The sequence below is a fragment of the Onthophagus taurus genome, chromosome 8 (genome assembly GCF_036711975.1).
Source record: "Onthophagus taurus isolate NC chromosome 8, IU_Otau_3.0, whole genome shotgun sequence".
In the NCBI taxonomy this organism is placed as follows: Eukaryota; Metazoa; Arthropoda; class Insecta; order Coleoptera; family Scarabaeidae; genus Onthophagus; species Onthophagus taurus.
Genome location: NC_091973.1, coordinates 16,177,377 through 16,249,465, shown reverse-complemented (window position 1 = coordinate 16,249,465; position 72,089 = coordinate 16,177,377). Strand labels below are relative to the sequence as shown.

Sequence of the window (72,089 nt, the reverse complement as noted above, 5' to 3'; positions counted from 1 at the left end):
CAAATGTCCCCCTGTCTCAGCTACGTGGTGATATTTATGCAGAAGCTCTGATCTATCTTTGTTTCCCACTACAATTCTCGAACCTTCGTCCATTATCAGATTCGGATAATTCGTTTTCACCTGTTTATACATTACGTTATTCTCTACTCTATATTACGGATATTTATATACGTTCGCTAAAATATTTTGTTTTAGTTTTTCTAACCAAGAGTCGTCCGTCTCAATTTTCGTGAATTTTCGTTTCAACCTCGTCAATAATTACTGGCACAGATCTTGACAATAAGTCGGGTACAACATGGTCTTTTCCCTTTCTATGTTCGATGGTGAAGTTGCATTGCTGTAATCTAATCGACCATCTAGCTAATCGTCCACTTGGTGATTTTAATCTATTTAGCCACACCAACGAATAATGATCCGTAATTACTCTAAAATTTGACCCTTCAACGGTCTAAGTCGTTCGATGGCCCATAATACTGCGAGACATTCCTTCTCGGTTGTGCTATATTTCCGCTCTTGATTAGTCAAAGATCGACTTAAGTAGCAGATTACTTTTTCGTTCCCGTCAATTATCTGAGTCAAGACCGCGCCGAGTCCAAATTCTGAAGCATCTGTTTGCACCACAAATTCTTTTTCAAAGTCTGGAGTCAATATTGGAGCCGTAATAAGTTTTTCTTTAATTATTTCCCAAGTCCTAGTACATTCCTTTGTCCATACAAAATTTTTACAAGTTTTCTTTAATAATCCGGTTAGAGGCGCTATTATCTGTACATACTTTATTTAAAATCTCAAAATGCTTTTCCTTACTCGCAGTTACAATAATCACGTCATCCAAATAAATAAATACGTTAGGGTCCAAATCATTTCCTATCACTCCGTCTATGAATCTCTGCCACGTTGCAGGAGCATTCGATAAACCAAACGGCATACGAGTGAACTGAAAGAGTCCGCGATTAGGAACTGTAAAGGCCGTATACTGTTTGCTCTTCGCTACCATAGGACTCTGCCAATATGCTGACTTAATATCGATACTCGATAGATATCTCGCATCCCTCAATCGATCTAAGGCCCATGAAACTTGTGGTAAAGGATATGCGCCGGATTGTGTTACTTTATTGAGCTGTCTGTAATAATAATAATAATTTATTTGTGATGTCCACACTATTACAGCATTTTCACACGTCAGGTTATATTACGTAGATATACATAAATGAAAATACACAATAAACAAATACATGACTATTTGCAAATACATGGTCAAATTTAAAAATTAATAAGTAAAATAAAATAAAAATAAAATTAGGTATATACATGTATATATATTTTGAAGGAGACTGATTACCAGCAGTAAATATTGGTGGGAAATTAGTGTTCATATTAATTGAAAATCATTGCTTACAAATTCGTCGTAGCTGTAGAAGCCTTTAGCAATCAAGAATTTTTTGATAACAGATTTAAAACATTTGATGTCCAAATTCTGAACATGAGGAGGCAATGCGTTTAAAAATCGGATACCGTGGTAGTTACAACCATCTCGCGCCCTCAACGTGCGACTGAAAGGGACAGCAAGCCCGTATCCATTCCTTGTGTTGTACTGGTGACTATCGTTGTTTTTTTATATTCATTCAAATTTGCCTTCACGTGCATCAGACATGTAAGAATATAAATGCACGGAAAGGTCAGAATACGTAATTGAACAAATTTCGTCCTACAGCACTTCGTGAATCCCATACGGCCTATTAAGCGCACACATTTTCTTTGAACTCGGAACATATGGTGTGCATACGTAGAATGTTCCCAACACAAGACACCATAAGACATGTAACAACAAAAATTTCCGTAATACGCCATAATTAACACCTCAAGTGATACCACGCCCACCAACTTTCGCAGAGCATATATGCTTATATTCAATTTTTTTACTAACTCCATTATGTGACTCTCCCATGTTAATTTTGAATCTAATGTAATTCCCAAATATTTTATGGGAGTCACGATATGGTTGGGCTGTTCTCGATTAAGAGAAAGGGGAGTCTGTGTCTTTGACTGATTAACACTAAGCGAATTTGCAGTAAATCAGTCAAAAACATTTGGGATTGTCTTTTAAGACCATCGGTTTGTTTGTGTATACAGATGGTAGTCGTGTCATCAGCATACAATATGATGTTCGTCTTCCGTGATAGACACTTGGGCAGGTCATTCATGAAAATAATGAATAGTAAAGGTCCAAGTGTCGATCCCTGGGGGACTCCACACTCAACAAGTAGCTTTTCGGATATTTTTGAGTTGTAAGAAATATAGTGAAAACGATTTCTCAAATAAGAGCCTAACAAATGTAAACTTTCATTTGTAATGTTATAATTGCGGAGCCTCTGTAGAAGCAGATCGTGGGAGACGCAGTCAAAAGCCTTGGTTAAGTCATAAAAAGAGGTCTCCGCAAATAATTTGTTCTCAAAACACTGTTGTATGTGACCGACCAGTGCTCCAACTGCCGCGGTTGTCAATCTACCTTTCCGGAATCCATACTGGAACTTATTCAACAAATTATTGTTCTCTAAGTGACTTGACAGTTGCCGGTGTAGAGCCATTTCGATCAACTTACCCAATACCGGTATTATTGATATAATTACTTACGTCGTTATTATCAAGTTATTTCTCTAAACCTGAAAAGTGGACCAACTTGCATATCATCCACAAAATTTACTACCCCTGCAATTGAGGAAACAGTTAATGTACCAATGCTCCCAAAATACTCGTTGAAATCGGTAGCTGTTAGTGAAGTTATTGACGAATTTCGTTGTTTCTTTGCGGGATTGCCTGCGAAAATTATTGCCCAAGTTGCCTTTTGTACGTTTCTAGAGTTTTTAATATGATTTGTGTTTGGTAACCCTTTACTATTTAAGATAGCATTTTTGTAGACTTTTCTATGCTTATTCAGCATTTGTTTTGTGACAAGTCGCGGATGTTGCTTATAGAGGGACGTTAACATTTGAAGTTTATTTCTCAAATTTCTTATATATGTGTTGAACCAAGGTACGTTGTGGTTTGCACATTTATTTTCAACTAAAAGAGTCTTTTCTGGAAAACACAAGTCATGGGAATTCGTAAGTAATTGGGTGAACTTACAGAATTTTTCATTCACGCATTGATTATCATTAACAAAAGAAAAATCTATGTTTTGAATACAATTATAAAACTGATACAATCCTTGTGTAGTTAGAGGTCTATGTTTAAATCTTGTTTTTGGTATGTGAATTTCATTTTGAATTTTAGAATAAAATGAAATTGCCAGATGATCAGACATGCAAGGCTCAATTATGGAGACAGAACAATCAGTAAGATTTGTGAATATATTGTCTAGACACACGCGGTTGCGAGTGGCCTCAAAGTTTACTCGTCTGAGACCATAGGATTCACAGAGGCTGCATAACCGAACGTAGTATCATTTAATTTATCAAGAAACAACTTGTAATTTCCAGGTGGTGAGCGATACGCCGTTAATATTTGTGTTTTATTTATTATGTTACCAGCAGTCTCCATGTTCTTTTCCACACTCTAGGCATACAAAGTAAGCAATTTATATGAAGAAAACGCATTAGATAAGAAAATAGCTACACCCCCACTCTCAAAAACTGACCTACAGAATTGAGATACATTTGTGTAATTCTCTATTACAAAGTTTTATGAGTTGTTATCCTGCAAAAAGGAGCACATTTCATGTCGTTTATTTCGGAGTCCTTGTATATTATAATGCAATACTTTAAGGTAATCAGTCACCTCTCTTTGTGAATCAGTATTACAGACAGCACGTACACCAGTAACGCCAAATTTTAAACGATTAACATTACAATTATCATCATCAACATTAGTTACATAATTTTTATCACTGACTGACCATTGTGAAAATACGTATCATTGCATTGAAATGACTTTAAATTACAACCCTTACTTAACTTATAGTTTTGACGTTTTTTAATGTGTGCGAACATTTAAAAAGGAATTGACATCAACAAAACAATCAACATTTTTAATTGAATCCTTAAAAAAATCAAACATTCTATTGTTATGTTCATAAATTTTCTCATTTAAACTGTGTTTACCATACCAGTAAGGAACCGATACATAAATTAAAGTACAACGGTTGTATAAATATTTAGTTTTATCATATACATCCTTTGAAACCTTAGTGTCACTCAAAACGTCATTGGTACCAGCCATAATTATGGCATAATCATGTTGATTATAGTTAGAGAAAAGTTTTTCAGCATCTTCCAGAACATTCATTCGAAGTTGAGTTCATGGAGGCGAAAGATTGCAACTAAGTACACTCTGTGTTTGTTTAATTTATGAATTTTGTGGGTTTTGCGTGACCAACAATCTTAAATCAAAGTGTATTTCAAAGTTCATAACAAATATGACGAATGGAATCCTGTGTTCCGGTGTAATTTGTTGATATTGTGAGTAAATCTCGCGTTTTATTTCTAGGTACTATTAATCTCGAGTCTGTAAGGTACAAGTTTCGGGCGGCTTGATACGGCGAATTTAATTTGTGGTTTAAAAATTGGTGATTTAGAAAAATGGATACTCAGCTCTAAACGTAGATAATTTGAAGCTTGTTGAGCTACGTAACATATTGTGTCAATTGGGAGGCGATACGACCGGCAATAAAAATGACTTAAAGAATAAATTAAACCAAATTTTAAAGTTAAAAAATATATCTGACCAAAATACTAGTATGGAATCAGTAAATGATAGCTCCGATAGTGTCGATAAAAATCTTAAATCTCTACCGGCTCCGAATCGATACGATAATAGCAACAAAAAACTGGTTTTTCGCCTACTCAATAGGATTGAATATCTTGAAATCCGTCTTACTAAGACTCTGAAATTGAAAAACAAATTGAGGAACAAATCTGCTAAACCTAGAACTAATAATCAAGTTGTTGCTGTTCCTAATACTACCGGGCGCAGATCTATGGACATCCGGAAACCCCCGGTAAGAAATGTTGAAGTCAATAACCAGCCAATCGGAAAGAAGCCCAACAGTTCTGCGCGTCCAGTCCCTAAGCCAGACCTCTAGCTGGAACAACCCTCTTATAGAAAATCTAGAGTTCTGATCCTAAGCGATAGCCACGGGCGACACTCGGGAAGTATCTTAAGTAATCACCTGCCGAATTCTGACGTTTTAACAATTTGCAAACCGAACGCCACCTTGCAAAGCGTAATACTAGATTCTGAGAATTTATGTAAAGATCTCAATAAACAGAACTTTCTTATTATCATGGGCGGATCAAACGACGTGCTTGCAGGTAAAACGATTAGTCCACTTGTGTTTAAAAAATTAATCACTTGTGTAAGTTATGTAATGTTATATTTTTATCGATTCCCTTTTGGTGCCAGCGTCCTATTTTAAATAAAATGATTTTCGAGTTGAATTGTAATATATATGATGTAATAATGAAGTATTTTAAAGACGGTTGTGCTTACATAGAAACTAATTCTTTGATAACTTACTACGACAAAACTCGGCACGGTTTGCATCTTAATCACGCCGGAATATCTAAAGTCTTTGAACATGTTGCTACTTTTGTCAGGGACTCCTGTAGGCGCTATGTAAATCATGATAATCTAATAACCGTAAATTGTAAATCTGCGAGTTCTTTTTGACAATTGTCTTAATCTGACTTCGGGGGGACGACACACGTTTAGACTTTTACATTATAATATGCAGGGTTTGGTAAGAAAAATTAACGAATTCGAATCTTACTTAATGAGCAATAGTTTGGAGGTGTTATGTTTGAATGAACATTTTTTGAGGGCTCCTGAGATTTGTAATTTAAAATTTTCCGGTTACTCGTGTGTATCCCACTTCTGCCGTTCCAAACATAAGCGTGGCGGATCTGCTGTTTACATTAAAGAGGACCTTGCACCTGCTGTTTGCCCCTTGCCGTTTGATTTAGTCAATCTTTCCAACGAAATAAATTTTGAGATTGCAGGCGTCGATTATCAGGCGGTACAACTCTTAACTGTGTATAGATCACCGCTCGGCGATTTTCAGATGTTTCTAAGCAAAATGAACGCTGTTAAAGCTTTCATACACACGCATTGTTATAATTACTGGCGACTTTAATGTACGCTTTTAGTTAGATAGTAGAGAGGCTCAGAGTTTGTGGAACCTATGCGAATCTTATGGTGTGCGCAAATGTGTTAATGATTGTACCCGTGAAACGTCATATCTAGACAACATATTTACCAACCTTGATCCAACTCTGTTTTTGGTTAATGTTATCGATCCGTCCATTTCTGATCACCTAACCGTTTCCTTTCAAGGTGACTGGTTGAGCAGTTCTCCAGTAATAAAGAACCGTATCATTTGTAGACCCATTACAGACTAGGGTCTCTTCCATTATTATAACTTTCTCGACTCAACTGATTTTAGCTTTGTCAGTGATGCTAATTTACATGTAATCGATAAATTTTCATTATATATTGACTTGATTGTAGATTCTTTTTATCTCTGCTTCAGGGAGAGAACTAGAGTAATCCACCATCTTAACGATAATAGACCGAAAATATCCTGGTTCAACAATGAAATTAAGTCTGCTAGGAATGTACTTGACTTGCTGGTCGATATCAACAGACACCGGCCAACGGTAGTGTCGAGAGCTCAGGTCAGGTACTATAGAGACTTTTACCGGAAACTTATTACTGACTCTAAGAAAAGAGCCAACAGTCAGCACATTGAAAACTCAGGAAACAAGCAGCGTGCTATTTGGGAAGTTATTCGGAACACCAATCCTTCAACTTGTGAACGTTCGTCCGACAAACTCACGGCCTCTAACCTAAACGCATACTTTGCTAATGTGGCCCAAAGTGTCCTCAATGATATTAATGATAACAATGATATTAACATTCCTACACTAAACCATCATAATGTCTCCTCGGGTCCGTTGGTCAATGATCATAATAATAAACTCTTCGAATTTAAGCCGATATCTTATAACGAACTACGTGACATAATCTCAAAATTTAAAAATTCGATGTCCATTGTATTCGTCATTCGGAGACTGAGAGACCTTGTCCCGTTCAATGTTGTGATGAACACATACTACGACTATTTCTTCAGCCACGTAGCGTACGCGTTAGTTTGTTGGGGTCACTCCGCCCATGTGGATCGTGTTTTTGGTGTGCAGCGAAGATGTGTTAGAGTTATGGCCGGTCTAGGCCATAACTCTATTATTCTCCATTGTCTCTTATATATCAAGGGTAATATCTCCAAATTTAAAACTCTTAATACTTATCATAATTACTACACTAGGGCGGGTGATACCTTAATTACGGACTATTCTCGAACGGCAAGGGGCAGGGATGGCGTCAATTATTTTGGCATAAAATTCTACAATGTCCTTCCGAAACACAAAAGATTGCTAGACAGTAACAATTTCAAACACAAAATGAAAAATTATTTAGTGGCGAAGGCCTTTTATACTGTTCAGGAGTTTTTGACCAATGATTTTGATGACTTGCTATGACCGGTGTGTCGCCTCCCAGAAGCCTTTTTCTTCTTTTTTTGTTCTTTTACTTACGTGTTGTTACTTATTACTACTTTTAGTGTACTTACTATTATTGTAAATTGTATTTTATGTTTATTGTATTATTTTCTTTTATGACCTGTGAAAATCACTTATTGATGATTGTGGCGAACATCTGGACGCCAGAGAACTTTCTAAACCGTTCAAAAAAATCTCTCTCCGATCATCTGGGCAGGACACCCTTTTGGTCCAGGCAAAGGGTTCCCGGAAAACTTTCACCGGAGATGTTACTGGACGCTCTCCGTGGCGAACATCTGGACGCCAGAAAGCGTTCGAAACTATTCAGAAGAACTCTCTCCGTACATCTGGACAGCAGACCCCTTTGGTCCAGACAAGGACTCGAAGAAAACTTTCACCGGGGATGTTACTGGACTCGGGGATAAAAGGAACCAGGATCGGCCCGGAGAGTTCAGTTATCAGTTATCAGTCAGCAGTTACCGTCTTACCGTCGCGTTGTAGTTTTTGTTCGACAACCCTTTTCGAGTCTACACTTTTGTTAATATTGTTGTAAATAAAATTTTGTCGTTGAAGACATTGGTTTTCCTAAAACTTCCTCTCGCTACCATCAAAGCATTAGCCCCGCAAACTGGTGACCCCGACGTGATCGATAAGTAGCCGAGAGTGAAGAAAACCACCGACGATGGAACCCGAATAAATCAAAAATCAAGACGACGCTGCCGACGCCAAACACTAGCACGATGGACCATCAACAGGACGTAAATGCGCAGGTACCACATATTAACCGTGTTGCGGTGAAGATTCCACCATTCTGGGACGCGGATCCGCAATTGTGGTTTATCAACGTGGAAACGCAGTTCGCTTTGGGACAGATCACCGCCGACGACACAAAGTACAACTACGTGGTGAGCTCATTAGACAAAAAATACTGGGCAGAAGTGCGGGACATTCTGTCCAACCCTCCGCCAACGGGCAAGTACGAAAAATTAAAATCCGAACTGATCCGCCGATTAAGCGTAACGCAGGACCAGAAAACGCGACGATTGCTGGAGCACGAAGAAATGGCTGGTACCGTCATCCCCGACGACGTGTTACGACCCCTGTGGTGTGACCGGTTACCAACGTTCACACAGGCTATTCTAGCGTCTCAAAAACAGAAAACATTAGATGAGTTAGCGGATTTGGCGGAAGCCGTGGCCGACGCGAACCCACGAGGCCGCGTCGAAGAGACCGGTGTCGTACTGGTGTGCTACCCCTACAGGCGATGCTACAACAGATGGCGTCCATGAGCACCGCTCTTTGCGAAGTTACGGCCACCTTGAAGCGAATCGCGGAAACCAGTGCGCGTCGCGAGTCGCAATCCGGACCTTCACGGAGTTTGGGATGAGCACAGTACATTCTCCAAGTGATGATTTGTAGAGCCATTGGGTGCCTCTACAACAGCCGCAGAAAGAACTTTACTATTTGCGACGATTGTATTTTTTTTAGCTATTTTCGTATTTATAGAACTAATAGGTGCCCCTGCAACAGCCGCAGAAACAACATTACTATTTACGATCTTTGAATTTCTTTTAGATATTTTCGGAGTTAATATTATCTTCTGTTTGGTTTCATGTAGCTTGCAATCCACATTATTGTTTTTATTTGTGTTTCCATTATTTTTGTTATTTTTTAGCGACTTGGTCAAACGAACAGCCAAGAAATTAATGATTTGTTCTAAATAATTGATTTTATTTATTAGTTTTAAAATAAGTTTATGTTTTGGTTTATAAGCCACATGATATCGTCTTTTACATGTATCAATTACGGTTTCCGTGCTACTGCAAGAGTCGTCTAGATTTTTTTCATTGTTGTCACATATATTTCTCGTTAAAAGTGCATCTTCCAATTTTAACCGAAGCTCGGTTTTATTTCCTTTGGTGTCTACATCTAATTTAGTTAATAAATTTCGCAATTCAAATCTCTTAAATCGGAAACCATCGTCGCAAAACCAGAATGTCAACAAGATCGGTTTAAAAAAAAGAAAAGGACGACTACACGATGTCCCGGCAATGAGATTCACGAAAACGAATAGTTTTTTCGTAATAAAAAGATTATTACTTATATATGGCACCAACCACCTTTAACTGTAGGCATTTTATAGATTGATGAAGTGGTTTTATACGAATAAATTTTGGTGTTTGTTAAGAGCGCTCACAACACTACTATCACACCCGACGTAATCAACACAGAACCTAGTTATCGGTCCGTCTGTTTTAGGAATGAGTAATAAAGGAGAGGACCAGGCACATTCATCTAGTACTTTATTTATCTAGTGCTTTATAATGTTTAACTAAATTTGTATGACCTAATTCTCCATTTAGTCTCTTTTCGTCTTTGTCCGTAAGTTCTGATCTGGATTGGATTGCATTACATTGCAATTCAGGTGCTTCATTTGAAAATGTCCATTCCCCACGTCTTAAGTCAGGTACAATGCCCATTTTACACCAAAAATCTGTCCCTAGTATTAATTCATGTTTAACTTATGGTACTAACAAAACTTCTAACATTACGCATTTTTCTTGTAATTTTATGGGAATAGTCACAATACGATTGACAATACAACTATCACTATTCGCGACCTTAACATTCTTATTTGATTTAAATATGGGTACATTCAATTTTTCAATGATAGAAATCCCCCGTTCACCGAAAATATTGTCTGATTCGCTCCCGAATCTAATAAACCTACAATCTTTTTTCCAAATATCTCTACTGCTAAATAGGGTCTTTCATCATTTCGCGCGCAACTAAATACAAAATCGAGTATTACTCCGATCGGCTTTAACAGGCTTTGGTGAAGACACCGATCTATCGTCGCACCCTGCCACCGTTTCCCGAACATTTCTCGCACGTCCGCGAAGTGACATCCGGTTTCAATGCGGAAAACTCTTAGTATTCCCGATGGTTCTGTGAGGGACATAATGCTTAATCATCAGATTCAGATGTGAGTAGAATTAAAGGCGTCATTCCAGTCAAATGCACGGATATCAGCTTTGAGAGAAACTTAGTCTGCCTTATTGAAAAACAATCTTTCAAGCTGATCATCATCAAACATTACATTCGAACTGAACTCAAAACAAAAGTCTGTAGCTGGATGATGGTCATCAAGATTAACCAACGGATCAAAACAATTCTGAACGCCAAACACAGCAAATCGATTACAAAGAAACAGATCTAACGTTCGACAGTTTGTATTAGAAATATTATTAAATTGCGACAAATTACAATATGAGAATATGTCTAGAAAATCTCTTGTATGCACCGAATTATCGCCAGAGGGCGAGAGTATACCAGAAGAAGTCTTCCAAGTTAATCCAAGTAAATTAATGTCGCCAACTACGAGGATGACGTCATCTGGATTACGATCATTAATCCTCTGCAGCTGTAGAAGAAAGCTATCGATCGCTGCACTATCATTGGGAGGCAGGTAAACACAACACAACAAAACACGCGACACTTCACCACGGACGCACAACCATAAGTCCTCTGCACCCGTTGAAAACTTTGAAAACGTTGAAAACCCTTTTGACCGCCACAAGAACACCACCTCGGTTTTCATACGTAGACCACGGACGTTTTGGTACCAAAAAGACCAGACCATACAAGATTAAGAGAAAATCAGCAAAAAAAGATCACATCTTAGAGTCTCAACAAATCAGCATGAGACTTTATAATCATCCTCGAGCTATCATCCTTGCGGGCATGAACAACGCAATTTTTAGTCCATATATATTTATAATTTTTATGACGACCCAGCTGTTTGGCCTTCTTAAAAAGATCCGCATTAAAAGCCGTAAGGTGCTCATTAATAAACAAATTATCAGTCAGATTAAGAATCTTAATGCCCGTCAATGGATTGTCACTATTTTTACGGTATATCCTTGCCCACGCCAAAAATCGGTCTCGTATACGAGATTTGAATTTGATAATTACATTTTTCACATGAGCACGCGAGATATCAGAGTGATTTCTCGAGGGCAATCTATGCACAGCGTCAACATCTGTCTAGACCAATGGACAATCCTTCCCTATCTCCGAAACAATAGAGCATATCCTTATTATTTTTTTCGCGTATTCCAGACCAGGTCAAGTTATTAAGTCTGGAATGCTATTCAAAGTGCTCAATATAAGAATTCAGTTCGGTGACCGATTCTTTTAATTTAAGATTTTCAGCAACAACACCATCAATGGTCTTAACCTTCTCTCCAAACGACTTAAGTGTCTTATCGAAATCACGTCACCATAGAATGACAGATATAAGTATTTCTTCATATTTGGAATTTATATTTTTAGATTTTAATATTGATAACAACTGGGTGTTAGATGGAATGGAAGAGCTGGAAGAAGAGGAGCGCTGGATCATCATCAATCACTATGGAAGCATTGGCATCGTCGAGACAAGATGAACATTTCCAAAAAAAAACCCTATATTTCGTCAAATCGGCTCCCTGGCGCTTCCTGGGACATAGCAATACAAATCCACGACCGGTCTGATAACGCAGAGAACAAAAAAATAAGTCCGTACAGAAATACTCCCACGAAAACCAACTTCAATATCGAAAATATTATTTTCGATACAATAATGTGTATCTTCCAAACTTCCACCCCAACATTAAATCAAACATGATCCGTATAGTAAATTTAAGCAGCTATAAAGACAAAAAGAGAGTTGAGAATACCTCGCACAAAATGAGCAATCTGTACAAGACGCGAACAGCACTCGTATGCTCTGAACAATTTCGATGAGCTTTTAAATCATGCCGATGTTCACAAATACGCAACTTGTAATCGTTGTGTAGATTGATATTTCTTAGTAAATGTGAACCTGTAAATTCTAATGACGAGTGTAAGAAAACTATCTTATAGCACTATAAAGATTATTATTATTTCTAAAAACTAAAATCAAACTTCCTTAAACAATTCCAACTCACGCGAGTGCGTACGAACTTGAAAAATCAGTTAATAGAAGTTTTATTTATTTTTATACCATTTTATTTTAGAATCGTTTTCACTTCACAAGTAACATCTTAAAGTTTAAAATTTATTCAAAAAGGAATTCGTCAATAGATTTTGAAATAAATCTAAAATTAAGAACTTATATTCTAAAGTTTCGAGTTGATGTAATATTACTTATCCTCTTAAACCTACTTTCACACTTATTACTAATCTTACCAATTAAATCCAAAGACAAAAAGTCTTTTTTAGACACTTCAAATTTTGTCGAACAATTATTGACAGGTCCATTTCTTCTTACTTTAACTACACTACTTGGATTTAAATAATAATTCACTCTTCGTTTTTCTTCGGATTTTTCAGCAGCTCGCAATCGTCTTCGAAGAGTTGTGTGTTCTTGACAAATATCCATCACCTTTCCATGATGTTACGGCTACAACCAAAAGAGATTTCGGATCCAAAAAACCTAGAATCGTTATTATTAATTCCACGGGAAACTCTAAAATGAACGGTATAACTTGGTTCGTGTAGATTGTTTTCTGGAAAGTTTGAAAAAGCATATTGATTAACGTAGTATCACAAGAACTGTGACTTACAAAAGAACTGGGTAAACTGAACTTTGTATAGAATTGGAAGTTATTTATATGTGTGGAATAGTAATTAAGGTCTTAATGAGGTCATTAAAAATCACTTAATCAGGTTAATTCTAACCTAATTAGATTTTAATGAATATTATATGTATGTTTAAAACCTCTTTTACTTATATTAAATTTATTCTTTCAGTATTGATTTCTATTTTTCAAAAAATTAAAACATCTGACAAGTAACACTAAGGAAGTGCCATGGAAAAATATTCAACACGTATATCGTCATATCTGCTCGATCGCCGTTCGCAATCTGCAACGGAATACCATCAATTGGAAATCTGTAATTATCGGCCGTTGAGTCGATAAAGCAGTGAACACGATTACTATCCGTGTAAAAAGTCAAGGGCCCTCACTTTAGAGATCGATATCCTCGCAACCGCTCGATAAAAAAAATTGCGACAAAGTTTGTTGTAACTGATTGTAACTATTTCTACGTAACATATGTTAATTTGAAAATTTTCGGATCCATGGTTTTCTTAAATGAAAAAAGCACCCAATTTTTTACGGTACCGGCAACTTTGCGATTTTTTTTCTCAAAAACTATCGTACGAAAAAATTTTAATTTTGAACAGATGGTAGCCTGATGTGTTCTTAATGAGTGGCATATTTAATTTTTTCGATATTCCATACAGTTTCGCGGAAAATCGCGGTTTAGTAAGACGCCGTTATGTCGAAAACGGCTGGGTGGATTTCCTCGCGGATTTCACCAAAATATGTCAAATAATGTCAGTTGTCGGATTCCGTTATCAGTTTTTCAAAATTAGAGCTCCCTAATTTTTTAAGAGCGATTTAATGGAATTACAAATTAAAGAGAAACAGAAATAAGCTCTGCGGGGTGACGGGGGTTCCGTCCAATCGGAACAGATGGTGTGTCCCAGACAGGAAGTCGCGCCTTATTTCTTTATGTAGGTAAGATAAAGGCGCGGCGTACTGTCTGGGACGCACCATCTGTTCCGATTGGACGGAACCCCCCTCTCCCCGCATAGCTTATTTCTGTTTCTCTTTAATTTGTAATTCGCACATGTAAATATAAACAAGCATGGTCCTTCGAGAAGCCGGATATATCGGTAAACTGGTCGAAAAAATTGAAAATTGAGAAAAAATCCACGTTGGGCGTAGCCGAGACCAACGTAAAATAAGAGGCCGTAATGCCCCACTCCGGACTCTAAAGTTGTCCGATTTAGGCTGATTCACCATTCGTGTCGCCACGTCGATTCCGATACTCTCAGTTATGATTTGTATTCTCATACATAATCCTAGGTCACACGTAACGACTACAGTGGCGAAACAGTAAAATAACACTAGGCCGAGAGAGTGGCATGTCACTCGGTCCAGTACATAGAACAGGGTCCGAGTGACTGTCTCGCCCTGGTACTAGGTAGAGCGCTCGCCCGAGCACTCGGTAATATGTTTATATCAACCTAGGGCTTGGCCGAGTGCACTGTCTCGCCACTGTATTCGTTACGTGTAACCTAGGCTATACAACAGTTTATTCTCAGTTCTTTATTTATTATTATTGTTAGTTATTTTATTGCGTTGTCATTTCCGTTAATTGCCTTCCGTTTATGTATTATTTTGCATAATACCTTCGAAGTGTTGTATAACAAGTTGTACCAGTAATAAGAAAGGTACAGCCGCTTATATTTCGACGTTTACTTTTCCCAGTGATAGAGAAAAACGTCAGCATTGGGAAAGTATGTTGCATATTATTGTCAAAATTCGCGTATATGTGAAAAACATTTCGAAGAAAGGTTTATTATGAGGAAATTATAAAAAAATAGCAACGCCGAATTGGTTTTCTGTCCTTTTGCTAGACCACATTAGAAAAAACACAACTTCTAAAATACAACAGGTAACTCAATTATCTAACAAAAAACCAAAAGTTAAATGAAAATTAATAACATGCATAACGATCTTTATTAAAATAATTAATTAAATATAATTAAAATAAAATATACAATTATAATAGGTAATTCAAATGAAGAGGTCCGTGATTCAAGCCTTATTCCAGCGAGCAAAGAGGATATGTGATAAAGAGAACCTGAAGAAAGATTCCTAGAAGATGTACTGCAGAAGAACGGCTATACTATGAGGGATATTCAACGAGCCACCAAACCACACAAACAGAAGGATGACTCGGTATGTACGACACCAGCCGGTTTGATCTGCCTTCCTTATGAAGAAGAATGATATTGAGTTACGATACGGTACGGTCAGCAAAATACAAAACGCTCTTCCGATAGCCAAAGACAAACTAACCCCATTAAAGGAAGTGGGAGTCTATCGTGCAGTTGCGGGAAATATTACTGAGAGTTGGCAAGGCAGCTGCTATTGGTGGTAAATTATCCAATAAGAACAAGGCTTCACAATAACCAACGGTTATTTTAAAATAACTTCACATTTGCTTTAACGCTTATGCTTATAACTTGTACCACTATTTTGGTGTATTCATTTGCGATTTTAGCGACGTTTGTCTTAGTTATTATTATTATTATTTTGTCTTGTCTGTAGAATAGATATTTATCGTTATTAGAATTATTATTATTAATATATTGTTGTTATTTTGTCTTGTTCGTAGAGTAGTGTTAGTTTTCATTATTAGAATTATTATTATTAGTTTATTGTTGTTATTTTGTCTTGTTCGTAGAGCAGTTATTTTTCGTTATTAGAATTTATTACATTACTTGTTTAAAAAAAAGAATGAAATAAGTCTTTATTAATAAACAAATAGCTACAAAAGCAATAATTTTGTATAATTGTTTCTTTACGCGGGTTCGTCCGAATTATCTCACACGAAACGAGTTCGTCAAAGATTAAGAATAAACTAAACCAAACTTCACTCTTGCAACCGTCCTATAGCGTTTTAGAGTAGAACCGGGCTTCGGCGACGCTAAGTCGTAAAGACAGATGTTGCATTACTCGCACGAAACCGATCGATAAATGTAAAACTTCTTCCCTCTTTGTTCTTCTCTTGCTACAGGCTCCCCCTCTGGTTCACCATTTTACGCCCTCGTTGGTGGACCAGCATTCTTCTTGGGCCGCCCTCTTCTTCTTTTTGGACGCTCAGGGTCCGGCACATCTTCGGCACCCTGTCTCCCCCTAAACGGGACCAGATCCTTGACATGGTAACATCCCACAATGGAATTAGGGTCACTAGCACTAACTAGGTCGTAGCTCGCTGAGGAATGCGCCCGTAGGATTTTATATGGACCGTCTCGTCTAGGTTCAAACTTGCCGCTTCTCCCCATCTTGGCATTGCTGAGGAGATGTGTCGTCACCATTACCAAATCACCCTCTTTATAAACGGGAGACTCTCTGCGTTTAATATCAGCATACCTTTTGGCATGATCTTGTCGTTGTTCTATTTTATCCCTAGCGTCGAGCAACGTATCTGCTAACTTTAATAATTGCGGAGTTATCTGGGGCACATAATTTTCTGCTTCCACAATCGCTCGCAGATCTCGTGTTATATCGCCAGGAGATCGAAGCTCTCTTCCAAACGTTATATAAGCTGGAGTCTTTCCTGTTGATAAACTGTTAGCCGTATTCATAGCGAAGCGTATACTGGGAAGTCTATCTACCCAATCGCAATGGTCCTCGCCAACTAGTATCGCTAGTTGTGTTTTCATATCTCTGTTTTTCCTTTCGACGGGATTGGACTCGGGGTGATATAACGGAGTAAATGTCTGCGTTATATCCAAACAGTATGCCATCTTTTGCATCACTGAACTAACGAATTGGACTCCATTATCTGACAACATTTTCCGAGGGGTTCCGTATCTTAGAACGATTTCGTCAACAAGTATTTTAGCGCAGCACTCGGCAGTGGCCTCAACAATTGGGAACAGCTCCACCCACCTTGAAGCTACGTCTTCAATAATCAGGATCCAACGGTGATTACTCGTCGTTGTAGGCAATGGACCAAACAAATCAACGGATATCACTTCGAATCTTTGCGACACCACAGGAGTTCTTAATAAACCAGCGGGCTTCAAGTTACTTGGTTTATATCGCTGACAGGCCAGGCAGCTCGAAATGTAATCACTTATCTGTCTTCTCATGCCAGGCCAATAGTACCGGGACGCTATTTTCTGGAACGTTTTGTCTACACCATAATGACCAGCAGTTGGTGCGTCGTGATTTTCGTATAGGATAAGCTTTCTCTCGCTCGCTGGCACCACCAGTTGCGGTTCATCGGTATCGGATTCAGGTACGAACCTATATAACACTCCGTCCACCATCGTATAACCTCGACTAGTCCAATTTGGCAAATCAGGACTGACCTTTTCAAATGCATTGATGATCTTAAGCACATCAGGGTCATCAACTTATTTTCCGCGTATTTCGGATGCCTTCTCTCTCGGTAGTTCAACTTCTACGTAACAAAGACACACATCGTTGGTGTCGGTTTCACAGGGGGGCCTCGATAATGTGTCAGCTACGGCGTTAGACTTTCCGGGTATGTATACAATTCTTATGTCATATGATTGCAATACCAACGCCCATCTTGCCAATCTTCCACTGGGCGATTTCAACGACATTAACCAACGTAGAGGCTGATGATCTGTCGCTACCACAACCTTCGAACCCTCTATGTATCCTCTAAATTTAGTCACAGCCCATACTAAAGCCAGAGCTTCACGCTCCGTTGTAGAATAATTCTTCTCTGACGTCGTTAATAAACGGCTGGCGTATTCCACTGGTCTTTCGTCTTCTGCTTCACCTTGCAATAATACTGCTCCGAGGGCGTATGCGCTGGCGTCGGTGCGTATGATGAAATAATCACTTTCATCTGCCTGTCTTAAGATTGGTGCTGACGTTAATAATGTTTTTAGCTCTTGGAAAGCTTTTCGTTGAGCGTCATCCCATTCCCATCTAGTGTTTTTCTTCGTAAGATCAGTTAATGGTTTAGCAGTTGCGGAAAAATTTTTGATGAACCTTCTGTACCAGGAACAAGTTTGAAGGAAGGTTCTCAAATGTTTCAGGTTAGTCGGCGGGGGCATATCTGTAATCGCGGATACCTTCTCTGGATCCGTCTTAATGCCACTGCTCGTCAGTACATGTCCAAGGAATTTAACTTCTTCACATGCCAATACACACTTTTTCCGATTCGCGTGCAGTGAAAACTTCCGTAGTCTCTCGAAAACGGCTCGTAAATGGTTTAAGTGTTCTTTGAAACTTTTCGAAACCACTATAATGTCATCAAGGTAGCACAACACGGTGATGTTCTTTAGGCCCGCACGAAAACGATCTATCAATCTCTGGAATGTCGCGCCGGCATTCTTCAGACCGAACGGCATTCTGTTAAACCGATAAGTTCCGAACGGTGTCACAAACGCGGTTTTGTCACGATCTTGTTCTCGCACACGCACTTGCCAGTAACCAGACCTTAGATCTAGTGTCGTCATGTATAATGTTTCACGTGCTAAATGTAAGAGGTCCTCGATTCGCGGCAACGGGTAACTATCACTGATTGTCACTGAGTTTAGTTTTCGATAATCTATACACACTCTACGGGAACCGTCCTTTTTTGGCACAAGTACCACCGGTGCAGCCCACGGTGATTCACATTCTTCGATAATATGATCGGATAACATCTTTTCCAACTCACGGCGCAGAATTTCTTTGTTCTGTGGGGACATTCGGTATGGTGGAACGGCGGTCGGTGCACAGTCACTCGTTTCGATACGGTGTTCTGCGAAAGGAGTTGGTTCTCCCCCTTGTCCAAAGATGTCTTCGAATTCCAACAAAAGTTGACTCAGACATTCTCGTTCTTCTTCCGTAAGTCTCGTTGCTTCATCCTGTCGAAGCCCACAAGGAACAGCTTCTGCTTCAGTTCGATCGATAGCTTCAATTGCAATGTTTGCAGTAGTTGTGGTTTTCTCATTGTCTTTATTGAGTTTCAAGAAAAACTGGTATTTTACTTCCGGTACATCGCGGAACCACCACTCGCCATGTGGTATGTCCAACACAATCCCTGCCAAGGAAAGGAAATCCGCTCCTAAAAGCGTTCTATTTGCTTTAGCATTTGGCAACACGATAAATCTTTGTCGTACCGTACGACTTTCAATGTTAACCTCGACTTCGGTTTCCAATACTTCTTCAGTCTTAGCTTTTCCGTCGGCCAGAGTGAAACTGATTTTCTTAGGGGTGAATTTATAATTCGCTTCCTTCAACACTTCATAGAATTTCCAACCAGCCACACTGATTTGTGCTCCAGTATCTACAAAACCTACTCCCTTCTGGTTGCCTACTGTAATTAGCAGTAACGGTCTGCGATCGTCGTCCTCATTCGCCGAAATTTGATAAAAGGACAAATTTCCTAATGACGCAACGTTGACGTTCTTGTTAGCATTTTCTTTGCAGATGGGACATTTTGCGCGGATAACGCCTTCTTTACCGCATCCGTAACAGCGAAGGACGTTCCTTTCGACGGAGTCACTTGGTTTTGGATTAGCTTGGCTTTTATCACTTTCTTTGTTCTTGTTGGCCAAATCACGACACTCATCTTTAAGGTGTCCGAACCGTTTGCAATACGAGCAGCGTGGTCTGTTTCTATTCGGTTTCTGTTCAGTCTCGACACTTCCTGGTTTCTGCGCACTGCTTGTGCTACTTACGTCGTCGCGGTATTCGAGGATAAGTGTCTCGGCGTCGCGGGCTTTTTGGATGAGTTCGTCGAATGTATTTACGCACTCGCGAGAAACATGTTTACGAATCTTTTTGTTTAATAACCCGTAAACCATGTCTAACATCATATCTTCCGGTATTTTGTACGGCATTTTTGCGATAATAGATCTAGCGCGGCACAAAAAAACATCGCACTTGACATCACCCTGTTCGTTATTAAACAAATCCCGAAAAAGTTTGTACGCGGGCTTTGTGATTCCGTACATCGCGCGCAGTTGTTTAATCGCGTCATTCCAATTCGTCACAGAGCTTTTTACGCCTTGCCACCATATCGCGGCTTCTCCCGTCAATAAAAGAGGCAATCCGCGTAAAGCGTGATCATCAGAAACGTCTGTGCACTCTTTATATATCTGTACGGCGTCCACGAATGCTTCAACTGCATCATTGTTCTGATTACTGCCATCAAAACGCGCGGAACATCTCGCGAAACTACCCGACGGTGAAGGACTAGGCGCGGCGGGCGAAACTGTACGCGGCGTAAATTGTTCCAGCAATTGACGGTTAAATTCGAGTTGCGAACGTTGTACTGCTTCCAGCAACGCTGCGAATTCATTGGTAGACATCGTAGCAGTTATCTTTGATTCTTCCACGTCGGAATCCGGGTTGGCGTCAGTTCTTTTCTTTGGAGGCATCACAAAACTCAAACTTTCACGTGAAATTCGGGCCGCTAGTTGGGCGCCACTTATTACATTACTTGTTTAAAAAAAAGAATGAAATAAGTCTTTATTAATAAACAAATAGCTACAAAAGCAATAATTTTGTATAATTGTTTCTTTACGCGGGTTCGTCCGAATTATCTCACACGAAACGAGTTCGTCAAAGATTAAGAATAAACTAAACCAAACTTCACTCTTGCAACCGTCCTATAGCGTTTTAGAGTAGAACCGGGCTTCGGCGACGCTAAGTCGTAAAGACAGATGTTGCATTACTCGCACGAAACCGATCGATAAATGTAAAACTTCTTCCCTCTTTGTTCTTCTCTTGCTACAAATTATTATTATTAGTTTATTGTTGTTATTTTGTCTTGTTCGTAGAGTAGTGTTATTTTTCGTTTTTAACATAGTTTGTTTTGGTATTATTAACATTATTTAGTATTTTATTTTTAGAAATTTAATTTTTCATTAGTAATTTAGAATACTATTTAGATATTGTTAGTATAATTGATATTTTGTGTTATACAGCAATTTTATGTACTTGAGTTAAATCATCATACTTTTGGTCAAGGCACTTGTGGTCTTCCGTTGTACACGTCATTTCTGGACACCTGTATAGTAGTAAGTAGTAATGGATAAAAAAAGATCGTATCGTAATTGTAGATCAACACCGGGTAAAGGTATCAGCTTTTTTCGTGTACCAAAAAATACAGAGCGGTAAACAAGTTCTATTATTACCGTTGTTTTGCAATTAAACTTGTATTATTATTTGCAGAGCAACCCAGTGGTAAAAGGTGTGTGATAGATTAGATCTGCAAAACAAATCTGTCGAACATCTATATAATACTTTTCCTGTAGGTGATTTGGATTTTTCAGGTAAAATGTACAGCGGTCCACACACGAAAAGGTTGTTGCCCACAGCAGTTCATCACCGGATTTAACATCATGAAAGCAGAGGAAAACCCTGTTAATAAAGCAAGTATTTTAAAAGGTAATTTTTAATATAGTTATACCGTTACATCGTTTACTAAAACTTTTACTTTAGATCTTTTGGTTACACCTACCACTTCAAAAGGCAATGTGTTATTACCATTATCTGAAGCAGTCATTATCAGGTATAAATCAGAGTAGTGTATTGTTAACATCTATATTAATTCTTAAATATCTTGTAGAAGCAGGACCATCTTGAGAGGATCTTATAGCATCTCCTGAATCGCATGAACGGTTATCAGGAAAATTCAAATATAGATATATTTATTTTATCATTATAACAATTCATTATCTGAATCGATCCAGGATTTGTCAGATCCATCAACCTCTAGTACTACATCAGGTATTGTAATATTTTCTGTTATTAAAGTGATGGGAAGCTTACAATCAATTAGATTAGCAAATAAAAACCTGAAGAATATCTATTTGTCAAATTATTGATACATTCTTGGATTGTCTCTTGAAGAAACGTTGCTGTGCAAGATGATCAAAATATCCTAGGGGCAGTTTCCAGTTGCTATGAATACCTCGTATCATGAAGACATTAGCGTTACGTGCTGAATAATTTTCTCTATTATTATTTCCTAAATCTACTATCCAACAATCTCATCTCTACCTATATGATAAAATACGTTCTCTTTGAGCGACATTTCGTCAATATATAAGACACAGTCTTTGTCTACATTTGACATAGAAGCAACCTTCAGTTGTAAGGCGTTATAAAGTTATACATTATTTAGTCCAGGCAAAAATTTTAATTGTTCGGTAAATCTTCTTAATGTTCTTGTCGAAGGCAAATAAAATAAGGTTTGTAAAAATTTATATGAGCGGGGCCCCAAAAAATATAATTGCATGCTAAACTCTTTGTATGCTTGTGTATACCTTCTCCCCTTCGATGTAATATTAGACAATCTTTGCAAAGTGTTCTGGTAAGAATTGATCACAACAGTTGTTGACGAATTTTTCCATCGTGTTCAATTTGTCAGTAGCTTCAGAGGGCATCCTTCTCACTGTTATATTTTGTTTTCGGAGATTTTTATGTGAACTTCTCAATTTTCTCTTACGTGGTGTATCCGATGACAGAGAAGTATTTGTTTGCGTTTGGACATCTATAAATGAAATAGTCAAAATATTTATATAAAGCAAATATGTGATTATTACAGTAATCAATAGTATTTAATGATTTAAAATATTACAATATCTGATATAGTACAGGAACTGGATGGAGCCGATATATTCAGGGTCTATTCAGAATCCACTTCAACAAACAATAGGCTGAATAAAAATTCTAAAAATAATGAATTGTCATAATGATAAAGTAAATAAAAGTATATTTGAATTTACTTGATAACCGTTCATGTGAATCACCAGATTCCATTCATCGCTCTATAGATGGTCCTGCTTCTACAAGATATTTAAACATTAATATATATAGGATAAAAAAGAATAAGTCCACGATGATTATTTATTATTTTTTTCTAATTTCGGTACAACAATGTTTCGCTTTTTCTAAAAGCGTCTTCAGGTACGACTAGAATAATGGAAGATAATTATTACTAGTTGACGGGTTTTTTGTTGGTGATATAAAATTAAAATTATAAAAAGTTCTTACCGTCAAAAACTAAGAATGATGAACACGTGAAAAAATGATCATGTGGAAAAATTTCTCTTACAAAAAACTACGACGGACCGATGATTAAAAATATAATTTTGGATTAAAGATTTAAGTGAAATTTTTGAAAACGGGGTTTACCATGTCAGGTTAAAAACTCCAACGTCGGGTGATAGGTTAAAAAAGTTTTTGAAATGCTGAAGGCAGGCGTAAAAAATAATCCAATATTATATTTTTAATCATCGGTCCGTCGTAGTTTTTTGTAAGAGAAATTTTTCCACATGATCATTTTTTCACGTGTTCATCATTCTTAGTTTTTGACGGTAAGAACTTTTTATAATTTTAATTTTATATCACCAACAAAAAACCCGTCAACTAGTAATAATTATCTTCTATTATTCTAGTCGTACCTGAAGACGCTTTTAGAAAAAGCGAAACATTGTTGTACCGAAATTAGAAAAAAATAATAAATAATCATCGTGGACTTATTCTTTTTTATCCTATTAATACTCACCATGATGAACCTGGAGGCTACAATTGCCAATTTACAAAACGCGGAGTTATCCTCCTACAACTAAGAAGAATGATGATAAAACGTGAAAAAACAAAAGATCATATAAGCTTCCTACATCAAGCTATTAATAAACAGATCACCCCGACGTCTTTCAAAGTTAAAATTTCTAAAAACTTCAAACATATACAATTCGAATTGGAAAAAAAGCTTATGAAGAAACGCCTACGAGAACACTACAAAGAACAATCACATCAAAACAAAATTCTCAAATTTATACATCGATTATTACAACATAAATTACACTTCGTGGAACATGAAAACATCATTTCCAAATTTCAAGATGAAGTATACAACTCTACAATTCGCAATAAAGAAACCAAACAGAAAAGACTTGCAAGACTCGAGAAAAATTTAATTAACCAGAGAAAACAGATGGACCGAAGAACCTCTAATTATAATAATATCAATAATGTAAGTGACAAGCCAAATGCAAATGCTAATAACTTTAACCACCATAACAATTCATTTTTTCATATCAAAAAAATAGATATAGAGTGCTCCTCTTTTAAGGTACCATTAAATGACTTAAATAACACCTCCTTTGCACCTAGGGTGACTAATCTTTCAGACTCAACTTTTTCTAAAACCGAATATAAAATCTTTAATTATGGCCACAAATTTTCCTTCCCACAAAAACTTAATAAAATTGAACTCGCGATCTCCCTGGAGTCACAGCTCCAATTCAAACCTGAAATTCACAAATTTATGCTTAACAATATTAAAAACATCATTAAAGACAACAACACTCACACGGGTTGTGACCGCAGGGAGATCACTAACATAAAACAGAAGATCATTGATAATGATCTTGTGGTGACACTTGGAGACAAAAACGCCGGTCTAGTTATCCTTAATAAAAATTCATATCTTCAAAAAACATTCTCTTTCTTTCAACAAAATAATATTACATTAATTAACAAAAACCCAACTCAATCTTACAATAACCTTCTCAAAAAACTTATTAATTCTAGCAAAGATACTCTTGTTAAATTTAACTTTAATACTTACTCACTCATTCAAATAAATCCCCTCCCACCTGTTCTCAAATGTTTAATTAAACTTCACAAAGAAGACCATAGCATTCGACCTATTATTAGTAATGTTAATACTCCTTCAGAGAAGATTGCCAAACAGTTTCAAAAATTTCTATACTACAATTTTAATAGTGATATAAAATATAGTGTTAAAGACTCAAAACAATTAATTAATTCTCTTCAAGATATCCAAATCAATAATAACTCCATCCTCATCTCTTTCGATATTAAAAACTTATATTCTAATATTCCTATAAAAGATTCATTAAAAATAATCGAAGCCCACCTTTGTAATAACATGTGCAAATATGACAGTGTTCAATACCAAGACATATATAACTTCATTTCCTTGTTAGAATTGGTATGCAATCAGAATTTTTTCATTTTTGATAACAAATTTTACCAGATGAAGGATGGCCTCCCCATGGGTTCACCCATTTCGGGGATAATTGCTGATATTTTTGTTAACCACTTCGAAGGGATTCTGTTCTAGGAGAAATATGAATTTTTTACTAAAAATATTATCTTTTATAAAAGATACGTTGATGATATCCTTCTGATATACAACGGTAAAAAATCCCACATTATAGCCCTTAATAACATTTTTAACAATATTAATAATCTTCAATTTACTTACGAAGTAGAAAAATGTTCATCTATTTGCTTGATCTTACTATAACAAAGTGCACCTCCGAGAACAAAATCCTATTCGACATACAGTAAAGCTTCGCTAATCCGAATCAATTAAAACCAGCTCAATTCAGATTATGGAAGCATGCGGATTATTGAAGTCATATTTAAATATTATCAAAAAAAGTCTTATAAATACTTATTTATAGATTTATTGTACTAGATAATATATGCAATACATGTTTTATACAGTTTATTTAAAAAAATCAAACAACTTTGTTTGTCGCATGCAGTCTTGTTTAAATTTCATGGCGCGTTGCCGTAGAATTCTAAGGGTTGTTACGGTGTTTAAATCGACTGCATTCTCCTCCGCCCATTGAATACATGTACTGAAGCTTTTAATAGCATTCTCATGTTTTACTTTTAATTGCTATTAAATTAGCCGATAGTTTGTCCCAAGCATTGACAAGCATGAACACAGCATCCTTAATAGAAATATTCTTCAGTGCTTTGGAAATATCGTCTTCCTCTATAGATAGAACATGTTCTAAGAGACTTTTCCGGTAATACACTTTCGTTAAACGAATTGCATTTTGATCCATAGGTTGGATAAGTGGAGTACAATTGGATTGGTATAACGTAAACAAGTAACTATAAATTATAAAACTAAACGTGTTTCAACTTGTTTAAACGGCCACACAAAAAGACCGTTAATTCCGATTAGCGAATCTTCTAGCAATTTGGATTGCAAGGGACATAATGCAAATTTCACGTTTTCTAATTTTGTTCGGATTACAAGGGAATTCGGATTTGGGGGTGTTCGAATTAGCGGAGCTTTACTGTATATAGAAAACCTACTACTACCAATACCTTAATTCAAAAAAATTCATTTACATCATTTCAACATAAATACGCATCCTTTCGTTTCTTTTTTGATAGAATTTTAAATTACCCACTTTCACGTGCTAGTTTTAACAAGGAAATTAATACTATCATCAAGCTGGGCTTTGATAATGCATTCATCAAACTAGAATTAATAATCTCATATATCCCCACTTTTCCAACCCCGGCGTTTTTGTCTCCATACCTTTCCACCCTTTAATCCAAAAACAATTTTCCGATATTTTCAATAAGTTTAATGTCACACCGGTATACCGTGCTAATGCTAAATTGGGCCAATTATTAACTAATAATAAACACATATTCGATGATAAACTTAAAAGTGAGATTTACAAACTTAACTGTAACGATTGCGATTCTTTTTATATAGGACAAACTGGAAGGAATATCAATACTAGATTCAAGGAACACTTAAATAAAGAAAATTCTACTTTTTATAAACATTTAAAAGAACATAAACATAAAACTGATATATCCAAAATTAAACTTCTAAAACATCTTAATAAATCCAGAAAAATGGACCTATTTGAGGAGTACTATATAAAATCATACCACACTAAAAACCCTGAACATATTTTGAATGAAATTACTGATTTCAACAATTATAATAGATATTTTACACCTTTCATATAATTTCAAACTCACCGCTCTTGCATTTGATTTGTCACATCCTGATACCAATTTTTCATTTTCTTAAGTTGTCATATTACTTCCTCTTTTAACTGACCTCAGTCCGTTGTAACCAGTCGATATGTGCACACGACTCAAGTTTTTCGGTAAACTTAACGTTATAATACGCTTTCAATAATATTAATACCCTTTTCTTTTAGATTTTTAATGATAAATTCCCCTTTTTTATAACACGCCTTCAGCTTTTACAGTTTTTTACGCCTGCCTTCAGCATTTCAAAAACTTTTTTAACCTATCACCCGACGTTGGAGTTTAACCTGACATGGTAAACCCACGCCGTTTTCAAAAATTTCACTTAAATCTTTAATCCAAAATTATATTTTTAATCATCGGTCCGTCGTAGTTTTTTGTAAGAGAAATTTTTCCACATGATCATTTTTTCACGTGTTCATCATTCTTAGTTTTCGACGGTAAGAACTTTTTATAACTTTAATTTTATATCGCCAACAAAAAACCCGTCAACTAGTAATAATTATCTTCCATTATTCTAGTCGTACCTGAAGACGCTTTTAGAAAAAGCGAAACATTGTTGTACCGAAATTAGAAAAAAATAATAAATAATCATCGTGGACTTATTCTTTTTTATCCTATTAATACTCACCATGATGAACCTGGAGGCTACAATTGAAAATTAATATAGATGTTAACAATAAACTAGTCTGATTTGTACCTGATAAACGCTCTGTTTCAGATAACGTAGATAATAATCTCTTTGTGAGTGTAGGCCTACAAGCAAGATGTATTGTGACTGATATGGGAAGCAATTTTATTCAAGTGCATAACTATTTCAAAATAACACCAGAAAAACCGTATATTTTATTAAATGGGCAAGAAATACCGTTTATTCTTGACACCCCACACCTCTTGAAAGCAACAAGAAGTAATTTATTAAAACACCATTTTGTTTTTGATGGGAAAAAAACTTTCTGGAGTTTCTTTCTGGAAAATTTCTGCAAAAGGGATTCATTACAAAGAAATAGATTAGCGCCCAAGTTAAGATAATCACATATAAATCTAACAAACTTTCAGAAAATGAAAGTAAAGCTTGCCGCCCAAGTTATTAGCAACACTGTCGCAAGTGGTTTGGAGCTTTATGTATCTTTAATTATCTGATGTAATTTCGAACGAATGCATTGGGACCATTGAAGTAATTGAAAAATTCAATAAATTGTTTGATATTTTAAATTGTAAAACATATAAAGGAGAAGAAGAAGACTTTTTAAAAACAAAATGAAGAATTTTATTAGATACATAAAAATTGTCAATTCTACTAGTAATGATGTAACGAACTCCATAAAATTTTTAAATTCTTGGCTGGTAACTATTCAAGGAATACAAAAATTATGGAGTTTGAAGAAATCGGACGCAAGGCGGCAATTGTGTCAATCCAACACCAATACAATTTGAGAGAGCATTCCGTAAATTATTTTGTTAAAAATATTTTCACACTGGTAATGAGAATTGCTCAGATGATTTGCAACATTTCTTATTAAAATTAAAGACATCAATATGACTGACATTAACACGTTTGTAGAAACTGCAGAAGTTTTACCATATGACGGTGTTGAATAATATAACGTATGTTATAGCGCTGGTTAACACTTCTTCGTAACGAATAACGATTTGCTGGCTTTTGTTGTAACGAATTATTTATTAATTATAACGAAGGTACAACACGACTCAAACGACGCTCTTACAAAAATCTTATTGATAGTGACGCGCTTGTTGTCAACAACAACGAAAACAAAACAAAAACTTCTTATTGCTATGATTCTTGACAAATCGAAAAACTAATTTAAATACAAAATAAAAAATGCAAAAATGTGTATAAACAAGATACAAATTACAACATGCCCCCCGCCTTGAAAGGACTGCCTTTCAAAAAAAAATTAGTGAGCATATGGGAGGGGGGAGCGCTAAAGAAAACATATTATAACAAATTATTTGATTGTCTATATCTAATAGACAATCACCTAAGGTAACAATAACAAAAAAAGTAAATAATATCAAAATTAGTACTAATTTGTCATTGGAAGCGGGCAAAGTTTATTGGTTGGTCGCTTGATAATCCCGTTGGTGGTGCGTATGGTAGCAACTCTTGCAATACCATCGGAACCAGGGTGTAGAGCGATAACGCGACCATATAACCACTTCAATGTTGGTAAGTTGTCATCCTTTACTACAACCAATTCATCAATTTTAAGATTCTCTGTTTTAGTTGACCACTTGGAACGGCGTTGGAGTTCCGAAATGTATTCCTTTGACCAACGCTTCCAAAAGTCTTGCTGAATTCGTTGCGTATATTGATAGTGGGACAGCCGATTTAACTTGACGTGATCCAGGCTTGGATCTGGTGGGGCCGAAAGCGTTCTCCCAATTAAGAAATGCGCAGGAGTTAAGGGTGTTAAATCATTGGGATCCGTGGACAAGGGTGACAAAGGGCGAGAATTTAGGATAGCTTCAATTTGAATCAACAGCGTATAAAATTGTTCAAAGGTAAGTATTACATTGCCAACGACCCGCTTTAAATGATATTTGGTTGCTTTAACGCCTGCCTCCCATAAACCGCCGAAATGAGGCGAATTAGGGGGAATGAATGACCAATTAATCGACTCATTCTCAATCACATCGGTTAATTGATTGGAACCTTGTAGGAACGTTCCTAACTCGTGAAGCTCGCGATTCGCGCCGACGAAATTGGTACCGTTATCCGAAAAAATCTGAGACGGCTTTCCACGGCGACCAACAAAACGCCGCAGTGCTGCAATAAAACATTCAGAAGTCAAATCCGACACCAATTCAAGGTGTATAGCACGTGTTATAAAGCATACAAATAGACAAATATAGCATTTTGAAGTTTTAGAACCGCGACCTTTCCGATCTTTCAAAAGAAACGGGCCAGCGTAATCGACGCCGGTGGTACTGAACGGAGGTGCTGGAGTAACACGTTGCGATGGTAAATCGCCCATAATAGGCTGCGACACCCGCGGTTTTACTCGAAAACAACGCATGCAATTAAAGATTACCTTTTTGGCAAGATTTCTCCCCCCAATCGGCCAATACCGATCCCGTATTGAAGCTAGTAAATGTTGCGGACCTGCATGAAGAAGTTGTACGTGTTCGTGTTCGAAGATCAACCGCGTTAACACGTGTTTACTATGAAGTAGCATCGGGTGCTTTTTATCAACGTTATAAGACGAATTGCGTAATCGACCGCCTACGCGCATAATACCAGTGTGATCAAGAAATACGTTTAATTTAGTTAGTTCGTTTTTCTGCGGCAAACTGCCCTTGCCACTCAAATGATTGATTTCATCCTGAAATGAGTCTCGTTGACTACATTTGATTAGGTAAATTTGCGCTTCATTCAATTCCGAACATTTTAAAGAACCCGTTCGTTTATCAGATTTATTTGAACAATTATTAACGAACCGCAGACAATATGCTATTACACGTTGTAGCCGAGATAGGGTAGAAAAGCGTGTGAACGGAATAACGCATTCTTCAATTATAGTAGCTTTTAGAACGTTAACCTTTATTTCCGGTAAACTTTCAGAACGAAACGTTCTACGTGGCCATAACGACTCATCTTGCTTTAACCATACAGGACCACACCAATATATTGTTAAATCCGCGAGGGCTCCCGAGTCTATACCGCGTGAAACGGGGTCTGCGGGGTTGTGCTCGGTTGAAACGTAGCGCCAATCAGACGCTCTCGATAAGTCAAGAATTCGCGCAATGCGATTTCCTACGAATGTATGTAATTTACTAGGATCAGTTCCTAGCCATCCTATCAGAACACTAGAGTCCGTCCAGTACACTACTCTTTTAATTTCTAGATTTAAAGCTGTTCTAACTTTATTAACAAGATCGGTAAGTAACAAAGCACCAAGCAGTTCTAATCGCGGAACTGTAGTAGGTTTTATTGGAGCCACTCTGGATTTTGCGCATACTAATTGAACCGAACAATCATTATAAGAATTAGTAGCTCGTAAGTAAACACAAGCTCCGTATGCTTTAATTGATGCGTCTGAAAATCCATGTAGTTCAAATTCATTCGCATTTTTTAACGAAATATGACGTGGAATTTCAATGGAATTTAATAGAACTAACATGTCACGAAATTCACACCAACGTGTGTAAATTTGATTTGGAAGTGAAACATCCCAATCCAATCCCTCCTGCCAAATGTGTTGAAGGATAATTTTGGCCCTTATGATAACAGGACTCAATAACCCTAACGGATCGAAGATTTGAGCTATCTCAGAAAGAATAGATCGTTTGGTAACCCGTGTCATAGTTGTGTTTTTGCTAATGTTAAATTTAAAGACATCTTTCTGAGGATCCCACATCAGACCTAACGTACGCGTATTTTCCCTACGTCCCATGTCTATTATATCTTCCGCTCTACTATCTGATACACGTCAATAATGTACATAACTTTCTCAACTGAATCCGCTCCCGTAAGAAGGTCGTCTACGTAAAAATGATTCTTAATAACGTTAGCAATCACTGGATCGGAGCTTTCTAAACCTAACTGCTTTAAACAGCGAGTTGCTAGGTAACTTGCTGATGCTGTACCGTAGGTAATAGTGGTTAACTCGTAAACCTCTATTGGAAGATTTTCGGAATCGCGCCATAGAATACGTTGGAACCTTAATTGTTCCGTGTTAACGAGGCATGCACGATACATTTTTTGAATATCTGATACTACAACTATGCTATATTGTCTGTACCGGACTAGAGCGCTAAATAGATCTGGTTAGATAGTAGGACCCACAACCTGCAGATCGTTAAAAGAATAACCGGTGGATGTAGGGCACGACGCATCAAACACTACTCGTAACTTTGTGGTTGCGCTTTTTTCGTTTATAACACCATGGTGGGGTATATAGTAATTATTTTTATCTGATTCCTGCGGCGATACTACCCTACGCATATGGCCTAATTCAGAGTATTCTCGCATGAATTCGCGATATTTATTACCGAATTCTGGTAATCGCTTGAATTTACGCTCCATACTTAGTAAGCGTGTTTTGGCATTGCGGTACGACTCGCCCAATTGATGAAGTTCTCCATCGATTGGAATTGTAACTATGAATCGGCCGTCATCCGTTCGCGAGGTCGTTTCTTGAAAATGTTTCTCACAGAACGCGTCAGATTTCGATAGCGAAATGGGTACGTTCACCGACTCAACTTCCCAAAAACGCGTGAGTTGTTCGTGAAGTTTTGATGACTGTGCGCTTTGAACTAAATTGCACTGGATAGAAGGCACAGCGCTTGTTTGAACCGGGCCCGAAACAATCCACCCGAACCTTGTATTTTGTATAACCGGTCCATCATCTAATTTGATTTGACCTATGCACAACAATTCCCAAAAGTAATCTGCGCCTAGCAACATATCAATACTATTTGGGTTATAAAACTCAGGATCAGCTAAGCGTAGGTGAGCAGGAATCTTTAACGAATTAACATCGATAGCGAACTGAGGCAAATTACTAGTAATTACTGGAAGGACAAGACACGTAACTTGAAGTGAAAAATTAGTACAATGCGAATGTATTTTTAGCAAACATGAACTAGAAATTGTAGATTTAGATTGAGTTATTCCCGTAACGCTGATATTTGTTTTTGTTTCAGGGAGATGCAACCTTTCGCGAAGATCTGTCGTTATGAAGCTACTTTGACTACCTGGATCTAGTAGTGCACGGAATGTGTGTTTTTTATTTCGCCGATCAAATGCATGTAAAGTGACAGTTGATAATAATGTTTGTACAGTTGTTAATGAACTAGATGTGAGAGTTTGTAATTGTGTTGTTGGTGATTGTTGCGAATCTGAACGATTATATGTGATATGCAGAAGGGTGTGGTGTTTAGATTTACATTGTTTACATAGACCCGACCTACATTGATTAATAAAGTGACCCAATCGAAGACAATTCATACAAAGTTTCAATTTTTTTACTTGCTCTATACGTTTTTGTATGTTAAGTTGAAGAAATTCAGGGCAATGTTGAAGATTATGTTCGGCCTTGCACAAAACACATTTTATTGCATCTATCTGCCTTGAAACTACAAATGATCTAGCTTTAGTAGCTGACTGATGTTTAACTAATGATTTAGACGCCCCTTTATCTTCAAGTGATTCTAATAAATCAGCTCTACCTTTTAAGCAATCCAATAAATCGTCTAATGTGGGTTTATCAATCTGTATTTTTTGATGTTCCCATTCACGGTTTGATTCGAAATCCAATTTAGTGGAAACTAAATATACAATTAATGTGTCCCATTTATCGGTGGGTTCCTTTAATGTGTTTAATGCACGTAAATGTTTGCGAATGTTATCAATTAAAGTGCGTATTACATTCGAGTTAACGGAAGTAATTCTTTCAATTTTAAAAAGTGCCTTAATGTGATTTTGCACTAGTATTCGAGGGTTGTTATATCGACTGCAAACTAAATCCCACGCAACATCATAGTTTGTATTGGTAATTTCTAAACTCGCAATTACTTGTCGAGCTTCACCCGTTAAAGTTGATAACAAATAATGGAATTTTTGAACGTCATTCACGGCATGATTATTATGAATCAATGACTCGAAAATATCGTGAAATTCCAGCCATGATTCGCTATTTCCATTAAATTTAGGTAAATCAATTACCGGTAACTTTACGCATTGCTCCGGAGCAGGACTGACAGTGAGAGAAGAATTGCGAGAATTTTTGCTATTTGTTAATATACGTTTGGCTTCCGCAGTGCTTGCGTAAAAAGCCGCCTCAAAATTTTCTCGTTCTAACGCTTGCACCTCCCCGTCGGCGCTTACTAAATCAATGTTCTCCTGAATGATTTCGAAATCACTAATTAAATTAAGTGCACGATCGTACCGTTGTTCCAACTCAAAAACCCACGTCTGATCGAGACTACCCTTATCATCTAATTTCGATTTAGTAATAAATTTTGAAAAATTTGTTAGCTTGCCTTTGACAATGCCACGTTTTTTTATTAAAGTTTCTATTTCCGACATGATAATACGTAAAATGAACGCAACGCAATTGATTCAAATTTAAGCAAGGGAAAAGGAAATGGAAAAAAAGGATTATATGCTTACGACACGCTCAAACTTAAAGGGGGATGCTTCCGGCCCGTGGATAACGTGTCCCGACGTTCTTCCGAATTTCCTTTGAATTCCAGCTCACCAAATTTTTCCTGTTTGTGTTGCTTGGCAACCACGACTGATGATAATCTCAAAAACGACGATAATTAATTTAATCCGGCTCGAAGGACCATGTTGAATAATATAACGTATGTTATAGCGCTGGTTAACACTTCTTCGTAACGAATAACGATTTGCTGGCTTTTGTTGTAACGAATTATTTATTAATTATAACGAAGGTACAACACGACTCAAACGACGCTCTTACAAAAATCTTATTGATAGTGACGCGCTTGTTGTCAACAACAACGAAAACAAAACAAAAACTTCTTATTGCTATGATTCTTGACAAATCGAAAAACTAATTTAAATACAAAATAAAAAATGCAAAAATGTGTATAAACAAGATACAAATTACAACAGACGGTAATCGGATTGACACAGATTACAGGGCCTAAGATCTACCAACACAAAATGGATTTACGTATGTATGTGGATATTTAAGTAAAAAGATGTTAAGTGTGCACAATTTAGAGACAAACAATTTATTTATTCATTTTAAATCGTTCTCTACAGATAATCTGTTTGGGAGCTTAACTGGGTACCTGTTAAGGCTTAACTGTGCACTTAATTGGCACAATAATACATTTTTGAACTATATTTTTAAATTGGAAGAATCATTTTATGATACCTACTCAATATTGTTATGTAAATGGGGCATTAGTAAATTGTTTTTAGAAAATTTGCGGGATATTGATCATTTATTTGTATGTACACAGATTCCGTTAGAATATCTTTTAAAATTATTTGTTAGATTAAGACCATTTTACACATTGAAATTCCATAACAGGAATTTTAAACTAACTAGATATTATCAAAATGTTAAATTAAGTATTTTAAGAAATCTTTGAATATTTTAATCTATTTATTTTAGTCTTTTAGGCCCACTTTTACCACCTCTAGTTAAACTGGTCGTTAGTCTAACTAGCGGATAACGTTTATCTATTAGTTAACTGCGAAGCGACTTTTACCATTTCGATTTAACTAATGGATAGGCTATCTAATAGTTAAAGTAAGAATCTGGGGGAATGTTGTAATGACTGTTGGTGACGACGTGTAAAAGGGGTACTACAGGTTTCTATCTCCTTTGTCCGTCGGTAATTCGTGGGTAGGGTAAAACGTCAGGAATCGACCGTTGGTCAGTGTTTGACCGTTTTTGTAAAAAAAATGTGAAAAATAAGGATCCAAGGAATATCTAAAAAATATAAATATATCCATAAATAGCCACCAGTCTCCTCTTCACCCCCTAGTACACAAAAAGTCCACAACCATACCGTTCTTAAGTTTTTGTTGTTTAATTTCGCGCTAACTGCCGGCCTATTCGCATCGTGCTAAAAAGCGTAATTTTTATGTTTAGAAATTCGCGCAAACAGGGTAGTACTATTCAGCCGTTTTTGCATGTATGATGTTTCTTTTTTTGTTTGCCAGTGATCTAATAATGTTTTCTATTGGTTATATTAAAAAAATACCGCTTTACTTAATTATTTGTTGAAATAAAGTCGGTCAATGACTGGTAGTTCTAAATTAAATTAAAAATTAGTGTTTGACCAAACGGTCAAATACTAGACGAACTGGTTGTTTTTAATCTCACAGGAATTTATATTTGATTAATAAAATGGAAAAATGTGTAATACCTGTTTTTAAAACTTATATCTTCCCGTTTAAGTTGTTTAGTATTTGACCAAAACTTTTATAGTTTAAGTGAGATACAATCAGTTGGTACACTGGTTCCTCTTTTGGTCATTTATAGGACACACAACACTCAAAACTGAGTTTTTTAACCGATTTTAAATTTTATAAATATTCAAGCGTAATATAAATATAAGTGTAAATGTTTGATTCTTTTCTATTTTTTAAACCCTTTTTATAACAATAAAAGTAATTGACCGCACTTAAGCAGTAATGATTCTGTAAAATTGAAAGGATAAAACGCACGGTTGGTCAAACGCTGACTCTTATAGTGGTCAATTATCAAAAAATGGAAAATCTATATGGAAAATTTTGCAAATATGAATCAGGTTAACATTTTTTCAGTGCCAATATGACAGCGAAGCCTAAGTTTAAAAATAGTGAAGAAGATCTTCAAAAGACTCTCGATGTAAGAAGTAGGGGTTTATCTTATGAAAAAGCAGCCAAGATGTTTAACGTTACAAAGTAAAATCTTATTTATAAAGAAAAACGAAAAACACCAGTGCAGAGGAAAATGGGCAGACCAGCATTTTTAAATTCTCATGAAGAAAAACTGCTGGTTGACTTCCTGTTACAAAAACCCAGTTGGAAAACACAAAATTTGGGTGAAAAGTTAAGTCAAGAGCATTTTGCTCCTGTTTTAAAAGATGTTCTTAAAGAGTCAAAAAATATAAACATTTTTTTGTGAACAAAATAGTATGAAAAAATAATGAAAATGAATATTATATTAAGAATCGGTCAAACATTGACGGTTTTAAGGTCAAAGACTAGATATTATTGGTCAAGTAACGTAATCAAAGTGGTCAAACACTAAATGCGAAATACTGTTTTCCTTTTTAATTTTTAAAAAATATTACTTCATGATGTTATATTTTATATGTAGGGTAAGTAACTTTAAATGAATCAGATGTGTATTTGATCATATTTTGAGCATTATATGCAAAGGCAGAGGGATCTACAAGAAAAATAATATGGCTCGGTCAAACACTGACATTAAAAAATCAGGTCAAACACTGGTGCGTTTACCCTAATTCCCTTAAACCTGTCAGTTTTGTTAGTGACAATTGTTGTTGTGTTTCGCATTAATGGAAAAAATGAATACCAGAAATCAGACAGAAAAGCGTATACGGAGGGCAAATTTTAAGCCAGAAGAGATAACCATAAAAATTTCCTCGAGAATAAAAATAGTGATGTTCGTACGTGGAAAAAAAAACAAGAGGTAAGATTTAGATTAACAAACACTACAAACCATTATTATTCTATTATATGTTTAATAGATATGGGAAATAATACCAAAGGAGATGACGGCTACCACAGGTGTCCCTCAAGATGCAAGAGGATTACGAATGAAATATGACAGTTTAAAAAAAACTGTACGGCAAAAATACGCCAAGCCGCAATTGGTACTGGTGGTGGACCTCCAGAACAAGAAAATTTGACGCCAGGGGAGGAAAAAATTATAGGTAACTTCATTCTAAATATGTTTGTGTACCTTATAGGGTTGATTCAATTAAGTGTACAGGGTTTACCCTCTGTGTGTGATTCAGATTCTGCACATACTTCTACAGCAGTGACGTCATTGGCGTTAAGTGACGACAATGGATCACTGCCTCAGTCCGAGACTCTCTTAACAATAGGTAGTTCCGTGGATTCCATTAGAAGTATATGTGGAATCTGATTTACAGTCAGAGGGAGGACCTATGTCATCTATTGCTACTCCAGTGGACATTCGTATAGAAGAGAATACATGGAACCCTAAAAATGTGAGGAAACGCAAAGCAAATGTTTTGCAAACAACAAGGAAAAGTAAAGGTACAATCAAAATGCTAACTAACTATCTATAAAAAATTGATCTGTTTATATGGTGTAGTGTCCAACAAAGCTGTCTACGACACCTATAACGAATTATTGAAAAAAAGATTAGAATTAACAACATTAATGGTAGAAAATGAGAAGGAAAGGCACAAAGCAGAGATGGAGGTGATACAATTAAAAAAAGAAGTGGAGATTTAGAAGTTAAGAAAAGAAAAAAACAGTTAATTTTTTAAATGCTTGTGGACGATATGTAAATAATAATAATGTACTTATTTATTGTAAATTTGCGGTTTCTTTTCTTATATTTTATTTTTTATAATAATACAATTTATTTTTATAAGTTCTGAAAATAATTAATAATTTCTAATCTTCTATTATTTACCGCCATGTCCTCAGCGTTTCGTTGGACATCATCCTGGATATCTTCAAACGGTATATCGTCTTCAGGTGGTAAAACGTCATTCATATTGATGTATATGTTGTGCAAAATGGCTCTTGCAATAATGATTGCTTGTATCCTAAAAGTGAAAAACCTAGTAAGCGATGATGCTTTCTGAATAGGATATTAGCGCTTACCTATCTATTGCCACTCCCATTTCTAATCTCAAAATTTAAAACCGCCGTTTCCAAACCCCATACTGACGTTTTACTACATTTCTAGTCCTTATTTCAGACTCATTATACCGTCTTTCCGCCTCCGTTCTCGGTGCATCTAGTGGAGTTAGCAAATAGTTTTTGAAACAGGACCGATTATTCATTATATCAACTTATGAAAATTAAATACATGTTGATATGACATTCAATACTAACGTATTTCGATACCCGCTATCCCCAAGCAAAACGCTGTTTTGAAACTCTTGTTGTTCAAATGTATTTTTAATGCGGCTGTTGTTAAAAATGGTTTGGTCATGGATGGATTCGGGCCATCTAGTTACAATGTCCAATATTCGCAACTTTGCGTCTGAAATAGTTTGGACATTGAAAGAAAAGTAACCTTTTCTGTTCCTGTAATACTCTGCATTCTCGCCACCTATAATTCAGATAAAACGTGTTTCACATTCTACAAAAACTAAAAAACGTGTCTATAACATCACCTGGTGCTTGAATTCGAACATGTGTGCAGTCAGTGGCACCAATTACTTGTGGAAACCATGCAATTTCGTAAAATTCCACCTGATTTCTTCGAACTTCATCAGCATTACCTGGCATTTTTAAATAGTTGGGCCTTAGATTGCCAATAGCTATTGAACTAATTTTATAATCACGGAAGCTGATGATTCGCTGATTCCGCAAAAGTCAGCTACAGCCAACAACATCAAAATCTTAACATAAGGAACAATCTATTTGAAGCCGGGATTGCAGAATTTCTAAAAAAATTAATTACTAATTATTAAAAAACTAAGTACTATATATGTAGAAAAGATTCGGGAAGACTCGAAACCCTTCGAGTGTACTCGATCAGGGGTCGGGTCGATCAATCGATCGAAGCAGATGTGAGATGAGGGAAGATGGCAGAAGTGAGAAGACGAGCTAACAGTAAAGACGTGTTGTGTTGAAATTAGTTAATCAAATGAGTTTAAATGTTAATAGAAATAATAAATTAACTAAATAAAGGGGGTTTTGGTGATTTATTCAAGCGAAATCCTACATTCTTGGGGGCTCGACCGCGATTACGGACAACGCAACATGTGAAGAAAAACAGTAAGACGAAGGAAAACCAAAAGAAGACGTTAAGACAAATGTGAAAACAAAAGCCGCTAAGATGAGAAGAGAATAAAAACGGAAGACGAGAAGACGAGAAAAAGACGGAAGACGAGAAGACGTGAAGAAGAGAAAAAAGACGGAAGAGGAAAAGACGGTGGTGTGGCGACATTTAGGCAGTTGGACCAGCGCACGACGGCTGAACGTGCAATTACGACTATACGAAGAAAACCACGAGGAACGACGCGACGCAACCGCTAGACGGCGACGCAAGACGTTGGATATAAAGATAAATCGCTTGTTTTTTTTATTACTTCATTTCTTTCGACGTTTGCTATCGATTATTTAATTGACTTAATATTTATTTAATTTTGATAAACATGACGAGCTTAAGAACCATACCGTCTATCGAACAAAATATTTCAAAAGCTTCTACAAAATCAATAAAAGCCTGTTATAGATTTATTTTTGAAAACGACGGAGATAGAGGTAATAGAAAGAAGTTAAGAGAATTTAGGGGGTTTAAATTTGAAAACGTTGAAAAGATGAAAGAAAAGATAGAGTTTGGAAAGAAAAATCTTACGTTGGGCGAATTAGACGCAGCTGGCATACCGCGTCTAAGTGTTTGAATTTAATAACGACGCGAATGATAAAGATGAACTAGTAAACCTCCTGTGCACAGGGCTTTCGATTTTAGAACTTTTAAAAGATCAATGTAATCATCATGAAGCAGATGAAAATGACGAAGAAGACGATGAACCTGTAACATTACCACAACACGATGCATGTGTTAATGCAGTTCTTAATAACGAAAGTAGAAATTCAACGGACGACGCAAGTAAATCGAGTGGTTGCTCACACAATCAGCACCCAAAGATGAATCTAAAATTTGTGTTGACTTTTAAAGATGTTGGAGACACGGTTAGTACATTTGATGGAAGTGATGGTTGTTCGATTGAGAAGTGGATAGAAGAATTTGAAGATACTGCTATGTTGATGGGATGGAGTGACATGGGATGTTTGTATATGAAGGCTGAAATAAAGGTTTCAACGTGGAATGCGTTTAAAAACAAACTAAAAGACGAGTTCAAGCGAAGTCTAAGTGGTGCCGCACTTCATAAAATGCTCACCGCAAGAATAGAACGAAAAGACGAAACAGTCACTCAATATTTATTGAAAATGCGATATGTAATAGAAGGAATAGTTGATGACGAAGTGAACAAATCTATTTTATACGGAGCAAGATCTTTAAAAGCATTCAAAGAAATGTTAAAGTTGTATGAAAAAATTAAAATCAAACAACAAAAGGAAAGGCGAGAAAATAAAGATAAACCGTTTAAAACAAACGGGAATGCGAAAACGAGACAAAACAATCAAGAGGATGTGAGATGTTTTAATTGCGGAAGAAAGGGACATCTATCTAAGAATTGTAATGACAAAGAAAAAGGCAGTAAATGCTGCAAATGTAACAAATATGAACACATTGCTTATCAATGCAATGCTGAAAATAAACGAAATGAAGACGATCAAGGACGGGCGAAAAGAAGTTATGTAGTTCAAGAGACAAATGCAGAAATGCCTGGATATAAATGACTAATTTTGAACGATCATGAGATTCAATGTTTCGTAGATACCGGACGTGATTTAAATATTTTGAAAGCAAGCGAATATATTCGAATGGGTTCACCGCAGTTGGACTTGAATCCAGTACAAATTAAGGGTATAGGAACTAATACTATAAAAACTATTGGAAAATTTAAAGGAAGAATGCATGTTGACGATTGTGATTTTATTACTGAAGTACATGTAGTTAGTGATGATTCCATACCTATGGATTTAATTATTGGCAAGCCTATCTTGAACAATGTTACGTTGACAATCAATCACAATAGTGTTGAAGTAAAGAGTCTCGAAGTGAATCAAGAATTGGAAATTATCGATTTTGAAGTAAACAACATATTATTGATGAACAGTGGATGTGATTTAGACATTGGTACAAATAGCTGCAAATTCAAGATTGGAAGTATGATTCAGGACTATAATCCCAAAAGAGGATTTAATCAAGTAACTAATAGTATACAAACTAAAATAATTTTGAAAGACGATATTCCTGTATATCAACATCCAAGAAGACTTTCTCATTCCGAAAAGAGTGAAGTTGACAACCAAATTGACGAATGGTTAAAAGAAGGAATAATTAGGCCTAGTAGTTCCAATTATGCTAGTCCAATCGTGCTAGTAAAGAAAAAGGATGGTGCCACTAGAATATGCATTGACTACCGAAGATTAAACAAGAAAATAATTAAGGATCGCTATACTCTTCCATTGGTGGAAGATCAAATTGATGAACTAGCAGGAGCAAAAATATTTACTACCCTGGATCTTAGGAATGGATTTTTCCATGTACCTGTAGCAGAGGATAGTGTCAAATATACATCCTTCGTGACGCCAAGGGGACACTTTGAATTTCTGAAGACACCATTTGGATTGTCTATTTCTCCAACAGTTTTCCAACGTTATTTAAACAACGTACTTAGAGAGTTGATACAAGACGGAACGCTACTACTGTATATGGATGATATCATTATACCGGCTGTAACTATAGAGAGTGCTATTGTAAAGCTTGAAAAAGTTTTGAGAACAGTTGAAGAGTTTGGTTTGGAATTTATATGGGAAAAATGCCAATTTATGAAATCTAAGGTGGAGTATTTAGGGCACGAAATTGAGAATGGTATGATAACACCTACAAAATAGAAAATTAAAGCTGTAATGAAGTTTCTAGAACCAAATACAGTGAAAAGGGTTCAAAGCTTTTTGGGTCTGACTGGTTACTTCAGGAAGTATATCCAAAATTATGCGTTGATAGCAAAACCTTTATCGGATCTCTTAAAGGGTAACAAGCAGTATCATTTTGGACTTGCAGAGCGTACGTCTTGAAAGACTCAAACGACTTTTGTGTGTCGAAACCTGTACTAAGAATTTTTAATTATAATGATGAAACAGAGTTATACGCTGATGCAAGTCATGACGGATTTGGGGCGATATTATTACAGAGAAGTGGTGAAAATGGTATGTATGTATGTAGAGAGAGGGGTGCGTAATTTTTACGCGCACTTAGGCCCCAGTGGGCCCCTTGTGCATACTCCCTTGGAGGCTCGAGATGGTAGAGAAGATCTCGTTAGGTGACGATACCGCTTACTCGTTTCCAATGACGAGTTACCGCCGCCCCGACCCCGAGGTGTCAGAGGGCGCTCACGCGCATTCGTCCCTATAAGTCGAGCCTCACACACATGCGTGCTAACGACAACCAGAGATGTTAGACTGGTTGCCGGGACCGACGGCTTAACGTCCCCTCCGAAGGACGGGGGGCGACTCAACGTGAATTCACCGGGGTTCGAACCCGGGACGTCTGCGTGTTAACCCGAGAGCTAACACGCTGAGCCATCACGCCCCCTTTGTGAAAATGGTGAACTGCACCTTGTCTATTATTGGAGCAGAAAAACAAATGATGCACAAAGAAAATACCACAGTTACGAATTGGAAGTTTTGGCCATTGTGGAGGTTTTGAAGAAATTTCGTGTTTACCTACTTGGAATACCGTTTAAAATAATAACAGACTGGGCGGCGTTTACGGCCACTATGAACAAAAAAGATTTGTGTGCTAGAGTTGCTCGATGTACTATGTGATACAACACCGACCAGGTGCTCGAATGAAACACTGTGATGCATTAAGCAGAAATCCAATAACCATGATTATTCAAAACAGTACACTAGAAAAATTACAGATTGCACAACGAGAAGATGATGTGACGACTTATGAACCTAAAAAAAAGAACAATACAATCGATTAGCAATTGAAAGAGAGGGGAGAAGAAGAAACGTAATAATAATGGGAATACCGGAAGAGGAGGGGAATCTCAATGAGTTGGAAAAAATGGCGATGAACATAATTAATAAATAATTAAAAGTACAAACACAACTATTTGAGGTGGACCTAATAACGAGAATAGGAAAAAAAGAAGATGGGAAAATTAGATCTATACTGATAAAACTCTTATTGCCTTAAGGAAAGCTTGGGAAATCATGAGGAATGGAAGAAACTTAACGAGAAGTGGTATTATAATAACAGAAGATCTCCCGAAAGGTATACAACTAAAACAGAAGAACCTAGTCCCAGCAATGAAAAAATTAGAGAAAACGAAGAAAGAGCATTCATAAAATATGATAAACATATTGTTAATGGAAGGGAAATACAAGAGAAGGACATCCAAAAGATACTTCATAAGAAAAGACACAACTCAGAGGAGGAAGAGGAAGAAGAAGAACACCAAACTAAAGGCATGGTAATGGTGGGTAATAATTAAAAAAAAAAATGAACTGTAATGAAAATGAAGAAACGAAAAAAGTGAGACAACAGATTAAAAAAATGAACGAGAGAACAGAGAGTAGAGGAATAAGCACACCTGACCTCCAGAAGCAAATTGACAGTTACTTTATGAGACCAAAGTCGCACTCGTTCAATGCAGGGGACTTAAACAAGCAAAACACAAAAGCAGAGACAGCAACGAAAAACACACAAAATGACAATATCTAGCAATTAAATTATAATACCAATCTACACTCAAATATAACGACCATGGCAAAAATAAGAAAATCGAAAATAGAAACATACTACCCTACAACCTGGCTAAACACACAGAATATACAGAATAAAGGAGAAAAGATGCAAAAGATAAATCGACATCATAATAAAAAATACTTGAAACATTGACCTATAACTGTAGAACTTTGAGAGAAGATGAGAAATTGGAGAAATTGCTAGAAGAACTAAAAAACACAAATTGGCATATAATAGGATTGAGTGAGGTCAGAAGAAAAGGAGAGCGGTGTATAAATGTAAAGGGAACAATATTTTACTATAATGGATTAGGAAAGACAGGTGGAACCGGATATTTAATAAATAAAAGATGTATAGATAATATTACCTCCTTTAAAACATATTCACGCAGGGTTGCGAAGATTATATTAAACCTCGAAAATAAAAAAGCCGGGAGAATACAAATCATACAAGTATATGCACCAACCTCTACCGCATATGAGAAAGAAAGAGACGAGTTTTATGAAAACCTACTGATGGCAATTGATGATGATAAATGTAAATATACCATGGTCATGGGAGACTTTAATGCAAAAGTTGATAAAAAAAAGGGCGAATCATGTATTGGTAATTTCGGCAGTGGGAATAGAAATGAAAGTGGAGAAAAGTTGGTGGAATTTGTAGAGGGAAATAAATTTTACATAATGAATACATTTTATAATAAAGCTAATGATAAGAAATGGACGTGGATTAGCCCGGATGGAAAAACAAGGAACGAAATTGATTTTTTCATAGTAGACAAGAGAGAAATCATACAAAACGTAGAAATTGAACAGAAAATAGATATCGGTAGTGAAAACAGAGCGATAAAGATGACAGTACAGATAAGCACGAAACGACAGATACCGTGCGTAAAGAAAATGATAAGTTACAAATCTACTGATGAATTAAAAAGAGAAAACTTTGAAGACCGAATAAAGTGCGAATTAAGTTTGGAGGAAATTCAAGCTAACCCTAACATAGAAAACAAAAAACATATAATAACTAAGGCAATAACAAAGGTTACAAAGGATATTCAAAAAGATACAAAAAAAGAAAAACAGAGGTCAAATTTACCATGCGATATACGTAAACTATTAAATAAAAGAAAAACAATAAAGAGATCAGGAAGAGAAAAGATTGAGTACACAGAAATAACAAAATTAATAAGGAAAAAATGGAAAGAATGGTCGTATAACAAAAAAATACTAGAATTAGAAGATGCAATTACTACTGGAGGAAGTATAAGAAAAAGTGTGAGACAACAATCAGTGGGACAAAACAAAATAATAGTAATGAAAGATAAAAACGGTATGAGCAAAAGGGAAGATGCAAAAATATTAAACATTATATGCGACTTTTATAAGGAACTATACAACAAGGCGGAAAAAGAAGGAATTGAATGGAATGCGGGAGCAGACATGATGGAGGCTGAAGAGAGAGAGAATGAACAGATATAATACGAAATAATGACAGAAGAAGTAAGTGATGTAATATCAAAGCTGAAGGAAGGATAAATTGGAGGTATAGATCAGATAAGAAATGAAGAAATAAAGGCAGGAGGAAACCATATAGTGAAAATATTGAAGGAAATTTTTAATAACTGTTTGAAACAAAAAAAGATACCTGATAGCTGGCTCGTAGCTAAACTTGCCTTAATATATAAAAAAGGCGATAGGGAACATATCAACAATTACAGACCAATAAGTTTACTCCCGGTGATGTATAAAATATTTATGTCCATAATTACAAGGAGAATAAAGCAACACCTACCATCCATCGAACACCAAACAGGATTCAAGAAGAACTTCTCCACGTTAGACAATATTTTAGTCGTGCAGCAACTGATAAAAAAATCGAATGATTATGACTTCCCAATGCTCTTATTATTTGTAGACTTTGAGAAAGCGTTTGACAATGTAAGAACAGAAACAATCTTACAGGTCATACAAACGTCTGGTATGGAAGATCAGTATATTCGTATATTAAACTATGTATACAAAAACTCAAAACTAAACATCGAAATGAATAATAATAAAAGGACGATAACTCTAGGAAATGGACTGAAGCAAGGTGATGTGACTTCTGCAAAGCTATTCAATGCAGTATTGGAAACAATGTTTGTAGAAGAAGAATGGAAAGACCTGGGAATACGAATAAATGGGCAATGGTTGAACAGGTTAAAGTTTGCAGATGACATAGTACTTATAGGAAAAAACAAAACGGAAGTAAGGAAAATGCTGGAAACAATATCGAGAAGAGGGAAGCAAACTGGTCAGGAGATAAATATGAGCAAGACAAGAGCAATGTACATAAATTGTGAACAAAAAAATAAAATAATTTTTTTGGAAAGGAAATCGACAAAGTAGAGCATTTCGTATATCTAGGACAAAAGATTACAACTAAAAACACAGGAGAAGAAATAACACGGAGAATGGCAATGGGATGGCAAATGTTTAACAAATACAAAAATATATGGAAATCAAACATAGAAATGGAGAAAAAGAAAAAATTTTGGGAAATGTGTGTCCTCTCTGTCATGATTTATGGATGCGAGACATGGATATTAACAAACAAAATAATTAAAAAGATTAGGGTAACAGCAAGAGCAATGCATAGAAGGATGATTGGCATTACGAAGAAAGATAGAAAAACAGAAGAATGGATAAGGGAAAAGTCAAACATCGAGGATATTGGAAGAATAGTATTGGATCGAAAATGGAATTGGCCGGGTCATATTATAAGAGTACAAGATGAGAGATGGACCAACAAAATCTTAGATTGGTACCCAATAGACAAAAAGAGAAAAAAAGGAAGACCAACTGCCAGCTGGGAAAATGAGTTTAAGAGGAGTTGTGGAGGAGTAACATGGCACAGGGTAGCTTGGAACCGACAAGAATGGAAGAGAATGAAGGAGATATACAAGGAAGTATGGCTTTACACGGACTAATATCAAGAGCATACGAACTCAGTCCCATTATGGAGAAACCATAGAGAAACCTGGTGTACTAAAAGAAAAAAGGCGATATTTAAATCAAAATACTCAAATGATATTTATTCAGGAATAGGTAAATTAAAAGACATGAACTATGATATAAAACTGAATAAAGATGCAAAACCATTTACTATCGCGACTCCAAGAAGAGTACCAGTGCAATTGTTGGATAGGGTAAGAGAGGAATTGCTAAAAATGGTACAAGTGAATGTGATCTAAGAGATCGAAGAACCTACAGAATGGTGCGCGCCGATGGTGGTAACATGTAAACAATCGGGAGGCATCAGGATATGTGGATCTTATACAGACTTAAATAAGTATGTTAAAAGAGAAAGAGTATTACTTCCGAGTGTAGAGGAGACACTAGCACAATTAAATGACAGTAAGATATTTACAAAACTAGATTGTTCATCAAGTTTTTAGCAAATCCCACTAACAAAAGAATCGACAATTTATACAACTTTTTTAACGCCATTTGGTAGGTTTTGCTACAAAAGACTGCCATTTGGGATATCATCAGCACCCGAAATATATCAAAGATGTATGAACAGATTATTTGGAGGTGTAAATGGCGTACTAGTGCACATAGATGACATATTAATATTATTGGGTTTGTTGGCATTCAGAAATACGCCAACATGATTGTAAAATGCGGTGTATCGCCATCCCAATTGTTTTTGCTCGTAATTTGCGTGATACGTTGCCCCCAAGTGAAAAATCATTGATACCGAATATACCTGATCATGATTACGTGTATCAAAGATTCGAAAGAGAGAGAGAAGAACAAAAGAAGAATGACGACCGAAGACATAGAGCTAAAGAAATGGAAGAAGTCCAACCAAATCAGAGATCTTAGATAATAAACAGTACGGAACAATGGACAAGAAAGCCGCCACCTCAAAGTCTTACTGGATCAACACCGATGGACAGGACTTCAGAAGAAACAGGAGAGATGTCGTCGTCCTAAACAATGAGGAAGTGCGTGAAAGCCGGGAAGGTGAAGTGCGTTGTAACCGCAAAAGCAGAGCATGTGAAAACTTTAAAAGTGCTTTGAATGAGGAAGTGCAACAGAGTGTTGAAAAGACAGAGAAAGAAACCATCACCAGGTCTGGAAGAGAATAAATAATAAATTTAGTAATTGTAGAAAGGGAGATGTAGGGCGCGCGCATGTGTGCCGTAAGGAGCGTACGATGCGAACGTGACCGGACAAGCGTGGGGAGAGTCGAGTCCGAGCACGATAGCTGTAAAGGCCGATTTACACCAGACGAGCGAATGCTCATTCTATCCCCACTCTATCATATTCTTTTAGTGTAAACAGATAGAGCATTCTTTCGTTGTTCTGTCTGTGTTCTCAAAGATTCTAGGGAATATTCTAGGAATGTTCGATCGCTTGATGTACACGGCACTAGAGCGCGAGAACAATCATGCAACAACGCCTTCTTGCATGTTCGGACGTGCTCGCTCATCCGAGCGGTCTCTTCAAAGCGTTCTTGTATTCTAGCCAAATGAGCATTCGTTCGGCTAATCTAAACATCTATGTGCAAGAATTCTAATTCTTGATTGTCATTTTTGCTCATTGATATTTTGGTGTAAACGCTAAAAACGCGCTTTCGTTTACACTAAAAGATCAAGAAAGAATGCTCTTGTTCTAGCTCTAGCTCTTTGTTCGTTTGGTTTAAATGCACCTTAAGGTTATAAGTGTGTTTATTTGTGAATAAAGTAGTTACAATCAAGTTTAAGAGTTTACATTAATTCGCTCGACCAACCATTCACTACAGCAATTATTTACTATATTGTTACGTGGCTTTTTATCAAAACTAAATATGTACTATAATTTTATCCACAAAATTCTTTAGTGTCTGGTCGTGAAAAATATTCGTGACGTTGATGGCCGTCTGTGCTACAGTCGGCGGGGTATGAGTTCTTCCAAATAACGATATTGCCAATGAGCGCCACGTAATTTTCTAAATTTACATCAACCCGCAAAAGTTTCTGAATAAAACTACGAAATTTTGACACCAACAAAATAATTCTAATGATAAAAATAAAAAAATAATACTTGAAAGTTAAGTATATACAAAACAAAAAAGAATAACAATAATGATGAGTAAATAAAAAAAAATAATTGTTTCCGACAAAGCGGTAACAAAAAAAACTGGTGCTGATTCGATAAAATATATAAAGTATTATAATAAATATAATAAAATAAAATATAATAATAAATATAATAAAGTGTTTATTTTACTTACCACAAAATACAACAATAGAGGAGGAAAAGAAAAGCGATGAGTGGTCAAAATGGCCAGCGAAAAGCACAAAGCAGTAAATACATGTACAATCGAAAAGCGGAAGAGATACTGGATCTCTTGAAGGTAATGCGCGAAGATAAGCTAAATAATACGTAGGTGGGGGAACGCGGCATTGCACATTGAATATCTTCGTACATTAAGTTATACATTAAGTTAGAAAGACCAAATTTGGTATACGTTATGAGTGTACCGAGGGTATTAATTGGTAGCAAGTTGAGACCAATTGAGGCATTTCATTTTGGTAGATTTAATACATTATTACCTCATTTCATGTGGAATTTAATTCTAAAACTTTTTTACTCTAATTATTTTTTAAAAAACAATGTCGTTTTTATAAAAAACTCAAATAACTAAAGACACGTATTTCGTAAATAGGGTATAAAACCTTGTCGTCAAATAACTTTATAACCTATTTGTCAAGTTTGACGTACAATTTCATAGCCGACTACTGAATTTTCGCTTCTTTTAAGTAACATTACGAAATAAGTGTCTTTAGTTATTTAAGTTTTTTATGAAAATGACAAGGTTTTTTAAAAAATAATAAGAGTAAGAAAAGTTTCAGAATTAAATTATACATGAAATGAAGTAGTAATGTATTAAATTCGCCAAAAGGTTAAAAAAATCTGTCAAAAATCTGTGGATACCATACCTCTTAATCAATCCTTTGAAATGCCTCAATTGAGTTCAATTTGCTATCAATTAATACCCTTGGTACACTTATAACGTATACCATGTTTGGTTTTTCTAGCTTCATTTATTACGAAGATATTGAACTTTTTAAAAATTTAAGAGCCAACTTTGAAGGCCTATAACTCCTCAGGTGTACAACTTAGTATAGAGGTAAGTTACTTTAAATCTTCTTAATTTATTGTCCTCTACATGTCCCTGATCTGTGTCGGTTCTTATGTCAATCACCCTGTACATTTAAATCGTTTAGCGCGGGCTAAACAATAATAAACATATTCCTTTAACACGACGGCGTACAGGTAAGTAAATTAAATTCAAATAAAACCAGAACCGACCGAAATTTGGAAAAAATACGCGCCACAACTCTAAATTGAAATAAAAAAAATAAATCCCGCTTCAACGTGACAACCGGTACAACAATCTTGAGCGTAAGTATAAAATAAAATTATAATTATAAACTCTTCTCTTATGAACAAAGTTGTTTTTTTTAGAAACAACAAAAAAAAAATAAATTTCCAAATCTATCGTATTCAAGTTCTTCAAACAAATTGGAGGGACCACGCGTAAACCAAGATGTAAGTTGAATAGGCGAACGAAGTAAATAATTAATATAATTGTAACCGACCTTAATTTCCAGTACTTATTTATGACGACGAGATGTCGCATGGATGACGTTGATTCTAGATTGATTCTACAGATGTCCGATGAAGAGCCTTTGCGGACTAGCGTGGTGAATTCTTCGCGAATTAATCCCACATTATGTCTCACTTCAATGAATCAGTGTTTTCTCTGATGATTTAATTCAGAATAGATAAGCGTTGAAATTAAAAAAAAACTCATTTCTTACGCCTTAGTGCTTGGACAGCCTTAAAATTCGCAACTCGAAATTTGCAGTGTTATATCTCCCCGAAGGCGTTTCAAAAACCGTAAATCGATTGATTATATCCACAAACAGTGTAATTTTCCAAAATTTTACCACCAATAAAATAAAATTTCCAATACACCGACAATATCAACAACCGACTTAACACACTCGCAAAACTCGTCTGTCTCAATTTCAACCCCGACGTTTCCCGAAAGAAGTTTTGACATCAACATATCTTTAATATAATACATTTATATATTTAAAGCTTGTTTTATTTTTCTCATCAACCTGATTTTATTTAATATTAATTATTTTAATAATTATTTAATGTTGTGTACTGTTGAACCGGCCCTAAAACTAATTTTCTAAAATGTTCCGAATCCCGTGATTTGATTATCGAATGCTGCATAAGTTATTGTTGGTCTACGAAAAAAAGAAACGAAAATATTGCGCAACATTTTTAGGAAAAGCAACATCTAGTTCCTTTAAAATAAACGGTGTAAAATTTTTAAAGTTAAGATGTCTTAGTTTGCGGTTAGTCTAATTTTTTATTATCAACTATAAACATTTGGTATTGGTTGAGTTTTAATCCTAGCCGTAGAAACATTTATAATTATATTTGATAAGAAACACATACATTTTAAAATAAATTTAATAAAGATTTAATGTACCATAAATAATAACTTATTTTCATAAACTTCGTTATTACGGTTTTTTAAATCCAACTCTGTATGTTTGCTATAGATATGAAATATAACTTTTAAATATTGTGCCATAAATAATTTCTTATTTTGTTTATATAACAAAAGATATAACAGTTAATATATATATATAATTGTTGTATATATAACAGTAATATTTCTTACCTAAGGTCGAAAATAAATAACTCGATTTATTTGGAAGATTGCTAGCTGAAACACGGTCTGTAAAAGAAAAAATTGAACACCAAAATCGCAATCTTAGTTTCGGCGGAAACTCCACAAAGAATTTAAAAAACTCACCTTTTACCTCGTCTTCATTATAAATCGGTTTTAATTAGGGAGGTATGCTTACTACTTTTATATGCTTAGATTCGCTGTATACGTTAACAACCGGTAAAATGTCTTTGTAATTTTTGCTGTGTTTTATTGTAATCCGTACGTTGCATTGTGGTGGAATTTGTATCGTGAACGGCTCTGTAAGTATATTTATAACTTTTCGAATAATTTGTTTACTTTCATTTAATACGGTAACAACGGGTGAAATTGGTTTCTGATATTCATTAGGATGTGTTATAAGTTTTGCTTTACATTGCTGTGGAGGTATTATCACGATCGGTTCAATACACCCATTTGTAACATTTTCGATCATTTCTGTTGAGTAATTGATTAAAGTCGACAATGATGCCTGTGTCACTTCTGCAGAATCAGCTACATCTTCAAGTTCAGCTATATTTCTATATGTTTTTAAACTCTCCAAAAGGTCATCTATAGCTTTGATATCATCAGATGTCATTAGATTGTTTATTTCTACATACTTTTCAGATTCTGTAGATATCCTTGGCTGTTTCTTTTGCGGTAAATCATCAGTAAAGTCTAAACTCGGTTTGTCGACATTTTCAGTAAAATTATCTACAACTTTTTCTTGACATACTAAAGATTTGCGTTTACGTTTAATATAATGAACACTATCTTCTAGCGATATTGTGCTTACAGTTTTATTTATATCAGATTCTTGTTTATGTTGGCGTGATCTGCTACTTAGCATCGATTCATTCTTTTTATTTACAGCTTTAATATAAGATAATATGCTCAATTTAAGCGAATCAATATTTTCGCTTTGATTTCTGTTTAAAGACGCAAATAACTTATTCGATTTTTTCATACTATCTTGATTGCAAGCACTAACAATGACATGAGACGTCATTATGTTGTTATATACCTTTTCGAATTCCGTTATAGAAACATACTGTAAATACGAGAAAAATTAAAAATTACAGAGTGAATGAATAAAATTAGTAAGAATTATATTTATGTTATTCAACAATTAGCGAAAAACAAAACGCCGACAATATATAAATTCACACCACACAAATATGAAACGCTAGGAGTCTAACGTTTATGTTTGACAGTACTGTACTGTAAAGACATGATAGCTAGGCAAATCTATTTGGGTCTATATTTATCTTCTCGTCTTTGTAATTTGAGAAGTCAATGTTTGAAATGAGATTTTGACAAATTAAACAACGCATTTTTATTATTTAATTCCGAATTAAAAAAAAAATTGTTGGAGCTTAATCTATATTTTTGTGTTATAACAAATTACGTGATAATGGTGATATTACCGCAGTAAATCTATAATTTATACGATCGGACGCAGACTTGATCAAAGACTGACATGGAGCATCCATATCAATTGAAATTTTTTTGTTTTTATTAATTTATTCCCCAGCTCAACTCATACATGTTAAGTGCATAGCATATAGGTTATATAACAATATGCACAAAGGTTTATAATAGATTACTTGATAATTCTAGGAGACTTAATACATTCTGGAAGAAAGATGAAACGATGAATCTTAACCCAACCCAAAACAAGACTGAGGAAGTTTTATAGCGCTAAATAGTTTGGAGAAAGAGGAGAGAATAGGACCGCTGGAAGATAGAGAAAATAAAGAAGATGAAAGGAAAGAGGTAAAACAGATGTGTGGCAGAATAAAGAAGGAAAAGAGAGGATTTCAGACCAGGACAGAGATGATTGAGAAAAAGGACGGCAAGCTGATTAGGGATCTGTGATAAACTGAACTAGACACATGTCTACGGGAGATGGTAGGAGACACAAGGTTGGTTGACCTCCATATTAACCAAACAAAGTATATGCACATGTCTAGAGGAAGTACTGTTTGAAAAGATGGCATCATCAACGACGTCAGGGACGTCCGCGCAGACGATGACTGGACGACGTGAAGGTTAACCTGAGGAAGCTGGGAGTGAGGACATGGAGGGCTGGAGAGGAGTGGTGGGGGAGGCCGAGCTTCTACAGGAACTGTAGTGCCAATGGGTAAAGTAAGGTAAGGTTACGATAGATTACAGTTATGAGGTTGAAATCTCAAATGTCTGTCCACTCAGGGTTACGTTGAAATTTTAAATGGACCGTTCCCAATTTGATTACCTATTATAAAACTATAAAAAAAACTTCGTTATATAAATACCACATTGTTTGTAATATGCTCCGAAATTCATGCGCTACCATTAACATCTTGCAATACTGCGCATTCATCCCATTTTCATATTTTCGTGTTTTCTCGATATTTATGCATCTGAGAGCAAAAGTGAAAGAGAGCAATATTGAATATAAAATTTACTACAACTATTATTTTAAAAGTTTTTTTGTACTATGCTCCGAATCACGAGTGTTACTATTAACCACATGGAAAACTGTTACGCTGTTACGCGTTTAAAAAAAAAAGGGAAAACCAAAACGCACCCGAACCGAAATGAAAATTATGATAATTTTTAAAATTTTTACCCGATCGACACACAACCGGCAAAACAATTTACGTTATTATTCAACCCAACCAGTTTGTTGCGAACTCCCCGGCAAACTCGTTTGGAGAAGGGAAGGTTCGATTTATTTAAGGCGCCACACAATCCGTTAATTCGCAACGGGCACTGATTGTGAAGTGATGTTGGAAACAAGAAGTTCATACAATAACGAAAATTTAATAACACAGAGATATAGAAAGAAAATAAAGAAACTCAATAGATGCAGGTAAGCAAAATGATATATATATTGCAAAATAAAAGAAATCAAATAAAATAAATTATATAGGTTAAATCAAATCAAAATTAATATAACCTAAAGAAAAAAAAGTGTAAAAAAAAAACGAAACAAAGAAGATTTAATTGGATAACAAAAAAAAACTAAATGAAACACCTGATTAACCGCGACACCGATTGTCTAGTTTTTTTTTTTTTTTTTAAAGATCCTAAATTATACCAGGTAAGTATTATTATAATGTACAAAAAAAAATTGAATTATCAAACTTTATAATTGAAACAATAGACAGACAATCAAGTAGAATAACAAAAAAATTGAAAGTTTAAAACGAATTTTTTTTTTGTCACCTTCGAAAAGGTATGAGTTGGATAATGTTCAGCAGCTTCCTTCAAGATGGTATGGTAAGGAGTGGGTATCCAGTGGTATTGAAGTTATTGTGCTCAAAATTTTAGAACCAAGAATTTCATTAAAAAAACAAAAAAAAAAAGGTTCCCCAAAAGAAAGACCTCAGTTGGTCGAGGTCTACGCCCAAAAATTTATGAAAATGGTGAAAAATATTAAATCCGGTTAAAATATCCGGGTCGGGTTATAGAAAAGACTTAACCGCGACTTTTCAACGGGAGTGATATTTCCGATGTCTTCGGATTAGCCTCAAGACGCCAAAATTTAATAGCAAATTTTCCAAAATGTCTATCTACGCTGATTTACACTAGTCGTTGCTTTTCTTCACCACCGGCGGAGAGAATTGTCACGAAAACCAAAGAGACCGGGTTTTCAAAACCCGTCCGAATTTATACTCCACTCGAATTTCCAAAAAAAATGTATCTTATCGCGCAACTCCCAAAAGTAAAAGTAAAAATAAATACTGTAGGTATTAAACATCTGTCTTTTATTTGAAAACTAAATCCCTTATTAACAAAAAAAATCCTCCCTCCAAAAAAAAAATTAATAAGATTATTAATAAATATTTTGCAAACAATTTTAAAGAAATAAGGAATAACGACATCTAATGGGTAAAAGGAAAGGTAAGGACTAAGAATTCTCGAATTCTGCTTCTGAAACAAAAAAATATAAAACAAATTTTGATACCTGTCTATTGAGAAGAAACACTAAGAAACAGAAAAAAAATAAAAATGTAACAAAACTTCAAATTTATGTAATTTTACAATTGTGTTTATTAAATGTCTTCTAGCTTTTTGCAATATGTATTGTGTCATTTGGCTACTGACTATTCGAATACGGTAACATAAACCTGTTGTTTGAGAACACAGAAAAAATCTGAAATCGTCCTGAGTCGTCCTATCTATTTTGTATAATAATCAAGATATCTGCTGGGACAGCTAAAATCAAACACACTGTATATACAGGGCGTCTCACGTAACTGGTTCAAATAACTCGAAAACGAAAAATGCTAGGTACCCATAACTTTTATCAAAATCAACATATTTTTTCACATGTAATTAAAAGGTGTAATACAAACTATAACATTCCATTTAAAGCAACGAAGGTGTGGTCTACTTCCACTAGACCGGAAGTGGCGGCCATCTTGAAAGCATTTTAGATCGAACAAAATCTAACAAAATTCTAACGAACCAGTTATGTGAGACACCCGTATATATAAATTTAAATATTTCAAAATAAACGAAAAATTACTGCTGTAGCAACGACAAATATGGCGACGACACGTAATACGGGATTATATACTCTATTTTATTTAGGGCCGGTTCAACAATCGCAAGATAAACTCGGGATAAGTATGTTTCGGTATAACTTGAAAAATCTATTTTCGTCTGTTTAAAGATCGATATATAGGAAAATTACTGTTTATTGTAATCAGTAAACACTTCTACCTTATATTTATAAATTGGAAATTTTTGCCGCTGCAGTTTTCGTGCCGACAACTTTGTCCAATTTACGAATTTCTTTCTCAAAAACTAGTCGACGAAAAAAATTCAATTTTGAACAGGTGATGTGTTCTTAGGAGTACACTTTATTTTTTCGATATCCCATATAGTTTCGCGGAAAATCGCGGTTTAGTCGAAAACGGTTGGGTGGATATCAACCCGCTTTTTACTTAAATATGTCAAATAATTGCGTTTGTCGAATTCCGTTGTCAATTTTTCAAAAAAATAGAGAGATACCTCTCTATTTTTTAAGAACGATTTACGCGAATTATAAATTAAAAAGAAACAGAAATAAGCTATACGAAGAGAAGGAGGAAAGGCCTTATACCGAGAAATACTTATCCCCAGTTTATCTTGATTGTTGAACCGGCCCTTAGTCAGGTAGTTGACTTAAAACTTGCAGGTGAAGACCATTTTCTAAGATCTGAGTAAGCGGATTCCAAATAAGTATGAAAGGAGCGTAAGATCATGTTAAAATTAAGTCTAAATTTATAATCTCTATACGCCACGAAAAGCTATTCCGTTCCTCGAATAACATTAATCTTTTTTTAAAAATTTGTTTCTTTGAAACCAAAATAAAAGTTAGTTTGTTAATTAATTATGGTTAATAAAAAAAAATAAAAACTTACCTTTATATAACAGCAAAGTTAGAAGCTTCCCAAAGCTGCTTAAATAATTGTTCTTGAAAGTGAGGTTAGATTTTTTCTATAAAAATTCATAAATTAAATTAGACTAAGATTTTAAGTAATGTGTACTCACAATCACTATAGATTGAAGCGTTGAATATAAAAATTAGATCTATATTCTTGGCACATCACAGTATAAAATGGCAGAGTATATTTGTCCACGATGTAGAACACAATGTTTTTCTACTCGGCCACAGAGTATACAGAGGCCTGACTCCGGCTAATAAATTGGCACTCCTATCTATCCTTGTTCAACTAATGAAAAATTCGTATGGTACTTTCTCACATAGATTGAAACTGTGTAGATGGCGCAATTGTTGCGTTATAGTAGTATTTAAAGGAACCAATAGATGGCACCATTTATTTCAAAATTTTTAAGTCGCAAACTCGTAGAGTTAAAAAAAAGCAATAGATGGCGCTATGTATTTCAAGTCGTAAATCTGTAAATCCCACAGCTACGTCCGGTTCTGTCGGAACTAACGAACTTTCGTGAGTTGCTTATTAAGCCATTTAAATTTTTATCAATTTCATCAATCTTTTATCTGTGTTTTGTTTAATTATTGTACAGTTTTGCGTGTTTATCGTTTGACTATTTAAACTACTAAACAAATCTATATCGTTTGATTATAGATTTGTTTAGTAGTATATTTGTTTGTACAACTTAGTTTTCCTTAGTTTTATTGTCATAATTTGTTATCTTAGAATTAGTTGGTTTTTGGTGATAAAGTAAGGACCGAAATTGGTAGGATTTGCTACATTTGCGGACGTTCGGTAGAGCAAGTGGTCAAGTTATTTTGATTTCCATTAAATATCAATAAGTATATTTATAAATTTAAGTTAGATAGATGACTAAGACTAAGACCTGTTACATGAATCTTGTTTTTTTTCGTTTTGTCTTAATTCTGATGAATTTTGCTGGGTTTGTTATTCTTTCGCTCATTTTAATTTAAGATTAACTTTAAGTTATAGTAATAATAATAAAGCATTAATTAAGTTTCAAATATTTTGGCATTCTAATTGATACGAACAGAAACAAATAAAAAGAAATATTAAAGTTTTATATGAACTGTTAATTTGGAAACAATAATTATTTTATAAGTAAAACAACATTTTATCATTAATACTGTGTACTGCTCATTTTCGCTGTAATACTTTTAACTTTAGTCGCTTCGTAGTATTTTTTTATTCTGGCTGTCTTAAATTTGTTGTTTACAATTGCAAATTGTATACCTAAATTTGTTTAGAAATGTATTTGACATTAGAGTTTTTCATGGGTTTTCCTGTAGCCTTGAAGCAAATGCGTTACCATTGTACAAAAATGAACCCATGAGCATGAAAACGATTAAATGTAAATATTTGTTTATAAATATACATAGATTTATTCTTTTGAAGTTTGCATTTTTATTTAATAATATTTTATTAGTTTTTTTTTAATAACAAGTCCAAAAAATCAATGTTTTCATTTTAAAATTTGTAAATAATGGAATTTAGATTTAAACGAGCATTCAAATTCCCGCTTGTATTTATCGATCTACTACACTACCGCCATCTACACAGTTTCAGTCTTTGTGAGAGAGAAAGTTTTCGAAGTTTTCATTAGTTGAACAAGGATAGATAGGAGTGCCAATTTATTAGCCGGAGTTCGGCCTCTGTATACGGTGTGTTAATTAATTATCGTACCCGACGTCATCATTGCAAGTATGCAACCAATATCACAATGCAATACGCATCATACGCAACTCGCGTATTGCAATAAAAATACTGTGATATTGATTGCATACAGTATTTTTAAGATAATTAATTGACGGCTAATCCACTACTTGTTGGTTGTGGAAGGGAGTGACGTCATGCAGGTCTGAATCAATTTAGTAGTAAACCTGAGTATAATAGGTATCAAAAAAAGGTAAATAATACATTAATTTTGTTGAAATAAACATTTTGATGTTTAAACTTTTTAATTTTTTACACTTAAATTGTTTCTCTATATTCTCTAAATATTGCGAATTATCATAGGCACGTGTCTCAAACCGGTGTGACGTCACACAAGAGAGCGCGTAGATTTGAGTGAGGGGATATAGGTCAAACTAAGAAAGAATAGCCAGTTGAATATAGTTACGTACTTTAGTAACTATAATAAGTTTTCAATTAATTGAAACCTATAGTCAGGAAAAACGTACGTAAAAAATCCATAATTTTGTCGAAAAATTTTATGACACCTCCAAACTCAGTCCAAAGATCGAAAATAACGTTTCGAATAACATACGCGAGGTTCGCCGAAATTAAGGGGATAAGAGGTCGAAATCACCCTGAAAATACGTAAAAAATTCATAACTTTGTCGATAATTTTTGTGACACCTCCAAACTCAGTCAAAAGATCGAAAATAACGTTTTGAATATCATATCCGCGAGATTCGCGGAAATTCAGGGGATAAGGGGTCGAAATCACCCCCGAAATACGTAAAAAATTCATAACTTTGTCGAAAAATTTGGTGACACCTCCAAACTCAGTCCAAAGATCGAAAATAACGTTCCGAATAACATATCCGCGAGATTCCTGGAAATTCAGGGAATAAGGGGTCGAAATCACCAACGAAATACGTAAAAAATTCATAACTCTATCGAAAAATAGACATAATTAACAAATGTAAAGAAACTCTAATTGAATTCACACCTTTCCTAAAAAATTCCAACAACAAAAAATTTTCCAAACCACTTTCTTCATACATATGAACCCTAGAGTTCCACCTCTATATTCACTGCTAAAACTACACAAGAAAGATTTACCAATCAGACCTATTACATCGTACAAGGGCTCACCTACTGAAAAACTAGCTAAATTTATGCTAAACATCTTTAAAATAGTTCATTTCATACCAACACACTCCATAAATAACACCGAGAAATTTGTCAGTAAAACTAAGAACTTAAGTCTAAAAAATAAAATCGTAACTTCCTTTGACGTAACAAACCTATACCCTAATGTTCCAATTGACCTTACCCTTAAATTATGTTTGAAATCTTTGCCAAACACTTCAATAATGAAACCACCTTAAATCACTTTAATATCATCCTTGAACACATAATAAAACAAAATTACTGTAAATTTGATCATTTAAAATACCTGATGGTCTACCAATGGGAATGCCATTGTCGGGCATACTTTCTGAAATATATCTCAACCACATGGAAAATGAGTATATTATTAATGATCTTAATCCATATAGAAAGCATATTTATAAATGGATACGTTACGTCGATGATGTCTTTTGCATCTGGGAAGGAAACGAAAGCGAACTTCAATCATTTTTAGAATACTTAAATAAGGTAAAACGCCAGTAATTGACCGTTGGTCAGTGTTAATGTAATCAAAGTGGTTAAACACTAAATGCGAAATACTGTTTTCCTTTTTAATTTTTAAAAAATATTACTTCAGGATGTTGTATTTTATATGTAGGGTAAGTAACTTTAAATGAATCAGATATGTATTTGATCATATTTTGATCATTATATGCAAAGGCAGAGGGATCTACAAGAAAAATAATATGGCTCGGTCAAACACTGACATTAAAAAATCCTTAACAGGTCAAACACTAGTGTTCACTATTGAAATAGAAAAAGACAAGAAACTGAACTTTTTAGACCTCTGTATTGAAAATCAAAACGATAAGATAACAAATAACATACATAGAAAACCTACTAACATCGCGGCCACCATTCCTTTTGATTCTGCCCACACTATGACACATAAAATGGTTAATTTCAGGTTTTTGATTCATAGAGCGTTGGAATATCCTTTGTCAAACGATGATCGTATACACGAATTTAACTATATTTATAAGCTTGCTCAGCAAAACAACTTTCCACTCAAAATCATCAATAAATATATCCATAATATACAATTAAAAATGTTATCCATCGATCTATTCCCCTCACTCCTATAACCTTCTAAACTAAGCATATATTTTCTAAGTACTATCGGCCAAACCTTATTTACTACATGGCGTAAGGGACAGAAAACAAATCCCCCGCACGGTCGCTTTGCCGAGTACGGCCGAAGAATCGAAGACTGGAGGGGCATACTCATTTTCTCTCGAACCTTTGCTCTAGCCTTGTCGTCTCTTCAACCCTGAAATGCCGGGCGCCCGATGCCAGCTTAAAGTCGAGCGTGCCTTGGATTCGAACAAAAATACACAATTTCGTTTTTACAATTCAAATAACTGTACCAATGTTATGACGTAGTCGATTTTAAAAATTCATAAAATAGTCAAATATATTCATTAAAATAAAATAATTGAACTTTAATAAGTGAAAAAAATTGTTTCTTAATTTTAAATACGTTTCTGTACTGTATATCTTCGTAAAGTTAAAGAGTTTAGTTAAAATTCGATGTAAAAATCGTCTCTTAATTTCCATTAGTAATATTTTTTTTCTAATCTCATTTAAAATGGCATTTTAACCGTTTAATATTATAGAAAGTCTCAATAATTTCAAGCCATTTACGACCATTAATGCGTTTACGCACCGTTTCTTCACATTTTTTTGCGTATTTTTGACATAAGGCTTTTGCGAATTTATATTTCTTGAGTTGATATATTTTTTTTGTAATAAGTCCTAAAATTTTACAATAATTTCTCACCTTCATCGTAAATGGGTAAACAATAAACTTTTTATTTTTTGTACACTTTAGTAATGTTAAAAAATTTATTACCTTATTCACATAAGGTAATATAAAATTTCTGTTGAAACTACCTGTAAACTGAATTTTATAGATTGTTATTTATGAGCATGATAATATTCCATATTATAATGAAAAACCATTTGATTTTGAGTATATAATTCATTTATTTACAAAGAAAATTTTATTAATAATAAAACATTTTATTATATATATATATATATTTTTTTTTTGCGCAGAGGAGGGGAAAATGCCTTACGCACCCCGGCCTACTGATGGCGCCTATAGTTCGTGGGTCGGAAAAATCGTATTTCGGCCGGGAGTGTGGGACTACAATTAATTAGCACCTGCTACCCACTAAAAACCCCCCCCTTCTTCTCCCGGACCACCCGGATTTCTGCGGAAGTCGTTATATCCAGGATTCAATTGCAAGAAAAAAAATATTGATGGTTAATATTAATTTTATTAAGGTTGTCTCAACTTACCGGCTTTGGAAGGGACTCATCATCCCGCGGGATGAAGAGTTCTATCTTTTTCGTCTTGAGGACCACAGCCAGGTATGCGCTTGTTGTTTCTCACTTGGTTTTGTCGGTCAGCATTGAAAAAATTAAAAAGATTTCATCAAATATTAAGAACACTTTAATAATAAAAATTATACCTACTTAATAATGAATAAAATTTGTTATGTCAAAATTTAATAATGGGTGTATAACCCGTTATTATTTTGACATTCTTCTAATCGGGATGTCATTGAGCCGACCAATCGCTGACATAAATCCCCGCCACGAAGACTATCCCATTTCCGCATAACGTATTCTTCTAAAATAGCTCGGTCCCGAAATCGTTCGTCAAATTCCCACCCGCGTACCATATAACCCCACACCTCTTCAATGGGATTTAAATCGGGCAAGCGTGGAGGCCATTTTAATCGTTCTACGTTATTATTGTCTTGAAACCACTCCTCGACTAACCGAGCGGTATGGATGGGGCTGTTGTCTTGTACAAATGTTAGAACCTCCACCTCATCCTCAGGATATACTGCCCTCACACTTGGAATAAAAATCTCTTCCAAAACCCCAACATAATGCCGAGCAGTAAATGTTGGGGGCGAAACTTTAACCAACGCTCCAGGCCCGGCATCGCTCATCCAACCCCATACACCTGATAAACAGTTATTGTGGTAATTGTAGTAATTCGTCAGATATCATCATCATAGAGTAGTTACAAGGTTCTAGAGCTTACCAAGTGAGACTCGTCCACAGGTTGCCATCGTAACGACATTTTCGGCGTCATATTTCGTCCCACTACGACGCCAAACTCGCTGTTTCGAATTTTGGGATGACAAAAACGTCTTTTCATCCGAAAATATGACACCTCGCCAATCCCGGTTTATATTTTCTTCACCAAATCTCAATCTGTGCTGGGCATTCTGGGGTGACAGCTGAATTTTTTCTGCCGGTATTCTAGCCCGCAAACCTATAAAATTATTAAAATTGTTTAGTCATTCTGCTTTTTTCTATGTATTACTTTAAAATACCATTCTCGTTTAAACGGTTTCGAATGGTTTGAAGGGAGCAGTCGACTATTAATTCCTGGCGGATAGCTCTTGATGGGCAAGTTGGGTGCATACGAGCATAATTGACAATTCGCTCATCTTCATCGGCAGTTGTTTTTCTTGGCACTACTCGTGTGCTCTTTAAACCCCTCTCGCCATTCAAAGCGCCTCGCCTTATCCATTTGTTTACTGTCCATCTCTACCAACAAAGCGAAAAATAGAACCACAAAGAATTTCATGTTTTCAAAAATAATTCAAGTAACCCTTTTGATTAATGTATTCCATTATTCTTGGCAAATGAAAAGGATTATTATAGAGCTCCTTAAAATACACCCAAGTTTCATTTAAAATCGGGCAAATTTTACTGCAAATTCACACAGATTTTATTGCCTTCTAAAAACAAAATTGATGGGCAGATCAAAAGCACAAAATTATTTTATTAAAAGTTAAACTATTGTGTATTTACATTGTCAAAATAATTGTAATTGGTAGATGATAAAATCGGAATTAAGCTTACTATATAATCATAATATTCAAAATTATTCAATCTTACCGACAAATTCACTTGGTTGCAAATTTGATGAATGGGTATTCCGGCCTCGGCCAGAGCACATATTCGCAGTCTTTGCGCAAAACTACTTTCCGGTTGACCTAACACCTTCATCGTGAATACTTAACACTAAATTATCACTACCTTAATACTCTAATTTAACACTATCAAAAGCAAAAAAAAAACAAGAAACCGCTACGAAAAATAACAATAAATTAATACTATCTTAATATAAAAATAACGCAGTCGTAAAGGTGGAATTTCGTTGCGACGTCCAGCGTTCGCGGCCCGCCGCGACGTCCGGCAGTCAAGCACTAATACAATGCATACAATGGAATTGATTTCGTTGACGCGGCGCGTCCCGACGGCTCAGCGGCCAGCCGTCGACAGCTGCGTCCCGACTGCTCAAAAACATGTCGAGACGCGAACGCCAACCGTGACTTTATATTTGAGAGGTTATATTTGCATGCAGAGTTCGTATTTAGATTAAAAATGTCGCAAAAATTTTCTCATGATGATGACGAATTATTAATTGAACAAGTACGTGAATATCCTTGCATTTACGACCATGCAAATAAGGACTTTAAGGATCACCAGATTCGGGAAAATGCGTGGAATAAGATTGGTGTAGTGTTATTGAAGAAATGTAAGTATGCATGTATATATTTGTGCTAGCTAAGTACATTATATTAAATTATTTATATTAAACTATTTATATTTCTGGGGCACCCTGTATAAATAAAAATTAGTTTTGAAAATGCGCAACTAAAAATAAAAATTAGCGGGTCCGAATATGTTTTCAAAAACAAAAGAATTTTAAGTGAATTTATTCCAATAGTTTTGCGCTCACTGTATAATAGCATACAGAAATTAACTGGACACTCTAAAAACACGATCATTCTGCCAATGGAGTGCCCCATCCTCATTAAAAAACTGGGTGAACATTTCCCTTACTTCCAAACCATTTGCACTTGCAAAGCCACCTGCTCCTGCTAATGGAGTCACATTGTTCGGGATCTGTACATTTGGATCATATTCGTAAAAGGGTCGATTGCCTTTCTCCAAAAATGCATCTCTTAACAGATTGTGCAAACAACAAGTTACCATGATCAACTTATCACACGATTCTGGATTTATAGCTATTGGTGTGTAGTAAATGCGAAAAATTTGGCTTAAAAGACCAAATGCGTTTTCAGTGACTCGTCGAGCTCTGCATAATCGATAGTTGTAAATAGTTTTCCTCCTATCCGATTTAGCAGATAATTTGCTGTATGGTTTCATTAAATGTCTGTGTAATCTAAACGCTTCATCGCCAACTACAACATTTCGTCTTTTGGAAATAATTTTCCAGAGTACACTTGTTTGCCCATTTCAGAAGTTGAAAAAATGGTACTATCTCCTTCTTTTCCATAGGCACCAACATCCACAAATAAAAATTTGCAATTTGCATCTACCATAGCAAGCAATAATATTGAGAAATAATCCTTGTAATTGAAGAATAGCGATCCGCTTTTTCTGGGACAAAAAACTCGAATATGTTTGCCATCAACTCCTGCGACGCAGTTAGGAAAATTCCACTTATTCCAAAATTCCTGTGCTTTTTCCTTCATATCTATTTCATTTTGTGGTGGTAGAAATATAGGAACTAAACGCAGACATAGCACTTCTAATGTTTCTCGGACAACAATTGAAATGTAGCTGGATGAGATACGAAAGGCAAATGAAAGGGATTTAAATGTTTCACCTGTAGCTAAAAACCTAAAAAAAAGAACATCAAAACATCATTCGATACGATACGATACAATTTCATGTTTTTATATTATGTACCTATTCTTATTTTATTTTTCCAGCCGAGGATTGTAAATTGCGATGGAAAAATATTCGCGATAACTACTTAAAACAAAAAAGATAACAAAAGCAAGGAACTGGTTCGGCAGCATCAACAAGACCATCAAAATGGCATTTATACGAACAGCTAACATTTTTGGAACTTCTCAAATCTGAACGAAGGTATACTATCTCTTTTGAGTTATGTTTTTTTAAGTTTTCTTATTTATTTATTATTGTAGCCGCATTCAAAATTGTAATGTACAGCAAAACACCGAATCATCTCAGAATACTCAGGATAGCGGCGATGAAGATGTTCAAACTGATTCGGAATCGCAATCAAGAATAATTAAAGACGACGTAGGATCACCAGATTCCATACATTTAAATCAGCCAAATCCGAAAATACTAAAAAGAACAAACATGGACGATAGAAGCCGTTCAAACACGCCAACTTGCAGCAGTTCAACACCTAGCAACGCAAAAGCGAAATTATTACACGAATTGGAAGAACGGTCTAAACATCGTCTTCACGTTCTATCACAATTAACGCACCAAAAGGAAGAAGATGAAGTGGATTTATTCATGAGAAGCATCGCTCTAATGGTAAAAAAGCTACCTCCCAATTTAATATCGCAAGCAAAGTTACAAATCCTAACACTAGTGACTAATTTACAAGCATCTTCCCCAATAATAAATATTCCACATACACAGACACAACCCCACCAACCACAGGCACCAACTCCAACATTTTCCCTCAATACTTCCCATAATACAAGTACACCTGACGATCATACGCCCACTACGTTTATGACACCCTATTCAAACGACTATTACAACATGAAATAAACTTATATATTGCTTTTGTTAATTAAACGTGCATTTTTGATAAAATTGTTGGTTTTTTTTTAAACATCTGTATTTTTTTACAAAGAAAACATCCTTACCTTAAGGTCAACGCTAACTTTTCCTCAGGAGAAATTGGGTTTTTCACACAATTTGTGGATTGTTTCTTCAAATCTGCATGAACGAGATTCAACACAAAATTAAATTGCTCTTTATTTAGCCTGAAGAAACTGCGAAACTTTTCATCATCGGCATTGAGATGATTTCTTATAAGTATTTCAAAATACCCTTCTTGGTTTCGAGATTTATATAACTCGCTAGTGTCCTCACGAATGGATAGCAAAAGCCTAATATCATCATCTTCTTCTTCTTCTAGCAAAATCAATGCCGCTAACGTCTTCCTATCCATTTTTAAAAAGCACCTTTCACTACAGAAGCATGAACATAAATGCTGCCGAAGCACAGACTCAGACGTTCCAACGAAATTCACGCGAACGTAACGGCTGGCCGTTACTGCTGGACGTCGCGGCGGGCCGCGAACGCTGGACGTCGCAACGAAATTCCACCTTAAGACTATCAAAATCAAATATAAAGAAGAAAACGCTCAGCAAAAAATAGCAAAACACTATCAACAACCGCTCACGATCGCCAAAAGCAAAGTGATGTCCAAACGAAACTTAAAAGAATAAATACCATCAAAAAATTAAAATTCTAGGTGATTGCGTTATCTCATTTTTTTATGACCATCGCAAACCCTTTGTAAAATCTTACCGCGCGACATTTAAAGAGACGGGGATGTTTCCCAGAATTGGATGGTAACAACTGACAAACTCTAAACGAAAATGAAAATAAATATTTTGTTGTATTTTATTATGAATGATTTAATTAAGGAATTCCGTAAAATTTTGACAGATAATAATTTTCAATCAAAAGGAAACGTTACAATAATAATTACAATAAACTATTTTTAATATATTTTTAATACTTTTTTTTAAATATTTCGTTTGGACATCACTTTGCTTTTGGCGATCGTGAGCGGTTGTTGATAGTGTTTTGCTATTTTTTGCTGAGCGTTTTCTTCTTTATATTTGATTTTGATAGTCTTAGGACTGCGTTATTTTTATATGAAGATAGTATTAATTTATTGTTATTTTTCGTAGCGGTTTCTTGTTTTTTTTTGCTTTTGATAATGTTAAATTAGAGTATTAAGGTAGTGATAATTTAGTGTTAAGTATTCACGATGAAGGTGTTAAGTCAACCGGAAAGTAGTTTTGCGCAAAGACTACGAATATGTGCTCTGGCCGAGGCCGGAATACCCATTCATCAAATTTGCAACCAAGTGAATTTGTCGGTAAGATTGAATAATTTTGAATATTATGATTATATAGTAAGCTTAATTCCGATTTTATCATCTACCAATTACAATTATTTTGACAATGTAAATACACAATAGTTTAACTTTTAATAAAATAATTTTGTGCTTTTGATCTGCCCATCAATTTTGTTTTTAGAAGGCAATAAAATCTGTGTGAATTTGCAGTAAAATTTGTCCGATTTTAAATGAAACTTGTTTGTATTTTAAGGAGCTCTATAATAATCATTTTGATTTGCCAAGAATAATGGAATACATTAATCAAAAGGGTTACTTGAATTATTTTTGAAAACATGAAATTCTTTGTGGTTCTATTTTTCGCTTTGTTGGTAGAGATGGACAGTAAACAAATGGATAAGGCGAGGCGCTTTGAATGGCGAGAGGGGTTTAAAGAGCACACGAGTAGTGCCAAGAAAAACAACTACCGATGAAGATGAGCGAATTGTCAATTATGCTCGTATGCACCCAACTTGCCCATCAAGAGCTATCCGGCAGGAATTAATAGTCGACTGCTCCCTTCAAACCATTCGAAACCGTTTAAACGAGAATGGTATTTTAAAGTAATACATAGAAAATAGCAGAATGACTAAACAATTTTAATAATTTTATAGGTTTGCGGGCTAGAATACCGGCAGAAAAAATTCAGCTGTCACCCCAGAATGCCCAGCACAGATTGAGATTTTGTGAAGAAAATATAAACCGGGATTGGCAAGGTGTCATATTTTCGGATGAAAAGACGTTTTTGTCATCCCAAAATTCGAAACAGCGAGTTGGGCGTCGTAGTGGGACGAGATATGACGCCGAAAATGTCGTTACGATGGCAACCTGTGGACGAGTCTCACTTGGTAAGCTCTAGAACCTTGTAACTACTCTATGATGATGATATCTGACGAATTACTACAATTACCACAATAACTGTTTATCAGGTGTATGGGGTTGGATGAGCGATGCCGGGCCTGGAGCGTTGGTTAAAGTTTCGCCCCCAACATTTACTGCTCGGCATTATGTTGGGGTTTTGGAAGAGATTTTTATTCCAAGTGTGAGGGCAGCATATCCTGAGGATGAGGTGGAGGTTCTAACATTTGTACAAGACAACAGCCCCATCCATACCGCTCGGTTAGTCGAGGAGTGGTTTCAAGACAATAATAACGTAGAACGATTAAAATGGCCTCCACGCTTGCCCGATTTAAATCCCATTGAAGAGGTGTGGGGTTATATGGTACGCGGGTGGGAATTTGACGAACGATTTCGGGACCGAGCTATTTTAGAAGAATACGTTATGCGGAAATGGGATAGTCTTCGTGGCGGGGATTTATGTCAGCGATTGGTCGGCTCAATGACATCCCGATTAGAAGAATGTCAAAATAATAACGGGTTATACACCCATTATTAAATTTTGACATAACAAATTTTATTCATTATTAAGTAGGTATAATTTTTATTATTAAAGTGTTCTTAATATTTGATGAAATCTTTTTAATTTTTTCAATGCTGACCGACAAAACCAAGTGAGAAACAATAAGCGCATACCTGGCTGTGGTCCTCAAGACGAAAAAGATAAAACTCTTCATCCCGCGGGATGAAGAGTCCCTTCCAAAGCCGGTAAGTTGAGACAACCTTAATAAAATTAATATTAACCATCAATATTTTTTTTCTTGCAATTGAATCCTGGATATAACGACTTCCGCAGAAATCCGGGTGGTCCGGGAGAAGAAGGGGGGGTTTTTAGTGGGTAGCAGGTGCTAATTAATTGTAGTCCCACACTCCCGGCCGAAATACGATTTTTCCGACCCACGAACTATAGGCGCCATCAGTAGGCCGGGGTGCGTAAGGCATTTTCCCCTCCTCTGCGCAAAAAAAAAAATATATATATATATATAATAAAATGTTTTATTATTAATAAAATTTTCTTTGTAAATAAATGAATTATATACTCAAAATCAAATGGTTTTTCATTATAATATGGAATATTATCATGCTCATAAATAACAATCTATAAAATTCAGTTTACAGGTAGTTTCAACAGAAATTTTATATTACCTTATATGAATAAGGTAATAAATTTTTTAACATTACTAAAGTGTACAAAAAATAAAAAGTTTATTGTTTATCCATTTACGATGAAGGTGAGAAATTATTGTAAAATTTTAAGACTTATTACAAAAAAAATATATCAACTCAAGAAAAAAAAATTCGCAAAAGCCTTATGTCAAAAATACGCAAAAAAATGTGAGGAAACGGTGCGTAAACGCATTAATGGTCGTAAATGGCTTGAAATTATTAAGACTTTCTATAATATTAAACGGTTAAAATGCCATTTTAAATGAGATTAGAAAAAAAATATTACTAATGGAAATTAAGAGACGATTTTTACATCGAATTTTAACTAAATTCTTTAACTTTACGAAGATATACAGTACAGAAACGTATTTAAAATTAAGAAACAATTTTTTTCACTTATTAAAGTTCAATTATTTTATTTTAATGAATATATTTGACTATTTTATGAATTTTTAAAATCGACTACGTCATTACATTGGTACAGTTATTTGAATTGTAAAAACGAAATTGTGTATTTTTGTTCGAATCCAAGGCGCGCTCGATTTTAAGCTGGCATCGGGCGCCCGGCACTTCAGGGTTGAAGAGACGACAAGGCTAGAGCAAAGGTTCGAGAGAAAATGAGTACGCCCCTCCAGTCTTCGATTCTTCGGCCGTACTCGGCAAAGCGACCGTGCGGGGGATTTGTTTTCTGTCCCTTACGCCATGTAGTGAATAAGGTTTGGTCGATAGTACAATGTATCTCTGGCTTTTTCCAACAATAACAGTTTGCTAAATCTACTCTCAAATCATAAAAACAACAATGAAAGTATTATGGAAAAATCTGGAACTTACTCAGTTAGTTGTAATAACTGCAATGGCATATATATAGGGCAAACAGGGTGAAAATTAGGGACACGGTTACATGAACATAAATCCAAACTTCAGTCAAACATATACCAACATAAGTTGGAAACTGGACACCAAATTAATTATAAGGATACCAAATTGATACATGCATGTTAAAAGGGCTTTAAAATGAATCTACTGGAGATGTATGAAATAATGAAACTTATTAAAGAAAAAAATTATAACCTTCTAAATGATCAACTAGAGAGCTATGATAGTCTTTGTTCTCATATATTAAATAATTAAATAGGTTTTATTTTTTAATATTTGTTTCACCCTATCAGTTTTTCGTGTTTCACTTTAATTCTGTATCCGTTTTGATTTGTTATTTTTATTCACTGCTATCCATCTTAATAACCGGTTGTCTTGAAATAAATTTGTATTTTTAAACCCTCTGTTGTCACAATGCATTTGACATCTATACGTGAACGCGTTTATAAAATCTGGTTTTAGACGACTAAGTGAAAAGATCCTTAACTGTAATTGTCTTAAATAATTTATGTTATATATGTGTTTTTTAAGAAAATTTTCTTTGTTATTCATGTTATTTTATGAAACCAACTTTGTGAAGATTTTATGACGGTAAGTGATAACTGATATTTTGTAATTCTTAACTGTATTTGACTTTTTATATCACTATTTAATTACTGCGTTTGATGTAGATTCGGCTGATGATGGTATAACAGCGAAACCGGTACCGAAAAAATAAATTGATTAAAGCAAGTAAGAAGGTTTAATTTTTAATATTATTACAACTAAATTTTATAATACCCAACTTGCAACATGGATTCATATAATAATATGGTTTAAAATTGTCAAGCAAGAAATACTAGAGAACAAACCAAATTTGAAAGTAGGGCGATTTGTAAACCTGCTTAATTCACGAATTATAAGTAACATAAAAGCTATAGATTTAGAAATTGGTAAAAAGCCGAAGAGGAAAAAAATAATCTCAACAAAATCAGATGTACGACATGAAATTGATAACCCGGATGCTCAAGAAACGTGGACAAAATCAAAGAAACGAAAACGGTATTGCCATAATGTTTACTTAACTGACAAAATTAACGTAAATGATGAAAATAACAAAATAGATGATG

At 35.3% G+C, this 72,089-nt stretch overlaps 7 protein-coding genes and 4 long non-coding RNA genes across 11 annotated transcripts; 6 read left to right on the top strand and 5 right to left on the bottom strand.

Moving 5' to 3' along the window:
• The first annotated feature begins 8,287 nt into the window (after nt 1-8,287).
• Nucleotides 8,288-8,836, top strand: LOC111419352 (uncharacterized). Its single transcript, XM_023052132.2, has one exon. It carries the CDS (start codon nt 8,288-8,290, stop codon nt 8,834-8,836), a length of 549 nt encoding a protein of 182 aa, XP_022907900.2.
• Nucleotides 8,837-22,970: 14,134 nt separating this feature from the next.
• On the bottom strand, nt 22,971-23,342 carry LOC139431114 (uncharacterized). Its single transcript, XR_011641418.1, has 2 exons — nt 23,132-23,342; nt 22,971-23,050 (listed from the first exon to the last, which is right to left on the bottom strand). It is a non-coding gene; the product is annotated as an uncharacterized lncRNA (long non-coding RNA).
• Nucleotides 23,343-23,359: 17 nt separating this feature from the next.
• LOC111418785 (uncharacterized) lies at nt 23,360-23,615 on the top strand. The gene is made up of 2 exons (XR_002706864.2): nt 23,360-23,454; nt 23,536-23,615. It is a non-coding gene; the product is annotated as an uncharacterized lncRNA (long non-coding RNA).
• Nucleotides 23,616-27,004: 3,389 nt separating this feature from the next.
• LOC111426247 (uncharacterized) lies at nt 27,005-27,530 on the top strand. Its single transcript, XR_011641428.1, has 3 exons — nt 27,005-27,045; nt 27,100-27,369; nt 27,451-27,530. It is a non-coding gene; the product is annotated as an uncharacterized lncRNA (long non-coding RNA).
• Nucleotides 27,531-28,977: 1,447 nt separating this feature from the next.
• Nucleotides 28,978-31,257, bottom strand: LOC139431287 (uncharacterized). Its single transcript, XM_071198932.1, has one exon. The coding sequence runs from the start codon at nt 31,255-31,257 to the stop codon at nt 28,978-28,980; it is 2,280 nt and encodes a 759-aa protein (XP_071055033.1).
• Nucleotides 31,258-31,721: 464 nt separating this feature from the next.
• LOC139431286 (uncharacterized) lies at nt 31,722-33,983 on the bottom strand. Its single transcript, XM_071198931.1, has one exon. It carries the CDS (start codon nt 33,981-33,983, stop codon nt 31,722-31,724), a length of 2,262 nt encoding a protein of 753 aa, XP_071055032.1.
• A 4,055-nt stretch (nt 33,984-38,038) lies between these two features.
• On the bottom strand, nt 38,039-40,556 carry LOC139431174 (uncharacterized). Its single transcript, XR_011641483.1, has 4 exons — nt 38,771-40,556; nt 38,487-38,706; nt 38,253-38,388; nt 38,039-38,194 (listed from the first exon to the last, which is right to left on the bottom strand). It is a non-coding gene; the product is annotated as an uncharacterized lncRNA (long non-coding RNA).
• LOC139431285 (protein lin-28 homolog A-like) lies at nt 40,557-40,970 on the top strand. Its single transcript, XM_071198930.1, has one exon. It carries the CDS (start codon nt 40,557-40,559, stop codon nt 40,968-40,970), a length of 414 nt encoding a protein of 137 aa, XP_071055031.1.
• Nucleotides 40,971-44,510: 3,540 nt separating this feature from the next.
• LOC111422544 (craniofacial development protein 2-like) lies at nt 44,511-45,473 on the top strand. Its single transcript, XM_023055744.2, has one exon. The coding sequence runs from the start codon at nt 44,511-44,513 to the stop codon at nt 45,471-45,473; it is 963 nt and encodes a 320-aa protein (XP_022911512.2).
• A 6,253-nt stretch (nt 45,474-51,726) lies between these two features.
• LOC139428862 (uncharacterized) lies at nt 51,727-52,806 on the bottom strand. Its single transcript, XM_071199075.1, has 2 exons — nt 51,871-52,806; nt 51,727-51,792 (listed from the first exon to the last, which is right to left on the bottom strand). Exon 1 carries the CDS (start codon nt 52,772-52,774, stop codon nt 51,905-51,907), a length of 870 nt encoding a protein of 289 aa, XP_071055176.1. The 5' UTR covers nt 52,775-52,806; the 3' UTR covers nt 51,727-51,792; nt 51,871-51,904.
• Nucleotides 52,807-65,911: 13,105 nt separating this feature from the next.
• Nucleotides 65,912-66,719, top strand: LOC139430988 (uncharacterized). Its single transcript, XM_071198536.1, has 2 exons — nt 65,912-66,008; nt 66,068-66,719. Exon 2 carries the CDS (start codon nt 66,249-66,251, stop codon nt 66,672-66,674), a length of 426 nt encoding a protein of 141 aa, XP_071054637.1. The 5' UTR covers nt 65,912-66,008; nt 66,068-66,248; the 3' UTR covers nt 66,675-66,719.
• Nucleotides 66,720-72,089: the final 5,370 nt, after the last annotated feature.

Excerpts from the sequence above, each read along its gene's own strand:
- LOC111419352 (XM_023052132.2), top strand. The coding sequence starts at position 8,288 with ATGGACCATCAACAGGACGTAAATGCGCAGGTACCACATATTAACCGT.
- LOC139431287 (XM_071198932.1), bottom strand. The coding sequence starts at position 31,257 with ATGACACGGGTTACCAAACGATCTATTCTTTCTGAGATAGCTCAAATC.
- LOC139431286 (XM_071198931.1), bottom strand. The coding sequence starts at position 33,983 with ATGTCGGAAATAGAAACTTTAATAAAAAAACGTGGCATTGTCAAAGGC.
- LOC139431285 (XM_071198930.1), top strand. The coding sequence starts at position 40,557 with ATGCGATATGTAATAGAAGGAATAGTTGATGACGAAGTGAACAAATCT.
- LOC111422544 (XM_023055744.2), top strand. The coding sequence starts at position 44,511 with ATGGCAATTGATGATGATAAATGTAAATATACCATGGTCATGGGAGAC.
- LOC139428862 (XM_071199075.1), bottom strand. The coding sequence starts at position 52,774 with ATGACGTCTCATGTCATTGTTAGTGCTTGCAATCAAGATAGTATGAAA.
- LOC139430988 (XM_071198536.1), top strand. The coding sequence starts at position 66,249 with ATGGACGATAGAAGCCGTTCAAACACGCCAACTTGCAGCAGTTCAACA.